This window comes from Bos indicus, chromosome 3 (genome assembly GCF_029378745.1).
Source record: "Bos indicus isolate NIAB-ARS_2022 breed Sahiwal x Tharparkar chromosome 3, NIAB-ARS_B.indTharparkar_mat_pri_1.0, whole genome shotgun sequence".
NCBI classification, from domain to species: Eukaryota; Metazoa; Chordata; class Mammalia; order Artiodactyla; family Bovidae; genus Bos; species Bos indicus.
In genome coordinates, this window is record NC_091762.1 from 78527635 (window position 1) to 78588582 (window position 60948).

Consider the following 60948-nt stretch of genomic DNA (forward strand, 5'->3'; position numbering starts at 1 on the left):
GTACTGGTTTGAGCTAAATGTATTGACATGAGTGATCTTACCTGAGGTTCTAGATTTAATGTTTTAGCTCATAAAGGTGGGAATAGTCTAAAAATGTGTTAGCTGACAGAGAACTGGGCTCAAAAGTGGCCTGTGTTTAATGAGACTGAGAGGCCAAAACTTCCCCCATTATAATGTAGAGGAAGGAATTCCAAGGTTTAGGGAAATAGGAATATTGGAGTGCCTTTATCATGAATGATCTACATACCCATCTCTCCACTGCATGTTGAGAGGATCCAGAGGACATGCCCATCATCAGCATGTTGAAAAACATATTTGTGTGTAGAGTACAAATGTCCTTGAGAAGTTCTGTTATGGCTGTTCTCCATAAACCAGGCATAATTGTGGGGAATTTCACTATTGAGGTGGGCTCGCTGTTTATGATAGAGATGATAGAAATCCTAGAGTATCAGAGACAAGTAGCAGTTTTTAACCACCAAAGCTGAGAGGGGCATATTTACCATAAAAGGAAAGAAATAACACAGTGGTAACCAGAATGTTTTAATCCCCACAAATCTTTGGTGGTGGTTAATTGATTACAACATCCCTAAGAATGTTAATAGCATGGCAGTCTACTAAAATAGTGCTTAACCTATATAACAGGGGAAAACAGATTGACAACAAAAAAATCCAACTTCAGGACTTCTCTGGTGGTCCAGTGGCTAGGAATCCACCTGCCAATGCAGGGGTACATGGGTTTGATCCTGGATCCAGGAAGATTCTGAATGCCTTGGAGTAATTGGGCCTGAGAGTCATAGCTACTGAAGCCCGCATGCCTTGAACCGCTGCTCCACAACAAGAGAAACCTGCACATCGCAGTTAAGACCCAATGAAACTAAAAATAATAAATAATAATAAAATTTAAAAATCTAACATGTTTCTGAAATGGAGTTTCTCACTCAGTTTTTAGACATAAGCCAATTTATACAGCCAGAACTCTTGCGTTGAAGGGGGAGTCAAGTTTCCTTCCTGTATCATGGGACAGGGACACACTCTATTGTTGTTGTTGTTTAGTCATTAAATTGTGTCTGACTCTTTGCAACCCCGTGGACTGCAGCACGCCAGGTTTCCCTGTCCTCCACTGTCTCCCAGAGTTTGCTCAAGTTCGTGTCCACTGAGTCAGTGATGTTACCTAACCATGTCATCCTCTGCTGCCCTCTTCTCCTTTTGCCTTCAATCTTTCCCAGCACTGAATACACTGTATAACTTCCTCCAAATCTTCCTCAAAGGGCCTGCAGTCATTGATGAGAGTGACTATGTATTGGGGGAAAGGAGATACCCAGACCTTTTGGGGATTATGGAACACTGGTTGCTGCTGCTGCTGCTAAGTCGCTTCAGTCGTGTCCGACTCTGTGCGACCCTGTAGACGGCCTCCTACCAGGCTCCTCTGTCCCTGGGATTCTCCAGGCAAGAACACTGGAGTGGGTTGCCATTTCCTTCTCCAATGCAGGAAAGTGAAAAGTGAAAGGGAAGTTGCTCAGTCGTGTCCGACTCTTAGTGACCTCATGGACTGCAGCCAACCAGGCTCCTCCGTCCATGGGATTTTCCAGGCAAGAGTATTGGAGTGGGGTGCCATTGCCTTCTCCATGGAACACTGGTTACTTGATACTAATTCCTGGGCCCCCATATTACGACAGACTCCAGTGAAACTGGGGGCTGAGTCAGGTAACAGTTGGAGTCTTAGCTCAAATCTGAAACACAGTGGGCCTGGTGAGTCTGTAGATCCAATGTGTGGTTGAAATGAAAGTGAAAGTTGCTCAGTCATGTTCGACTATTTGTGACCCCATGGACTATAAAGTCCATGGAATTCTCCAGGCAGGAACACTGGAATGGATAGCTGTTCCCTTTTCCAGGGGATCTTCCCAACCCAGGGGTTGAACCTAGGTCTCCCACATTGCAGGCGAATTCTTTACCAGCTAAGCCTTATCTGATTCCTGAATGTATAAATAGAAGAAATATATGTTTAGACATAACAGACATACTTGGCAACTAGGAAAATCCTTATATTGGCTCTTTGACCCATGGAATAGACCATAATGGTAGAAAGAGAAAGCCTGTGGAACTTTCCCATACTACCAGGGTAGTAACAAAAGGGAATCACATACCTTTAGGGAAACTGCAGAGAGTAGCGCTGTTATCAAAGACTTGGAAGGATGCATGGGTGGTGATACCTAACACATTTCCATTTAAGTCACCTCTTTGTCCAATACAGAAGGCAAATCTTGACCAATATCTGAGAATGATTATAAACTTAATCAGGAAGTGACTGCAATATTAGTTAATGTTCCACATGTAGCATTTCTACTGAGGCAGGTCAACACTACAGCTTCAGACACCTAGTACACAACTATTGATGTGGCAAATGCTTTTTCTTCTTCATCAGTTATAAGGATCAACTAGAAGCAGTTTACTTTTTAAATGGCAGGGTCAGGAGTACATCATCACAGTTTTGCCTCAGGATCACATCAAATCTACTCTCCACCATAGTATAGTTTACAAAGATATTAATCATCTTAACATTCTCTTACAAAAGCAACTGGTTCATTAGAAGGATTGAATTATGCTTACTGGCTCTGAGCAACGTGAAGTAGCAAATATTTTGGGTGGCTAAGTAAGGGAGCCAGGATCTCAGCTGGTCAGGATTTATTACTTGATACAATAGGGAACAACAGAGTTGTTTGCTGGAGTTCAGGGGATAAGGATGAGTTTAGTTTGAGACATGTTGAAGAGGCTCAGAGAGAGTCATCCAAGTGAAGATGTTCAGGACACAGTTGGATATACAAATCAGGAGTTCAAGAGAACACACATGAGTAGATTTAGGAAGTGTTGACAAAATGTTAAATCATAATTGAAGCCATGGAATGGGGTGTGATTATTGAGTGAAAACATATAGGAATCAAATGAGAAGACTCAAGATAGAGCCTTGGAGGATATGAAACTTTATTTTAAAGATATGGTAGAAGAAAATGAGCCAGCAAAGAATGAAAAGGGGCATTCAGAGAACCAGGAGGAGTAGCAGAGAGTGCAGTGTCCCAGGAGTTAGGGGATGAGAGTGTAGCTAAAGGAAGGGAGAGGGTCCGTAATGCAGATGCTGTGAGGTGGTCACAGATAAGAGAAGACTGAGAGTCAGCTGGGTGTACTTTCTTTCAGGTCATTGGTGGCTTAGGAGTGACTAGCTTCAGGGTTTTGGAGGGGATGAAACTAATTTGGTGTGAGTTTGAAGGTGGTTTGAGGGAGTTATAGATCCAGTGAACAGGTGTGTAGTGAGGCTAATTCACAGAGATAGAAGATTCAAAGCAACTGACTTTGAATAAATTTGTGTAAGCTTCAGCTGTAAATAAATTGAGTTGGAAATGTCTCTGTAGTTTCAATGCATAAATTGATATCTAGTATGACCGAGCGACTTTACATTCACTTTTCACTTTCATGCATTGGAGAAGGAAATGGCAACCCACTCCAGTGTTCTTGCCTGGAGAATCCCAGGGACGGGGGATCCTGGTGGGCTGCCATCTATGGGGTCGCACAGAGTCGGACACGACTGAAGTGACTTAGCAGCAGCAGCAGCATGGTGTTTGTGAATAGGTCATGAGTGACAATGAATTTAATAGATTGGTGTCCCTATATCCTGGTTATTCTTCTTCATAGCATTACTGAACACTAACCTTGGTAATTGAAGGAAGTAACTGCATTGTGAGAACTTTAAAAGCAAGTATGTCCACCTACCCTGTGTAAGACAGGGGTGTCTAGTGGAGGAGCACAAACCAAACATTGAATGGACTGGGGCCAAATCTTTACAGTCACTTAGAGCTGTGGGACTCAGGACTTCCACTAGGTCTTTGTTTTCCTGTTATTATGTTGTCTCACCATACCTACTTCCTAGAGTGGTAAGGATGAAAGGAGATAATGAATTTCAATTACAACACATTGCCAGGTTCACCTTTGGCTATCAATAAGGTCTCCTTCCAACCCAACACAGAAAAGAATGAGGCCCTGCAGAGAAGCTGCATGCTTCTTCCATGCACTGTGGTTCTCTGAACTTTAAAAACATTGTTCAACTAGGAAACACCTAACACCTTTGCTCCCTGGCTATAGTGTAATCAGTGATGCAACACAGTGGTTATTGGGTGTGATCTAGGCTGGCAGTGAAACAACAAATTGGTGAACAAAAGTAAACATCAAAAAAGGCTAAATAAATTCCAGTATAAGAAGAGCAAGTGAGCTAGAGAAAGTGAGAAGTGTAGGGAAAAGAAACAGAAATATGAGTCATGTTAAAAAATAGTATACAGATCAATTTCCCTCATGGAGAAATGTAATGGCTAAAGCAAAAGATATGATTTAAACACAAAGAAGGTTTTTCTGCTAGTAATTATACCTAGCAAGATATAAAATATATCAAACTACAATGTTGACATTTCTAAACAGAGTAAGCATGTATATCAATGAGAACATTTAAATCTAGTTTTCCCAATCTTGTACAGTTTATTTACATATGTTTTAAACTTCATCAAATTTTATCAGCTAATGCATAAATTTCCCATATATAATTCTGTGATTAATATTACTAAGGTTAGGAAACAGATTTGAGTGCCTAAAATGCCTATGAGTCTAAATACCTATAATAAAAATCCTGCTAGAATACTGGAACCTGATCTTATCTTTATGGGCACGTACTGGGAATGTGTGACTCTATTAGATTTAAAAGCATTTTACTGAGTGTCCACAAATCATTACTGGAGTTGAGAAAATCCAACACAGTTTTTGGCCTATGGTTCAGTTCAGTTCAGTTCAGTCGCTCAGTTGTGTCCAACTCTTTGCGACCCTATGAATCACAGCATGCCAGGCCTCCCTGTCTATCACTAACTCCTGGAGTTCACTCAAACTCATGTCCATCAAGTCAGTGATGCCATCCAGCCATCTCATCCTCTGTCATCCCCTTCTCCTCCTGCCTCCAATCCCTCCCAGCATCAGGGTCTTTTCCAATGAGTCAACTCTTCACATGAAGTGGCCAAAGTACTGGAGTTTCAGCCTCAGCATCAGTCCTTCCAATGAACACCCAGGACTGATCTCCTTTAGGATGGACTGGTTGAATCTCCTTGCAGTCCAAGGGACTCTCAAGAGTCTTCTCCAACACCACAGTTTAAAAACATCGATTCTTCGGCACTCAGCTTTCTTCACAGTCCAATTCTCACATCCATACATGACCACTGGAAAAACCATAGCCTTGACTGGACAGACCTTTGTTGGCAAAGTAATATCTCTGCTTTTAAATATAGTATCTAGGTTGTTCATAACTTTCCTTCTAAGGAGAAAGCATTTTTTAATTTCATGGCTGCAATCACCATCTGCAGTGATTCTGGAGCCCAAAAAAATAGTCTGACACTGTTTCCCTGTTTCCCCATGAAGTGATGGGACCAGATGCCATGATCTTCGTTTTCTGAATATTGAGCTTTAAGCCAACTTTTTCACTCTCCTCTTTCACTTTCATCAAGAGGCTTTTTAGTTCCTCTTCACTTTCTGCCATAAGGGTGGTGTCATCTGCATATATGAGGTTATTGATATTTCTTCCAGCAATCTTGGCCTATGGTAGGTCTTAGTAAATACTTGTTAATAAAGTATGTAAACATGCTGAGAAAAACAATAGTAATTGCTCAGATCAGTACTTTTTAAGCAATTTATTTTTATTTCATTTTGCGTTACTGCAGAAATTTGTACCTGGCATTTCATCTTCCACAGAGTAGCACATGAACTATTACACGGCCTTTTTTGGTGGTTTTCATCATCCCCATCTGATTTTAGAAAAGATTTGCTTTTCATACAGTGTTAGTGGTAATATAAAATTGGTACAACCTCTTTGGGGATCAGTTTGTTCATTTCATTAATATTTTTAAAAAGTAGTCTTTAAGCAATTCCATTTCTAGAAACTGATACTTGCAAAAGTGGAATGGACAAGGATAATCAAAGACACATTGTTTATAAACTGAAAAAATGGCAATAATTTAAATGTCTATGGGATGGACTGCGTGAATTATGATGCATCCAGCTGACAGAATTCTTGGCAGCCATTAACAATGAATGAGGTAGAGTCTCTTTACTGCCACAGAAAGGCCTTTAAGGAATACTAAATGAAAAGAGAAAGGTTGCATAATGGTAATAATAGTAATTATTGTTGCTTAGTCGCTAAGTTGTGTCTGACTCTTTGTGACCCCATAGACTGCAGCATGTCAGGCTTCCCTGTCCTTCACCATCTCCCTGAGTTTGCTCAAACTCATGTCCACTGAGTTGGTGATGCCACCCAACCATCTCATCCTCTGTTAGCCGCTTCTCGTCCTGTCTTCAGTCTTGCCAAGAATCAGGTCTTCCCTGATGAGTTGTCTCTTTGCATCAGGTGGCCAAAGTATTGGAGCTTCAGCTTCAGCATCAGTCCTTCCACTGAATATTCAGGGTTGATTTCCTTTAGGATTGACTGGTTTGATCTCCTTGATTATTATTATTAGGAACACTTGTAAAGTGTGTACTATATTCTAAACATTTAACTTAACTCATTTAATTCTCATCACCACCCTAAGAGGGGGGTGCTATTGTTATCCCCATTTTACAGACAAAGGAACTGAAGCATCATATTGTCAAGTAACTTGCCCAAGGTCGCAAAACCAGGATCAGAGACAGTGTCTGGCTTGAGCATCACTGTTTCTCACACGATTCTTTCCATTTATGGTAAAAAATGTATAACAATACACATATGTAAATGTATGTGTACGCATGTAAATGTATATGTATGTGTGCACGTGTGTATGTAGGCACGGAGAGTGACTCAAACTACTCTCAAAGTGTGTTCAAAGTACACAGCCTTTGAACAGTTAGCAGTCACTTTCTCTGAAAAGTGGGTTGGGGTGAGAGGAAGAGAGCATGTGATACAAGCCTCTTTTGCTTGTTTGCTTTTGTTATGAGGGACATTATTATTTTCAAAATAATTTTTTCACAAGGGATGTTTCTCAAAATATAACGTCCTGAATATTTTTCTTCTACTACCTGCAGTTAAGGAAGAAATTTGACCATTTTTTCCCCTCATCATTGAAGTTATATCATTGATTCATTTAGCAAAAACATCTGAACAGTGCTAGGTGCTCACTGTGAAGTGGAACAGACTGTCAGGCAAACTCCTAATTCTAGAGCCCCTATCAAAGGGGATGAACAAAGCTGGGGTGGGAGAAGCACAAGAGATGACATTTCTGTGGAAGGCAAGGAGAGGTAGTGTGAAAGAAGGTACCCAGAGAGGAGAGAATATTTTGCATAAATATTGAAGGAAAAGTAAGAGTTCTTCAGGAGGCAGGGGAGGGAGAGGAAAAAGCTTTCCAGATGGAGGGAATATGGGAGTAAGGACAGAGAAATAGGCAACAGGAACCTACATTATTCTTCAGGGAACTGGGTGTAGTTAGCCAAAACCTAAGGAGGAACAGGTGGGGAGGGCAGGAGCCACATCACTTAAGCCCTTGTGGACCATGTTAAAAATTTCATCCTTGTGCTAGTTTTTACTAAGGAACATTCAAAGAACACAGATGTTCTCAGGATAATTTAAAACATACAGGTCAAAAGATGTTTATACAATGAACATTATCTAGCCTCAAACAGGAAGGTAATTCTGATACATGCTACATGTGGATGAACCTTGAAAATACTGTGCTAAGTGAAATGAAGATACAAAAGGACAAATGCTGTATGATTCCCCTGATATGAGGTACCTAGAATCATAGAATTTATAGAGACAGAAAATAGAATAGTGGTTACCAGAGCATGGAGGGAGGGAGCAACGGGGAGTTATTGTTTTGTAGTTTCATAATCTGTTTGAGATGATGTGAAAGTTCTAGAGAAGGGTAGCAGTAAGAGTTGTGCAACAATATACTTAACAGCACTGAACTGTGTACTCAAAAAAAGTTAAAATACTAAATTTTATATTATGCATATTTCACTATATAAAAACCAGGTAAAGATGGTAAGTTTTGTTATGTAAATTTTACTATAATTTTCAAATGTGGAAAAAATTGAAGTTATAGACAAAATTTTGGGGTAAATAATTCAAAATTACTTTTCTTTCTTGACATTAAAATTAGGTATGTCATTTCTTTGCTTCAGTTTAGTTCAGTCGCTCAGTAGTGTCCGACTCTTTGCGACCCCATGAATCGCAGCACGCCAGGCCTCCCTGTCCATCACCAACTCCCGGAGTTCACTCAGACTCATGTCCATCGAGTCAGTGATGCCATCCAGCCATCTCATCCTCTGTTGTCCCCTTCTCCGCCTGCCCCCAATCCCTCCCAGCATCAGAGTCTTTTCCAATGACTCAACTCTTTGCATGAGGTGGCCAAAGTACTGTAGTTTCAGCTTTAGCATCATTCCTCCCAAAGAAATCCCAGGGCTGATCTCCTTGCAGTCCAAGGGACTCTCAAGAGTCTTCTCCAACACCACAGTTCAATAATGACTTGTTTCTCTTATATACAATGTCTACCATTTACTGAAAACTAGCTTTATATCTGGAGAAGGCAATGGCAACCCACTCCAGTACTCTTGCCTGGAAAATCCCATGGACGGAGGAGCCTGGTAGCCTTCAGTCCACGGGGTCGCGAAGAGTCAGACACGACTGAGCGACTTCCCTTTCACTTTTCACTTTCATGCATTGGAGAAGGAAATGGCAACCCACTCCAGTGTTCTTGCCTGGAGAATCCCAGGGATGGCAGAGCCTGGTGGGCTGCCATCTCTGGGGTCGCACAGAGTCGGACACGACTGAAGTGACTTAGCAGTAGCAGCAGCTTTATATCCAGAGATGAGGCGATGCAGGCTCAGGGAGGTCAACTCACTGACCCAAGAGTACACAGCTAGTGAGGCGGCATTTCTAGGAAACCTAAAATAGGAACTCAGCTCTTAACACCCTGCTCTTGCACCAATCCGCAAGCCAATTGATTATCTTTCTACTTTTTGGATACCGCAATACTTTTCTTTAAACAATCTCCCTTGATCTGCAAATAAGACTGTATTGTATGGTGTTTTCTGGGTTCAGAAACCGTAAGAAATCCGAGGCAAGGCAGAATGCCTCAAATAGCTGTTGAATGTTTACTCTTGGTCCATATCTGATACTTTTTAAGGGCGTGGACCTTCTTTAAGAGAGACCAAAAGAGAATCCAAATAAGTCTAGACACACGCACCTTGTTAACTACTGAGCCGACCACCTGTTACCTATTGGAGGCGGGTCTTTATTTATTTATTTTTTCCTCTTGCCGGAGTTATCTAGAAAATACGGCTTTCAGCCTTTCAGCCGCCAGCCTCCGCATCCCAGGTACGCGGCCGCGGAGAGACCCGGAGCAGGCTCGCGCGCAGGCGCTATTCGGCAGCTTCTTTCCGCGAGTGTGTTGTGCTGCCGGGAGCCCCGGTGTCCTCGAGTGGTTCTCTTAAGGTTCCTCTCCCTCTCCGTCCGGGACTCAGGGTCGCCAGTGCCCCTTCCCAGAGCCCTCTCCAACCCTTGCCCAGGCCGAGCCAGGCGCGGTCCCTACCCTCTGACCCCGCGTTGCACAATGCCCGATCAAAGTCCCCGGGCGTGTGAACCCCAGCGTCCCTGCCCCTGGGCGGAGACAGGCGGCGGCCGCGCGGGGAGCCGAGGCGGCCAGCGCAGCGGGTTCAGAGCACCGGCCCCGGCCCCGCGAGCTCCCCGCGAGCTGCCGCCACAGACCCCCAGGCCGCTCGGGCCCGCTGCCCGCCGCTTCCCTCGCAGGCCCCGCCGCCGCAGCCATGGCGGAAGTTCATAGACGTCAGCATGCCCGGGTTAAAGGAGAAGCCCCCGCGAAATCCTCCACACACAGACATGAGGAGGAGCTGGGGATGGCGTCGGCCGAAACGCTGACCGTATTCCTGAAGCTGCTGGCCGCCGGCTTTTACGGCGTGAGCTCTTTCCTGATCGTGGTGGTCAACAAGAGCGTGCTCACCAACTACAGGTAGGGCCGAGGCGGCGGCGGCCCAGGCCACGGAGAGGAGAGGAAAGGAGCGGGCGGCGGCAGCGGCTGGGCGCCGGCTCCCTGGACTTTGGCTGCAAAGTTGGAGCTGAACAAAGTTGGGCGGGAGCCGGCGAGGGCGGGCAGGCGGCTGACACGCGCGGCCCGGGCGGAGGAGCCGGCTTGCACGGCGGCCCGGAGTCGGGGTCCCGCTCCGAGCGCGGAGCTCGGGACTGCGGGGCGTGCGTTTGGAAAGCTCCTGCCCTGCCCGCAGTGCAGCGCCCTGGAAACGCCGCTCTTCCGAGCGACGAAGCGAAGTTGCTTCGTGACTCTTCGACTCCTGTGCATGCCTGACTGGGAGCCGGAGAGGGATGCCCGCCCTTCTCCACAGCCTGGGCCAGGGTCCGGGGCTTCAAGGTTCCCCGAATTCGCTGAGAGCCTCTGGGGACCTAGGCATCCTCAAGCCCATTTAAAATTGTGATGCTGCCACTGGGACCCCTAGGCAGAAGCACCTTTTTAGAAAGGTGCGAAACCGTTTAAAAGATGTATGTCTTAACTTCCAAGAAAATCTGTTGCAGAAAACTGACTGAAATTGTAGAAACGGACAAGATGAGACAAGTGGCAGCCCGAAGCTACAAAATCAGCGGTGTTGCCTGACAAGCATCAGTGATTTTCCTCACTGATTGTCATTTGGATAAGGGCGGACGTTGGTGTGTTTTGTATCAAAATGCATTGTAAGGTTGCATTTGTAAGGTTGAGTTCGGGTTTTTCTGACGCTGTGGGTTTTTTTCTCTCTACCATTTTTGTAGATTTCCCTCTTCACTGTGTGTTGGACTTGGCCAGGTTAGTTGGAATCTTCAGCATTACGTGGTTTGTGTCGTTGGAACTTCTGAGTGTGTCTTTATGTGTGGAACAGTGAATCTGTGTTCTCTGCTTACAGATGGTGGCCACAGTGGCAGTACTTTGGGTGGGAAAGGCACTCAGAGTAGTCAAGTTTCCTGACTTTGACAGAAATGTACCTCGAAAGGTAAAAAAAAAAAAAAAAAGCAATACTTTATTTTCGAAATGAATTCACTGTGTATATTTTCCATCGGTGCCTTACATATTTAAAAATTGCAGCCTTGAAATTGCCCAGTCCAAAGTGGGTATAAAGAAGGTAAAGAATGAATGTAGTAATAAGTGTTTTTAAAAAGTCCAACAGTCTCTTTAAAGTTAAGGAAAAAAAAGAAGCCCTTAGATCTTGTATTCTGTTTTAATTAATAAACACTTGTTGTAATTACAACCATATTGCATTTTCTGCATTCGTCTATCTAATCTAGCTGGTGTATCCTTCAGTCATTATTCTTTGGGTTTATTTTCTTATTCTTTGGTCTGCCTTTGCTTGACTCAACCTGAAGATGAAATACCTTTCCTTTTTCTGCTAATATTAGACCTGTTGGCTCTACAGTATCGTTCTTTAAAGCAAAGATGTTGTCCCATATGATTTGATCATATTCATATTTCTTTTTTTCCCCTCCATTCTTTCCTCTCTCTTTTTGCACAGAGCTCTTTATCCAGGAGTAATGTTGTTTGGGTGCTTCATAGGAGCCAAAATTGTGTGTGAGAACTAATCTTATGTTTTATGTGGAAAGAATTTGATCATATAAACAAAACTGTTTCTGTTTGAAAAGGACCTTGTTTTAGCTGTCTTTATTATTGAGTTTTGTTATCCCTTTTTAAATTTTCTAGACGTTTCCACTACCTCTACTATATTTTGGGAACCAAATCACGGGACTGTTCAGCACAAAGAAACTGAAGTATGGATAACTTTATTTTACTAGTGAGGTTAATATAATGTATTCTTAAAATTGTACTTGAATGTCAAATGTTTAACACATCGGTACTGATTCTTGAAAAAGAAAGGACCAGAAAGCTTCTGTTACTAAATAAATATTACACCAAAGGTTTTAGTTTAATCTCTTTAAGTTTGAAGAGGAAGAGGAGTTTTTTGTTTGTTTGGGGTTTTTTTCCCTTTCACTTTGATGATAGAAGCTTTAAAATGTTATAAACTACTGTGATGAGAGATTTTCATTATTTTTCCAGACATATAATAGTGAAGGATATATGTTAGGCTTCTGAGATTTCAATTCTTTAGTACAATTTTTAAATATTATATTTTAGGCAAATTTCACAAGTAAGATTAGATGTAGTTTTTCATTAACATGAGGTAGTTAAAATAACATCTGATAGAACCCTGATAAAAATATCATTAACATTTTTCCTGTGGTCATATGACTGTAGAGGCAGCGTTTTCACTTTTAGAAAGAAGCAATAGCAGTCTACTCTATGACAGTACTCTCTTATTACCTTGTAACTTCCCAATTCTTATCTTCTCCACTTACTGAGTATATGTATCAGGAACATGTGATGTTAAAAATATACACATAGGGAAACCATTTAACAGAAACCCAGGGCTTCACCACTGCCACATGAGTTAAACCTCTGGTGTAATGGGTGATTGTAAAACAGAATGGAGAGATCTCTTGAGGGTCAGAGACCAAGGTTTTTTCATTTCCTCAGACCCAAGAAACTTGACAGAATGGCCACAATGATATTTCTGGGGAGGGTTCCATGGAAGTCATGTTTATCATGGGTGGGCATCCTTTTATCCATACATCTCATTACCCATTTGGAAAAAAATACAGACCTGCTGCAGAGTGTTACTTGTGTATAGAGTTTGCTCTTTTTCCTCCATTGTCATTCATCCATCTATTTCCATCCATCTATTCATGCCCCATCTTTGATTGCCAGCCAAGTATAAGGCACTTTGGAGTGAGATGATAGAGTCAGAAATAATTATATTGCAAGAGGCTGTATGTTCGATTAGTGCAAGCAAAATACTCTGGGAATTTAGAGGAAAAAAGTACTGCCACAAAAGGACAATCAAGGAATGTTTTATAGGCTAAAATGATTACCAGTTTTGTTTGAAGGTTAGGGCTTGGAAGGGAGATCAGTCTAGAAAAGAAAGATCTTTCAAAGACCAACATGAATATGTCTAACATAATAAGCAGGGTAAAATTAAAAAGTGGCTGTTACTAGTCTTTGATAATAGATGTATATTTTCTACCATTTTATAATTCAGTTTTTTTTCGCTTCTAGTAGTTTTATAAAAGCAACCCTTTCAGACTTTTAAATACTTTCTATAGAGAAGTAAGGATTTAATTTAGTGACAGGTTAATCAGCATGGAATTTTTATAATGGAAAAGGTTAGCATTATTTTAAAATACTAATTTTGGAGAATCAAATTTTATTCTACCTAAGTTTTTTTGTTTGTTTGTTTGTTTTCAGCTTACCAATGTTTACAGTTCTGAGAAGGTTCTCCATCCTGTTTACAATGTTTGCTGAAGGAGTTTTACTCAAGTGAGCTAAATTTCTAATATATTTAGTCGTTAACAAGTTTTTAGCTCCCTGAAAAGGTCTCTAGCATGTGTAAGATATTCCAATCATTTGTGTTTTACTTTATCTTTTGAGAAGTTTAAGCAGCTTTCTTCCTTTGCTATAGGAATTGATAGTTTATGACTTCCTTATGGAAGCCTGTCTGAACGTGAGATATGCTTTCAAGAATTCCTATACCTACTGAAGCCACTGGGTGAAGCTGAGTCAGAAGGTCAATATAGGTTTTAAATCATGTTCGTGACTATGCTGTTTTTCTACAAATGTGTGTGACTATTTTCTGCTTAAAGAAATCTGATTTGCAAAAATGTAAACTCAATAATAATAACATAAGAATAGGAAATAAGCATACTTATTTATATAAGAAAATAAGTTTTTGCTTCATTAGAAGCAAATTGGATATCTTTTAAATATCCAATTCCTTGGAATCATTTGTTTATAGTTTTTTTTTAGAAGAAAACATTTTTGTTGTAAAATGAGTCTTTGTAAATAACTAAAGCCACATGTATATTTTTTAATTATTTTATAGGAAGACTTTTTCTTGGGGTATTAAGATGACTGTATTTGCAATGATTATTGGAGCCTTTGTAGCTGCAAGGTAAGATGTGGGCCCATATAAAACCTATGAGAGGGCATTAGAATTTGTCAATAATTACTGATAATAAATGGTTAATTACCAATGAAGAGAATTTTTTATAGACTAAATAAGAACCATGTCTTTAAAAAGTATTCAGAGACTTCAAAAAGTTAAATCTTTTTGGTTGTATGAAGATTAAGGCTAGCAAAATCAGATTCTTGGGATTCTTAAAAGTTAAATTCATGTAATTTAGAGTTTATTATGCTGTCTTCTATTTATCGAGCACATACCATATGCCATTCAATATGTTGGTATTTTACACATACTATTTATGTGTTTTTCACAACTACACTGTATGGTATGGGTATTATTTTCCTATTTATGTTAAGGAAATGAAAATCTAAGTTCCATAGCTTGCTCGAGGTCATATAGCTATTAGATGACAGACCTGGAGTTTGAGTCTATGCCTGACTGCAAAGCCTGTGTGCTTTTGTAAACCGTGTGGCATTCTTTTCCTTTGCATGCTGCTAAAGAAAATAGTGTCGCAGAGAAGACAAGTGATCATGGATTATTTGCCTTATGGGATAATAAATAATAGAATTGCTTTATTTGGCTTCACCTAAGGCGTCACAATACCAAAACTTGGATATTCTATTAAATTATTAAAGCTTTTTTCCATTGTTCTTAACTTTTAATTTTAAAATGAAGAAAATGTATATCCAGAGACTCAGAAAATTAGTGCTCGCTTTGGCAGCACATATACAAAGACTCAGAAAATGGAAATGATGAGTAGAAGTCTTTTTACTGAGCCCAGATCATGCATGTATGGGCTTGCTGATGCTGTAGATTCTACCTGACATACATTTTCCATCCGGGAGTTCCAGTGTGCTTCTTGAATTGGCTCATTGACCTTTATCATATCCCTGTAATACAGGTGTGTTTGTGGGTGAATATGTCAATTCTGTTCCACCCTAACTCTCCAAGTAAAATTTCATTCTAAAAAAAAAAAAAATAGAGTAATTAGTTACTAGAATTTTGTTATATAGCTGACTGCTTTTCCCTCTAGGTAATCTTGCCTTCTTGGAGAGAAATTCGGTGTGAATTGCCTACCATTCTTTTTAAAGGTGCCCTGCTCATCTTGGATCCCACTGAAGCTGGTGGGATCCAAAATCGAACCAAACACAGAAGTTTCTCCAAGCTAACTCTAGCCTGCAAAAAGTTTCTGAGGCAGACTGCTATCTGGGCCAGGCTTATCTAATTAGAAACTTTTACTTGGGAAAGAAATTTGGAGGAAGAGTTACAGGGTTGTCAGGCTGCTTGGAAGAGGGAGGGGTCATCAGGTAGTTCTGCCTGACATTGCAGTGGCATAGAGCTCCTCAGAAGTCTGTCCCATGGAGTAGCTGAACTCCAAAGAGATAGCATCTTTGCAGAATCACAGAATGTGAGGCCCCTGTTTTAGTTAGGGTGCTAAAGTATGCAGATGGCACACTCTTCTTAGATTTTCATTTCTTCTCTTCAGTTTACTAAGTTCTGCCTGGTTCTCTGCAAAATACTAAGAAGCTTCAGTTTCCCTAGTCTCACTAGTTGTATGTAATATGCTCACTGGGCAATTATCTTTAGTATTTGCATCTACACTGTATGCTTAGACACTAGTGTGACGTGATCTCAGAACTAACTGCAATCCACAGTTCAGAAATTCCACCGAGTGGCCCAGCCATCTGTGCAAGATAAACCTATCTTTTGTGTGAACCTTTGAAAAATGCCCTGTTAACAACTTCATTCTCCTTTTGGTTTCCTTATCTGTGAAACTGAGCTGTGATGCCTTCTGCTTGCTTCAGATGTACTGTAATGGTGAATTTGGTTGGTTCTGTCTTGCCTGACTTTGAATTCAGAATAGTGTGCTATTAACTGACAAGGTTGATTATTGCTAATGACTGTGTTTAAACATTAGTGCTTCTCATTTCTGCAGACTCCCTTACTGATTATGAAATTGCAAACTGTAACCTGGAACCAGGAAATACTAGTAGCTGATAAAATGTGTAATATTCACTTACGTAGATAAACATATGTTCTTGGAAATATTGTAGTTCAAACCTATTTAAAATTTAATGCATGTTCTTTAAATGTTAGTTGTTATTAAAGTGTTGTTTATATTTTGCAGCTCTGACTTGGCATTTGATCTGGAAGGATATGTTTTTATTCTGATCAATGATGTCCTGACAGCAGCAAATGGTGCCTACGTAAAACAAAAATTAGATTCAAAAGTAGGTAGCAATCTAATGCTTCTTTAAGAGATGTTTACTGATACTGGGAATGGTCATGTCAGTCCTTCAGGGAAAAAGTGGAGAATAAAGGAAGATACTTAGGAAAGATGAGAAAGACTAGGGAATCTCTGAGGGTAAAAATGCCTGGACCTTGGTGCTCATGTAAGAAACTTTATTTTCTAATTAGCAATTAGATTTTACTGTTGGCTTTTTTGGAAGGGACTGGGTGAATATTGACTTTGAGTGGGATAGTGATATAAGAAATGTTCATTAGAGAAAAGTGTCATGAATGTTCATGGCTATCTCCTAGAGGACTTGGTGAGGGACCTGGACAAGAAAGAAGTATCTGGAAGCCCTTGAGCGGATTTCAGAAGTGATTTAGAAGCAGCTGCAGAACAAGAATGGACTTTGCATATTTGTCCTACAGACAGTTGTCCCTCAGTGTCTTTGGGGGACCGGTTCCAGGAACCCCTGAGATTACAAAAATCCTTGGATGCTCAAGTACCTTATATAAAATGGAATAGTATTTACGTGTTGGAGAAGGCAATGGCACCCCACTCCAGTACTCTTGCCTGGAAAATCCCATGGACAGAGGAGCCTGGTAGGCTGCAGTCCATGGGGTTGCTGAGAGTCGGACACGACTGAGCGACTTCACTTTCACTTTTCACTTTCACGCATTGGAGAAGGAAATGGCAGCCCACTCCAGTGTTCTTGCCTGGAGAATCCCAGGGACGGGGGAGCCTGGTGGGTTTCCGTCTATGGGGTCACACAGAGTCGGACACGACTGTAGTGACTTAGCAGTAGCAGTAGCATTTACGTGTAACCTATGCGCATCCTCCCATATACTTTAAATCATTTCTTAATTAACCTAGAAGATCTAGGGACAGTGCAGATCTATTTCCAACACCTTTTCTGTGAATATACCTTTTATGCCTTTTTTCCATTTATTTGCTTTGATGGCTATGTGATGATTGCATTTTAATGGGGGCTACTATTAAAAATTTTTATCTTTGTACTATAGCTAGAGAAAAGGGAGCAGTTTGAGATTTAGTTTTGCTCTGTGTTTTTGCCTCTTTGGAAATAGGTAGGAATAATAACATTTTATTAGTTCACCAGCCTTAGCTGTCTAAAACAGTACTGTCCAGTACTATTCTGTAATGATGGAAATCTGTTATTTCTTCCTATCCGTTAATGGTAGCACCTAGCCACACATAGCTGTTGAGCACTTGATAGGTGATGGCCTAATTGAGGAACTGCAGTCGTAGTTTAATGTAATTATAATTACATTGAAATCGCTGCATTTGGCCAGTGACTACTGTGTTAGCACAATCTAGAGTACATCCTCAGTTCAGTTCAGTTGCTCAGTCGTGTCCTCACTCTTTGCAACCCCATAGACCGCAGCACACCAGGCCTCCCTGTCCATCGCCAACTCCCAGAATTTACTCAGACTCATGTCCATTGAGTCGGTGATGCCATCCAACCATCTCATCTTCTGTTGTCCCCTTCTCCTCCCGCCTTCAATCTTTCCCAGTATCAGGGTCTTTTCAAATGAGTCAGTTCTTTGCATCCAGTGGCCAAAGTATTGGAGTTTCAGCTTCAGCATCAGTCCTTCCAATGAATATTCAGGACTGATTTCCTTTAGGATGGACTGATTGGATCTCCTTGCAGTCCAAGGGACTCGGAAGAGTCTTCTCCAACACCACAGTTCAAAAGCATCAATCCTTCGGTGCTTCAATCCTTCTGTCCAACTCTCATACATGACTACTGGACTACATCCTAGAATGTAGAAGAAAGCGAAGATGGTTTCTGTATTCTGTATTTATTTCCAGGGGTGTCCTTTAGTTCCTCATTCAGAAATGAGTTATGACTTACTTATATTAGAACTTCTAAGCATATTAATCTGCTTTTCATAGTTCATGGATTAGGAGCAACAATCCTATCTCAAGGAATAGGCTTACCAGCAGTATAAAAGTTTGGCTGATAACAGGAGAAACAGGAAAACTGTGACAGTCAAGGGGACTACTCAAACATGGCGACATCATGTAAAAACACAGTATAATCATGTTTATGATGATGGCCTACATTAAATTTTAGTCAATGTCCTCTGTTTAAGAGGACAGGAGAAAAGATATTCAAAACAGCAAGTAAAAAGAAAAAAACAACAGTTTGGCCTTTGTCAGTTGTCTGGATGGGGTGTGCGTGGGCATCCTCTACTTCCTGGATAACACATCTCTTGCTGAGGGGGACCTGATGTTACGGGTTGCTTTGTCCCACTATGGCTTTTTTCTTGCTGTCTTGCTGTCTGAGATGCTTTTTAGTAAATCTGGAGTTTTATTACCTATAATTTCAGAACTACTTGTAATCATGGTCCTTTGAGCATGAATCCCATGGCCTAAGGACTTAGTGCTGTATTTCAGACCTGAATGCAGCTATTGAATTTAAAACATTTTGAACTTTAAAGAACTCTTACAAATAACATGTATTTATAATAGAAGTGGTAGCAAACATAGATAAACAAGAGGAAGAAAATATAAATCTCTTAATTCCACCATTGAGTGAGAAGCACTGTGTCAGTAGATACCCTTTTGTAGGAACGTGTGTGTGTTTATATATGCATGTACACACTTAACTATGAGAAAAACTTAAAAGAGTGATGATACATAATGTTTTCTAATTTGTATTTTTCATTTGGTACTGTTTGATGAGTACCTTCCTCACCAGTCAGTGTTACTAAACATTTTTAGTGGCTGCATAATATTTCATTGTACGGGTATATCATAGTTTAATCAACTAGTTTTCTATTGTTGCATCTTTGTTTCCAGTTTTTCAAAGCTGCTTTTGATAAAGCACAGGGAACTCTGCTCAATATTCTGTAATAACCTAAGTGGGAAAAGAATTTGAAAAAGAATAGATATAACATGTATGTGTATAACTGAATGACTTTGCTGTACACTTGAAACTAACACAACATTGTTAATCAACTATATGCCAATATAAAATAAAAATTTTTTAAAAATCACTGAAGAAAAAAAATCTGCTTTTGAGAAGGTAGTTTGACTTTTCATATCAGTTGGTATCTTTCAATCACAGAAGTTAGGCAGATATTATGGCCCTATCCTCACTACTCCTTTATCCCCTAAAGTCTAGGACTGCTTTTTCAGGTGACAGCTTCCTGCTGAATGTCCCAGAACTGTGTGAATCACAGGTAGACCCAGAGTTCTTATAGGTTCCCTGTGTTTGAAGATGTGTGCAGTCCTTTTTTGCTCCCAAGTAGCTGAGGGCACAACTAGGCATACCATGTTTTGGGAATTGTAGGGTAATGGTCATCTTTTTCTTTGCTTTTTTTTTTTAGAGTAATCTTAGTCTTCATTATACTTCCCATGTACATTTTCAGAAATAACTTCAGAGATACTGGGAAGTTATATCTGTCTGTGTTGTTCTAGGTGTGAGTCTGTGTGTGGATCTGGCCTTCCTTCTCTCTGAAATCTCACTGCTATGTTTCTGGAACAGCCTAGGACTTACCTGGGGACTTTTGATTAAGTTTTGGAAAGGGAAGGGCTCCAAGGACATGTCTCTGTAGAGATGTATGTTTTTTGTTCAAAATAACTTTTCTCCTTGCTGTTTTGAGACAGCCACTTGATATCATTTTTATTTCTCTGATTTTAAGTACTCAAGGAACTTATGTCAAATAAACTAAAAATCTTGTAAGTTTGCTTTTTTTTTTTTTTGAAAGCTTAGGTTATTTCTTAGTGTTTGCAAAACTTCTGACTTAATGTGCTATGTATATTGTGGTGTGTGTGTATAAAGGGGGTGGTGCTCTGTTGAGGGTTGTCTCCATCTATCAGCTGGAACCAAATGAACCACCTAATTTTTTACTCTCCTAGGAGCTGGGAAAATATGGTCTGCTCTATTACAATGCACTGTTCATGATTCTGCCCACCCTGGCCATTGCATATTTTACGGGAGATGCCCAAAAGGTAAGACTTTCTAATTATGGCTTCAATCATGCCTTATGTTTTGGAATTTTATTTTTATTTGTATGACCAAAAGGTAGACAGTTTGGTTGTTAAAAAGTAATGTTCTTACTAAGTGACCAAAAACCAAGAATTTACTTTTTAGCTTGCTAATGTCATGCTAACCTTTTTGGATAGTACTAAAATAGCTTAAAATAGCTCTGGCTGTCAACATAAAAATAGTGCATGCCGTCTATCGTCCTTCTCTTACGTGCCAGAAGGTTAGAGGAGGGGAACTTTTACATTTCTGCTGAACTACAGAGTAGGAGTAGTAGCAGACTATCCTTGGAAAACAAAAAATCCAGAAGTAGTAGAATTCATCAAACCTAAACAAAATGCTTGGCATCTCCAGAAGCTCTCAGTTTTGGTGACAGTTGTTATGCTGGCTTAAATCCCAGACTGTTTTTTTCCCCTCAGGAGATATTTAGCCTAGTGGTGACTTAACCACATAAATAGCAACTAATATGGTAGTTAACTCATTTTCTGCAAATGTCTAGCTAAATCCAGAATAACATAACAAACTAAATCCAGACAAGAATTTTTCTCTGAAACAAATGCATATTCATAGGATACAAATTGGTAACATTTTGTTAGAATTCACAAAATTTTGAGAACTTAATGGAAATCTAGAATTCTGCCAAGGATTTCTGTACCAAAATTCCTTGTAATGATTCCCCTGGCTAGTAGTTTCTTCGGAATAAATGTGTTGATTATTTATTCTAATGACAGTGACAAATTCCACAAAGCAGTCAGAACCAAAGTAAAGCAAAGGTTTTTGGAAATAGTTAGGCTGTTAAAAAAAAATCAGCGGTAGGAGAAGAGTGACTGCTTATGAAGCTTTTTTTTTTTTTTTTTTTTAAATCAAGAGCTCATTCTTGGAAAACTGGAATAGAACATATGTAAATGTTTTAATGAATAGAGTGTTGAATAAGTTTTTTTGTGGCTCTGAAAAAAGTGGGAAGAGAAACTAACATTTATTGAATTCCTGTTATGTGCTACTCACTTTATGTATATATAATGTAATATGGTCCCCAAGGATTCCCTGATCACTCAGTTGGTAAAAAATCCACCTGCAATGCAGGAGACCCCAGTTCGATTCCGAGGTTGGGAAGATCCCCTGGAGAAGGGATAGGCTACCCACTCCAGTATTCTTGGGCTTCCCTTGTGGCTCAGCTGGTAAAGAATCCGCCTGTAATGCGGGAGACCTGGATTTGATCCCTGGTTTGGGAAGATCCCCTGGAGAAGGGAAAGGTTAACCTACTCCAGTATTCTGGCCGGGAGAATTCTAGGCACTATATAGTCCATGGGGTCACAAAGAGTTGGACAAGATTGAGCGACTTTCACTTTATGGACCCCATAACAGCTATAGGAAGTTTGAATTAACCCTACATATATTTTTTTAAATTAAAATTTATTTTTATTTTATTTATTTGGCTGCATTGGGTCTTAGTAGCGGCACGTGGGCTATTCAGTGTTAGTTATGCAGGATCTTTAGTTGCTGCATGTGGGATCTAATTCCCTGACCAGAAATCAAGCCCAGGTCCCTTGCATTGGGAGCTCAGAGTCTTAGCCACTGGACCACTGGGGAAGTCCCTGAATGGACCCTATTTTATTAATGTGGAAATAGAGGTTCAGAGAGACCGAATATCTTGCCCAGCATCATACTGTCAGCGGGGTAGTAGAGTCAGGACTTAAACCCAGGCCTGATTGCAGGAACCATGGTCTCTTCAGTGCTCTGCCTACCTCTAGCTAACCCGAGCAGAAGCACCCTCCACCCTTTAGCTTTGGGGCAAGAATGTAATGTAAAATAACTTGATACCTCATGGCAGCACAGGTGTTCCAAATCTTCAGGCCAATTTGTACATGAGAAAGTTGGAATAATTAATGTGGTTAGGTATTTTACAGACTTGGCAAAAAATGTAATTTTCATTAATTTGAAACTTTGACTAGTAGCTTGTAGCTACTTGAAAAAATTGACTGAAGGAGATATTTCTTCATTCCAGAGTGATGATCATTTAACTAGAAGTTACCTGCCAGGTTGTAGCAAAATCTGTGCATGTTTTGAAGTTCACTAGCCTACTTTCAATTTTAAATGCTTCAATATAAGTGTTTACTTATAGTGGAAAAAATGACTTTGCCACCTATATTGTGATGAGATTTAGCTTTTACTCTTCTTTTTTAAAGCTTCCCTGGTGGCTCAGATGGTAAAGCGTCTGCCTACAATTCAGGAGACCCGGGTTCAATCCCTGGGTCAGGAAGATCCTCTGGAGAAGGAAATGGCAACCCACTCCAGTATTCTTGCTTGGAAAATCCCTTGGACTGAGGAGCCTGGTAGGCTACAGTCCATGGAGTCGCGAAGAGTTGAACAGGATTTTTTTAAGGCAGAGGAGTGGAAAATTTGAGTAATCTTTTTGTTTTTCTTAATAAAAATGACAAGCAAAGGTCACGAAAGGTTTTTTGAAAGAATAATGTTTTTAAAGAATGACAGAATGTATCTAAATGCTTTCAAGTTGGGATGAAAAACTAATTAAGAGACTGAACTCAGTTGCTTTGTGATCAACCCTATCAGTGTTTTTGGGTTTCACGTGTTTGTTTATCCTCATTCTGATTATCAATTAATATGATTCTTATAAAATATTTCAGTTCAGTTCAGTTTAGTTGCTCAGTCATGTCCAGCTCTTTGCGACCCTATGAATTGCAGCACGCCAGGCCTCCCTGTCCATCACCAACTCCTGGAGTTTACTCAAACTCATGTCCATCGAGTCAGTGATGCCATCCAGCCCTCTCATCCTCTGGTGTCCCCTTCTCCTCCTGTCCCCAATCCCTCCCAGCATCAGAGTCTTTTCCAATGAGTCAACTCTTTGCATGAGGTGGCCAAAGTATTGGAGTTTCAGCTTTAGCATCAGTCCTTCCAGGGAACACCCAGGACTGGTCTCCTTTAGCACTGGTTGGATCTCCTTGCAGTCCAAGGGACTCTCAAGAGTCTTCTCCAACACCACAGTTCAAAAGCATCAATTCTTCGGCGCTCAGCTTTCTTCACAGTCCAACTCTCACATCCATACATGACCACTGGAAAAACCATAGCCTTGACTAGACGGACCTTTGTTGGCAAAGTAATGTCTCTGCTTTTGAATATGCTGTCTAGGTTGGTCATAACTTTCCTTCCAAGGAGTAAGCGTCTTTTAATTTCATGGCTGCAGTCACCATCTGCAGTGATTTTGGAGCCCCCCAAAATAAAATCTGACACTGTTTCCACTGTTTCCCCATCTATTTGCCATGAAGTGATGGGACCAGATGCCATGATCTTCGTTTTCTGAATGTTGAGCTTTAAGCCAACTTTTTCACTCTCCTCTTTCACTTTCATCTAGAGGCTCTTCAGTTCTTCACTTTCTGCCATAAGGGTGGTGTCATCTGCATATCTGAGGTTATTGATATTTCTCCCAGCAATCTTTATTGGAGTATATAGATGGATCTACTGGCTGGCAGGCTTAAAATCTCATGTTCTTTTTCTTAACATTCTCTCCCTCTAACGTTCTTGGGTAGTTATTAAGTGCTGTTATGTGTCTCTGGGCTCAGGTGATATGAAAGAAAGATGAACTAGGTGGTATTCTTGCCTCTGGGGATCGTTTAGTTGTCTTGGGGAGCAGACCTGTCAGCAGCAGAGTCATCAGTGTTATAGGTTCTGTGGGAGAACTGTTGGGGGCATTGTGGGTTGGAAAATGTAAGTGGATCAATTCTACCTCCTTGCTGGAGAGGGAATGCCTGTCTTATGGAACTTTGCCTACAAACAGAACGAAAATACAAATGATATGAATAATCAGTACTGTTTGGTAGGTTTTGAATTAAATTCGGCACTTAGGAACTCCAAGAATTCTGAGTTTGATTCTGTTTCTAAGTTCCTTTGTTTCTAAATTTTTGTATGCTTATTACTACAATTTCAAATTCAGTTGGGATTCAGTCAGTTCAGTATTTCTGAGCATATTTCTTGTGCTGAGAAAGGCCTGTGCTAAGTTCTCTTGGGAATATGTGAGAAATACAACACAGTCTTTGCCACTCAAGGAAGACATTTGACATGCTCCAGAGGTGGTGTAAGATCCAGCACCAAAGTGTGTGCCAATCAGTCAGTACTATAAGTGTTGTAGGAGGAAGCAGGTGTGGGTGAAATATCAAGCTTGGCTTATTAGAGAAGGTAGGGTTTGGTTTTCTGATCCACCAGCTGCAACAAGTAACACTAACCTGTTCTTTGAGTGTCATCATTAGAGGTATGACTTACAGAAGTGGTTGAATGGTTTGCTTTTATTGACCAGCACAGAAGCACTGGGGGCGGCGGGGGGCGGCCAAAGATGCCTAACACGTCCTAGAGGCTCATGGTATCCTGCCACAGGTTGCAGTTGATTCCTTCCCCTGAAAGGTTCAGTTTCGTAGTCAGTGGACTGCTTGTCTGAAGTTCTGGCAAAAGGGTTCACGTTACAGAATAGAATAAGTGGCAGGATTTCAAGTAAGTGTTTTTTCTTAAGTCCAGTTCATGTTCTGTGTGTGTCTTTTAGGTTGGGTTTCCCCTTCAAAATATGTGTATGTTAAGTGGGCAAACATTCATGTATGTGCATGTATTTTTTTTTTTAAAGAGTAGACACTTTTGATGTCTAGCTTTAAATAGAACTGCTCCATATTAACAGTTTCAGTCTACTTCTGGTGTTCAAGTAATACTTCACCTGTAGGATATGGTGCTTTGTACCTGATAAGATGCTTCCATGTTAATCATTTTCCCTAATCTTCATTGTGTACCTGTGTGGTAGGTTGTTCATCTGGTTTATAGAGGTTAAAGACATGCTTGAGGTTACCTGATGACAGAGTTTAGTACTAAAACCACTCTGCCTTTTTTTGTTTGTTTGACCATACCATGAAACTTGAGGGATTTTAGTTTCCTGACCAGGGATCAAACCTGGGTCCCCTGAAGTGGAAGCACAGAGTCCTAACAGCTGGACCACCAGGGAATTCCCTAAAACCAGTCTTTCTGACTCCAAGGAGATCTCTTGCTATTTGCCTGACCACATCTATCTCCCAAAGCCATTTGCTGACTCCCTGACTGACTTTTTCCCCTGTTCGGGGACTATGCATACAGAACAAGCTATTAAATGGAAGAAATATCTCAGATTAGTATTAGAAGTGGAGTCTCTGCAGCTTGGCTTTGTTGTTAATTGTTTACAAATAATTATTTCATTCAGCAAATATCTATTGAGTGCTGCTTATATGTCAGGTGCTGTTCTAAGTTAAAAACACATGCCTTTGCTTCAAAGGAGCTTGCATTCCAATGGTATAAGATAGACTAAACATAAATTATATAGTAAGAGCTATAAAGAGAGATAAAAGAAGGAAGAGAGTGATTAGGGAAGTACTATTTTGGATAAGATGATTAGGGAAAGTATCTTTATAAGCTTCGTTTGAGCAGACACTGAATGTATGGACTCAGAGACCAGTTGGTGTGGCTCTTTAGAAGGGGTAGTCTAGGCCAAGTATTCTAAGGGCTGAGGTAGGAGCTTGTTCACAGGGGATGTTCTCTGAAGAGGTAAATATCAGGAGAAGTCAGAGTGGGCCTTGAAAGATGTAGAGGCAGAGAAACAAAAGGTACATTCCAGGTGGAATTGACAACCTGAGCACAGGCACAGCCCCAAGGACCAGAATCTTCAGTGTGGTTAGAAGGTGTAAGTCAAGGACTTGGAGCCTTTAGCAGAGAGCCTTTGGAGAGCATGTGGTTCCAGCCCCTTATCTCACAGATGAGGGAACTGGGGCCCAAAGAGGGCTCTGGACTAGATCCCAGATTTCCTGACTCTACAGCTAGTGTCTCCCTCTTCCTGCCACACCATACCCCACTTCCTTCTAAGTTGGAACCAGTGCTAGGCACAGGAATTTGAAATTTACTATGTCGATAACGACACATCCTAAAAGTTTGTGACATAAGTGGTACAGCTGAGAGAAGTTGGGGCCAGAATGCAAAAGACCAGCAACTTCCAGGTCTGTTTATGAGCACTATCTGGCTCTGGGCAAGTCCTGTCTGCTCTCTTGGCCTGCTCTGTCACGTGGTAACTGAGTAGGTTGGATCTACTAAGTTGATGGGTTCTGTAGGTAGGGCCTTTTCAGGGCTGAGACAGCATGTCTGAGGAGTAGAAGGCACGTCAGTGTGGAGACTAAGCTGCTGTTCCTGACAACTGGTATGAGCCCAGTTGCTCCCTGACTCCTAATAAGCTATGCTAATAAACTGCTCTAATCTATTGGACTTATGGCTTTCCTGGCCTAGAGCTATTTTATTTGGAAGATCTCTATTGAATGAAAAGATTGCCAAGATAAATTATTAAATGAAGAAGCACAGTGTACAATAGTGTATCTGGTATACTAGCTTTAGAATAAAATACAAAGGAAAAAATAAAAATATATGTACACATTCATTTAATTTACTTACTGTTTAAGTAAAGAGACTATGGAAGAATATACATGAAACTAATAAAGTAATCACCAGTTTGCTTGTGAGAGAGAAAACAGGAAAGTGTAGAACAGAAATGCAATGGAGACTTCATTACTTTTTTTTTTTCTGATTGTAGAACTGTATGAATTTATTTAAACTGCATTTTAAAAAAGGAACATAAAAAAAGATAAAGTTTTTTTCTGTAAATAATGGCTATCCAGTGATGAATTCTAAACTTTAAAATCACTGGGGGAAGTGGGGCAAATTAACTTGTTTTCACTGTTTCAGAGTTTCAGACTCCTGACCCAGGATTCAAACTGAAGCAAAATCAGATCCAAATTATTTTTCTGAAAATCCCACTGTTAACCTTAGTAGGGAGAGAAGGGAAGACTTCCCTCTGTTCGAGCAAGAACCCAATAAGAGGGCTCTGAAAGGCCAGCACCCCAGGGAGGCAGGAGTTATACAGAGCAGTTGATGGGGCTGGCACAGCTTTTAAGGAAAAATTGAAAGCCAGTGAGGAAAATAACTAAATTTCTATAAAAGTGAAAGGTAAGATCCGGTTGTACAACTCATCCCAGTGAGCACGTAATACTTGTCCTTGGCAAAGTGTTCTGAGAAACCGTGTGTGTGTGTGTGTGTGTGGTGTAATTTTTCAAAAAGTTTTAAGTTCTCGAAGTCCTGGGCTTACCAGAAACCAAGGAACCAATATATTCAGCATTTAGTTTTTCTAAACACAAATCTTCTAACTTTAAAACATACTCCTTAGAAAAAAACAAAACCAAAAACTGTGGTAAAGTCAGCTTTTACTTTTAACAGAAGATATCTAGTTAACATGGATAAAGGTGGAGCAAGCACCAGTTAACTAATGGCTTTCTGAAGTGTCAGATTGAAAAGACTGTGTTTCAACTTGTTAGTCGCTGCCTCCAAAAGGGAATGTGTGCAGCACAAAGCCAGCGATTCAGAGCGTCGGGAGCTGGAGCCTGGGTTGCTGGCAGCACACCCTGTTAGGTGTTCTCACGTAGGGGTGGGAGAACAGACCCTTTGCTGTAGCTCTCACAAGGCCGGCACTGTAGGCACTTGCACCCTGTATAATGTCTTCATTCTGTCACTGGTTAAATTACATGGCTCAGATGAGTTTTACAGGAAAAGTTCCTGCACAGATTATCTACTGGGAGGTATCTCTTACTAAGCATTGCTACTAAATAATGAAGAATTATTAGGCTGTTGCTTTAGCCTGTCCAGGGTTATAAATCTTTTCTGGGTCACTCTGTGAACCATTATAGACTGATTCTCAAACCCTGAAGTGTTCTTTCCCATATAGAGACAGGGCCCTTCTGCTTTTCTGGGCCTTGGTATTCTCAAACATGATATGAGTGGATTGGATCAGTTATTCTTTATTTACGAATGACTAGATCTTTCTCTGTGATGGGGTTAATGGCGACCTCCTCCAAGGGGGAGTATGCCATACCCAGGTCTAATGCACCCAGAGCCCCTTGCCCCTGTAGCCGTCCACTGCTGACCCATACCTCCCAGGGGATACTCAAGCAGAGTTCTGTTTCAGTCTCTGTGGGGTCTCTGGTCCTGGTGTGTACAAGGTTTGTTTGAGTCCTCTGAGTGTCTCTGGCACTGGTATGGGGTTTGATTCTAAAGACAATTTCGCCCCTCCTGCCATCTTGTTGGGGCTTCTCCTTTGCCCTTGGACATGGGGTATCTCCTCAAAGTCACTCCAGCACTGTGCAGCCACTGCTCCAGTGCCACAAGACTGGGAAAACGGACTCTTTTAGGGCAGGAAAAAACCCATGTGTGCACCAGGACCCAGGAGAAAGGATCAGTGACCCCACAAGAGACTGGCCCAGACTTGCCAGTGAGTGATCAGGAGTCTCCAGTGGAGGCATGGGTTGGCAATGGCCTGCTGCAGGGTTGGGGGCACAGAGTGCATCAGTGCATGCTTGGGACCTTTTGAAGGATGTTGCCATTATCTTCATTCAGTTCAGTTCAGTCACTCAATCATGTTCGACTCTTTTCAACCCCGTGGACTGCAGCATGCCAGGCTTACCTGTCCATCACCAACTCCCAGAGCTTACTCAAACTCATGTCCATTGAGTCAGTGATGCCATCCAACCATCTCATCCTCTGTCATCCCCTTCTACTTCAGCCTTCGATCTTTCCTAGCATCAGGGTCTTTTCAAATGAGTCAGTTCTTCACATCTGGTGGCCAAAGTATTGGAATTTCAGTTTCAGCGTCAGTCCTTCCAATGAATACTCAGGACTCATTTCCTTTAGGATGGACTGGTTGGATCTCCTTGCTGTCCAAGGGACTCTCAAGAGTCTTCTCCAATACCAACGTTCAGAAGTTTTGGCTGGATGGACCTTTGTTGGCAAAATAATGTCTCTGCTTTTTAATATGCTATCTAGGTTGGCCATAACTTTCCTTCCAAGGAGTAAGCATCTTTTAATTTCATGGCTGCAATCACCATCTGCAGTGATTTTGGAGCCCCCAAAAATAGGTGTCTCTAATTTTCTTGAAGAGATTGCTAGTGTTTCCCATTCTATTGTTTTCCTCTATTTCTTTGTATTGATTACTGAGGAAGGCTTTCTTATCTCTCCTTGCTCTTCTTTGGAACTCTGCATTCAAATGGGTATATCTTTCCTTTTCTCCTTTGCCTTTCGCTTCTCTTCTTTTCACAGTTATTTGTAAGCCTTCCTCAGACAACCATTTTGCCTTTTTGCATTTCTTTTTCTTGGGGATGGTCTTCATCATTGCTTTCTTTACAGTGTCACAAACCTCCGTCCGTAGTTCTTTAGGCACTCTGTCAGTCAGACCTAATCCTTTGAATCTATTTCTCACTTCCACTGTATCATCATGAGGGATTTGATTTAGGTCCTACCTGAATGGTCTAGTGGTTTCCCCTACTTTCTTCAATTTAGTCTGAATTTGGCAATAAGGAGTTCATGATCTGAGCCACAGTCAGCTCCTGGTCTTATGTTTGCTGAGTGTAGAGCTTCTCCATCTTTGGCTGCAAAGAATATAATCAGTCTGATTTCGGTATTGACCATCTGGTGATGTCCATGTGTAGTATTCTCTTGTGTTATTGGAAGAGGGTGTTTGCTATGACCAGGGTTCTCTTGGCAAAACTCTATTAGCCTTTGCCCTGCTTCATTCTGTACTCCAAAGCCAAATTTGCCTCTTACTCCAGGTATCTCTTGACTTCTATGTTTGCATTCCAGTCCCCTGTAATGAAAGGGACATCTTTTTTGGGTGTTAGTTCTAGAAGGTCTTTTAGATCTTCATAGAATCATTCAACATCGGCTTCTTCAGCATTACTGGTTGGGGCATAGACTTGGATACTGTGATAGTGAATGGTTTGCCTTGGAAACAAACAGATCATTCTGTCATTTTTGAGACTGCATCCAAGTACTGCATTTCGGACTCTTGTTGACTACGATGGCTCCTCCATTTCTTCTAAGGGATTCTTGCCCACAGTAGTAAATATAATGGTCATCTGAGTTAAACTTATGCCACAGAATTCTTTTCATTCCCGTGGTTTGTTTTATATTATACTACCAGCACCTGTAGAGCCAGAGACTGTTCAAAATAGGACAGAAACCTTAGAAAGCATCTTTGTATGTTCAGTCTGTAATCATACCCCCAGTCAGCCAGGATTGAAGATTGCTGGCCTTGTGGCAGAGAGCGCATCTACTTCTGTATCACAGAGAATGACCAAGCAAGTCATTTTCTTCACAATAGCTCTTCATCAGTGTTTTCTAGAGGCAGACGTTTTAAAGTTTTTTTTTTTTTTTTTCCTGAATAACAAAGTACATTCTCACTGTGCCTTCTTTATTTCCTATCTTCAAGAGAAGAAAAATTTGCTTGCACATCTATCACTGAGAGATGACAGTGGTAGAAGTTAAAGTGAATATTCTCTCTGAATGTAAATTATGTATACATTTAAAGTGTCTGCATTTTATTCTCTCACTGATTCTCACAAGAGATAGATAGATGGAGCAGTTGTCTATATTTGTAGCATAGGCAGCAGAGAAGGCAGTGGCACCCACTCCAGTACTCTTGCCTGGAAAATCCCAGGGACGGAGGACCCTGGTGGGCCACGGTCCATGGGGTCGCTAAGAGCCGGACACGACTGAGCGACTTCACTTTCACTTTTCACTTTTATGCACTGGAGAAGGAAATGGCAGCCCACTCCAGTGTTCTTGCCTGGAGAATCCCAGGGACAGGGAAGCCTGGTGGGCTGCCGTCTGTGGGGTTGCACAGAGTCGGACACGACTGAAGCGACTTAGCAGCAGCAGCAGCAGCATAGCTAGAGGCTTACAAAGGTTAATGACTTCCTAATGGCCTCACAGGACATTAGTGGCAGAGTTGGAATTAGAACTTTGGCTTTTTGACTTAGTAACCGTGTAGAACCATCTGGGAGAAAAAAATTCAGACTATATTGCCTTGTCTTTGGTTTTCCCCAGTAGTGCTGATGGAAAGATGATAAGTTATAGGACTGCATGGGCGTTTACTAGCTGAATAATTTGGAGAAAGTTACTTAATATTTCTTAGCCTCGAGCATAATAGCTTAATAAGTTGTGGATTTTATTTATTTATTTATTTTTAATGCTGTTTTATGGTAGGGAGAGTGGACTCCATTGTACTGTAAAGCTGTTAGGGTTGTATTTATCCTGCAGCTGTACTCTCAGATGGCTGCTGCTTGTTCTGTCTCAGCCAAGACCCATTCCTGTGGCAGAGCAGGGGGGTGCAACTGGCTGCCTGACCCATTGACTGGCTTTCTCCAGAGATAGGCTGAGTATGTAGGGAAAGAAAAAAAACATCTTGGGAGAATTATTTTTCTATTTTTGAATTATATATAAATGGAATTATGTCAATGAGATTTATTTTTAGTATTCTACAGATATAGTTATTATGTTCCCAAAGGGCATTGTGCACTATATATGTGGGGCATTTTTCTGAATAGAGTTTAATGTTCAGTGTAGAGAACATTGGGCTTGAAATGTATTAAGTCCCCCATTGATTAGCTGTGTTACCTAAAGACAGTCACTCTTTGTCTTCTGGGAATAATAAGACTTGGCCTTTCTACCTCACAGGCTTGTTGTAGGAATCAAATGATGGGGTGTATATAGAAGCACTTTGCCAACTATAAAGTGCTCCACAATACACGGCAGTGCATTTTTAACTGTTAAGGCAGTGCATTTTTATTGCCACTGTTTATCCCTTCATTATCAACAAATTCAACTGAACTATCTTCAGCTCAGTGCTCTGAGGCCCACCATGGGGTCTGGAGCATGATTGAGTTTTAGTAGGTGTCAAATTGTACATTGAAAGCGGTAAAGGATTGTTGAGAGAGAAAGGATGAGAAGAGAAAAAAAAATATATATATATATTTAAAAAGGCTTAAGTGGAACTTTTAGGGATGAAAAATATAATCAGAATTTAAAAATAAAGCAGAAAGTATCAAGCAACAGATCAGGCACTACACAGGAAGAAAAGTTCAGTGAGTTAAAGAAACAGCAATAGAAAGTGTTCAAGATGAAGGACAGAAAAAAAGACTAGAAAACAAATGAACAGATTATTAGTGATGTGTGGGATAATACTAAGAGCACTAACATTTGTGTAACTAGAGTCCTGAAAAAGGGCTGAGTGGGAGGCAGAAACAAATTTGAAGAAATAATAGCTGAATTTTTTCCAAATTTGATGAAATCTCTAAACCTGCACACACAGGAAAGTCAATAAACCTTAAATAGAATAAACATAAAGGAAACTGTACCATAGAGAGGGACATGCCATAATGCTAAAGGGTTAGTATAGGTGGGTATAACAATCCTAAATGTGTACATACTTGATGAGAGAGCTTCAAAATAATATGAAGCAAAAACTGACAGCACAGAGAGGATAAATAGACCAACCTGTTGGAGATTTTAATATTCTACTTTAAGTAATTGATAAAAATACCTAAACTGAAGGTCATTAAGGATAAAGAAGACTTGACCAGCACCATCAACCAGCAAAGCCTAACTGGTGTTTGTAGAGCACTTCTGTCAAACAGCAACAGGACGCTCATTCATTTCAAGTGCGCATGGAACAGTGCACCAACATGGACTACGTTCTGGGCCGTAAAACAAGTCTTGGTAGTTTAAAAGAATTGCAGCCATCCAGGTACGTGTACTGATCAGCCCAGAATTAAACTAGAAGTTAAAATATATTAAAAACAAGAAGATTTAAATTCAATGATCTAAAGTGTCTCCCTTAAGAAACTAGAAAATAAGAGCAAATTAAACCCAAAGTAAATAGAAGGACGCAGAAATCAATGAAATAGAAAACGGAAAAGCAAAGTGAAAGCTGGTTCTTTGAAAGGATCAATAAAAGTGCTAAACCCTGGCCAATTAATCAGGACAGAAAGTCAGAATACACAAATTACCAACATCAGAAATGAACAAAGGGCATTATTACGGAGCCTATATATATTAAAGGGATAAGAGAATTATATGAACAATATGCCATAAACTGAAAAACTGAGAAGTGTACAAATTCTTGAAAGACAAAACTGTAAAAGCTCACTCAAGAAGAAATAGGTAACATGAATAGCCTTACTCTATAAAATAATTAACTTGCTTGATTTAGTTAAAATAATTAAAAGTCCTTGTTAATAGGGCTATTTAGCCCCATCTTTATTAGAGAAATTGGATTTGTAGTTGAAAACCTTATGAAAAAGGACACTTTAGGCCCTGATCACTTCACTGGAGTGTTTAAGGAAGAAACAATGCTAATTCCACATAAATTCTTCTAGAATGTAGAAAAGGAGGAAGGAACACTTCCCAAATGATTTTTTTATGAGGCCAGCATACCCTCTACCACTAGCTGACAAAAAAAATTATAAGGAGAGAAAAAAACTGTAGTCTAAAAAAATCCAGCAATATATGAAAAGGACACTATCTCATGACCAAGTTGTGTTTATCTCAGGAATTAGGGTTAGTTTAAAACTGGAAAATTAATCAGTATAATTCATCATATTGGCAAGAATAAAATAGAAGAAGGGCTTCCCTGGTGGCTCTGTGGTAAAGAATCTGCTTGCCAATGTAGGAGATACAGGTTCGATCCCTGGGTTGGGAAGATGCCCTGGAGAAGGAAATATCAACCCACTCCAGTATGCTTGCCTGGGAAATCCCATGGACAGAGGAACCTGGCAGGCTACAGTCCATGAGGTCACAAGAATCAGACACAACTTAGTGAGTAAACAACTGCAAAAATGGAAGAAACATGTCAATAGTTAGAAAATGTAGTTGATGAAAGTGACACCCATTTATGGGTTTAAAATTCTCTGCAAACTTGGAATAGAAGGGAACTTTCTCAATCCAATAAAGGACATGTACCAAAATAATATGTTGCTATTGTACTTAGTGGTGAATGACTCAGTACCTTTTCTCTAGGACTGAGAACAGGGCAGGGATGTCCACTCTTATATAATGTTCTATTCAGCATTATACTAGAAGACCTTATCAGTGCAAGAAAGTAAGAATAAGAGATTATAAAGGAAGAATTTAAAATACCTCTATAAAAACCATGATCATATATGCAGAGAAAAAAGAATCTAGAAAAGAGTGATTCAGTTCAGTTCCGTCGCTCAGTCGTGTCTGACTCTCTGTGACCCCATGAATTGCAGCACTCCAGGCCTCCCTGTCCATCACTTACTCCCGGAGTTCACTCAAACACGTCCATCGAGTCGATGATGCCATCCAGCCATCTCATCCTCTGTCGTCCCCTTCTCTTCCTGCCCCCAATCCCTCCCAGCATCAGAGTCTTTTCCAGTGAGTCATCTCTTCGCATGAGGTGGCCAAAGTACTGGAGTTTCAGCTTTAGCATCATTCCTTCCAAAGAACACCCAGGACTGATCTCCTTTAGAATGGACTGGTTGGATCTCCTTGCAGTCCAAGGGACTCTCAAGGGTCTTCTCCAAACCACAGGTCAAAAGCATCAATTCTTCAGCACTCAGCTTTCTTTACAGTCCAACTCTCACATCCATACATGACCACTGGAAAAACCATAGCCTTGACTAGACGGATCTTTGCTGGCAAAGTAATGTCTCTGGTTTTGAATATGCTATCTAGGTTGGTCATAACTTTCCTTCCAAGGAGTGTCTTTAATTTCATGGCTGCAGTCACCATCTGCTGTGATTTTGGAGCCCCCAAAAATAAAGTCTGACACTGTTTCCACTGTTTCCCCATCTATTTCCCATGAAGTGATGGGACCAGATGCCATGATCTTCGTTTTCTGAATGTTGAGCATTAAGCCAACTTTTTCACTCTCCTCTTTCACTTTCATCAAGAGGCTTTTGAGTTCCTCTTCACAAAAGAGTGATTAGAACTAACTAGTTTACAAAGTTGTAAGATAACAAGGTCAGCATGTGAAAATCGACTGAACTGTCATTTACCAGCAGTGAACTTTTGGAAACTAAATAGTACCATTTACAAAAGCTTCAAAAGTATGAAATACTCAGGGAAAAGTTTAGCAAAATATGTCTATATCTGTGCCCTGAAAACTTGACAGAACAATAATAGATCAACGAAACAGAGCAGAGAATCAAGAAGTAGAAATAGACCATGTGGTCAGTTGTTTTTGTTGAAGTTACCTGAATAAATCAATGAGGAAAGGATGATCTCTTCAACAAATGGTGCTATAGCAATTTGACATCTGTATGCAGAAAAATGAACCTGACCCCTACCTCAGGAAATACACGAAAGTTAATTGAAATGTATTTTGAATTGCATTGTGTTGTTCCTCCCCTAAGTCATGTTGAGGTCCTACCCCCGGTACCTCAGTGCCTTTGAAATAGGGTCATTACAATTCATTAAGATGAAAAGGTAATGGAGTAGGGTATACCCTAATCCAGCATCACTGGTGTGGTTAGAAAAAGAGGAAATTTGGATACAGACAATAACATAGAATGCCATGAAAATATGAAGGCAAACATCAGAGTGATGCCTCAGTAAGCTAAGGAACACCACATTGCCAGCACATCACCAGCGTCTAGGGCAGAGGCATTGTCCCCCACATCACTCAGCAGGCACCTACCCTGCTGATGCCTTGAGCTTGGACTCCTGGCATTTAAAACCGTAAGAAATGATTTTTGTTTTTTAAGTCGCTCAGTTGGTGGTACTTTGCTACAGTAGCCCTAACAGATTAACAGTAACAAGTTTTCTAGGTCCGTTTATTTTGGTTTTTTAAAACCAAATGAAGGTAGAGCACTGGGAACTCTCACACAGTGCTGTTGGGAATACACTTTGACATTTCCATATAAAAAGATACATTTACTGAAGGAACCAAAAGTATTATGTCAAGTTAAAGAAGGCACCTATAAAAGAGTACATACTATACAATGCCATTTATATGAAATTATTGAATGGCAAAACTCCAGTAACAGAAAGGAGATCAGAGGTTCCCAGAGGCTGTAATGGGGGAGGGATTGACTATAAAGGGGCAGGAGGGACCTTTCTAGGCTAGCAAATATTTTTGCTTTACAGAGATATAATGGACATTTAATATTGTGTAAGTTTAAGTTGTACAACGGTTGATTTGATAGTTATGTATTAGGAAGTGATTACCATAGTAACATGAGTTAACCCTACCGTCACCTCACATACCTGCCATTTCTTTTTTTGTGGTGAAAACACTTAGGATCTACTCTCTTAGTAACTTTCAAGTATGTAAACTTCATAGTTTTGTTAACCATAAAACCGTTTTTGCACATTAGAGCCCTAGAACATATACATCTTCTAAGTTACAAAGCCAACATCTCACTGTTTCCCCCTGCCAGTGCCTGGCAGCCACCATTCTGCTCTCATTCTATGCATTTGGCTTTTTTAGATTTTTACACGTAAGATCAAACTCTGTCCGTCTTTCTCTGTCTGATCTATCTCACTTTGCATAATGCCTTCAAGGTCCGTTTATGTTGTTGCAAAATGCAGGATGTCCTTTCTCATGGCTAAATAATGTTCCATTGTGTGTGTGTGTGTGTGTGTGTGTGTGTTTCATCCTGACTGTAAAATGTACGTTCTTGCCAACAATATACAAGGATTCTCTTTTCTCCACACCGTTGTCAGCACTTGTCATCTCTGATGACAGCTATTCTAACAGTTGTGGGGTGCTATCTCATTGTGGTTTTAATTTGCACTTTTTTAGTGATGTTGAGTACCTTTTCATGTACCTGTTATCCATTTATACCTTTTTTTGGGGGGGGGATATCTACTCAATTCCTTTGCCCCCTTTTTAATTGGATTGTTTGGGGTTTTTCTTGATGTTGAGTTATACGAGTTTCTTATGTGCTTTGGCAGTTAACCTCTTATCAGATATGTAGTTTGCAAATATTTTTCCCCATCCCATAGGTTGGCTTCTCATTTTGTGGATTGTTTCTTTTGCTTTGCAGAAGCCTTTTAGTTTGATGTCGTCCCTCTTATCTTTGCTTTGGTTGTTTGTTCTTTTGGTGTCATAGCCAGAAAATTGTTGTCACAATCAGTGCCAAGGTGCTTTCTCCTCTGTTTTCCTCTAGGTTTTATGGTTTTAGGCCGAACTTTCTTTATCATGATTGTAATGGTGGTTTCATGCCTATACATTTGTCAAGACTCATTGAATTACACACTTAAAAATTGGTGAATTTAATTTTTTTTATATGTTATGCCTCAACAAAGAATCATAAACAAGTTGAATGTCTACTGTCTATCAAATGCTGTGATTCAACTAATGTGAAGTGGGTCCTCCCACCAGGGAGCTCCCCGCCTGTAGATGTGGTAGAGGAAGACTTGAGTTCAGAGAGAAGGAAGTACTGAAGAGGAGTAGTGCTGAGGCCAGGGGAAGGAGCTCTCGATCTGGGGATGCCCCACAGAGGAACTGCTTGGCTTCTAGTTTGATGGGTGAGCAGGAGTCAGGTGAATGTCGAGGGGCAGGGCATTCCGGGCAGAGGCATGTGAGTGTGAAATGCATGTTATGTTTTATAAACCACGAGGAGCCGGGTATTGCTGGAGCCCTGGAGCTATGAGATTTGTGTTGAAGTGGCAAGAGTTGAAGTTGGACAGGTTGGCAGAGAGATAAAAAGTGGAATGTTCCTCAGATTTGCTTGAGAAACTCATATTGCAAGAGAATTTATGTACTTGAGAGAGAAACACTCCCTCATGGGTGAGAGACAGATGATCAATGCACACTGTCGTTTCTGTTCATTCCTTTGACTTTTGGCTTAGAAACAAAGGGGAACAACAGAAACTTTGCTTTTATAAAATCAACTGTTTTAAAATAGTAATTCTCCTTGGACAGACCTCAACTGAATTTAGGTAACTAAGACTGTACTTGAGCTTTCACACATGACAAGGAAGAAATATGTTTTAAGATTTGAGAAAGCCATTATTTAATACCAGCCATCTGGGAAGATTGCTGAAATTAGCAAGACATGGCTTGTGCCTTCAAGCAAATAGCAGTTTCTTGGTACCAACATGGAGAAATATAAAATCTCACTCATGTTACATTTTGGAAAGGAGAAAACCTTACAAAACTGCTTGTTGATTCATTTCCATATATATGAGATTCTTGAACATCACTCTTTATCCTTGGAGTGATGCATGGAAGTGTATATATAAGACTGTGTGATGGGAGCAACCACACAGGGTTTTCATTAATGAATGATACCGCCGACTTGGAGGGCCTGCTCTAAAATCTGGTGCTTTCTTGTTTATTACAGGCATTGGATTTTGAAGGCTGGGCTGACACCCTCTTTCTTCTGCAGTTCACCCTCTCTTGTGTGATGGGGTAAGCCTTTGCTGCCTTGTTAGCAGATAGTTTTCCTAAAGAAATTTGGTCTAGTGTCTTTCTGCCTCATTCCTGTCTCTTGAATGTATCAGCTTAGGATAAACCTCCAGACTCAAGTGGTTTCACCATCCTTGGGAATGTACCCCCAGGGCTACCAAACTAATCTCAAAGTCATGCTTTTAGAAGGATGAATGAAAAAAACTAAATATTTATTCAGTAAGCTAGTATGTGATAAGCACCATTATATTTCAACATGCATTATTTAATTTTATTTCTACATTAACCATTTGACAGATATTGTTGCCCCCTACTCCTTACTGCCTGAGAAACAGGCTCAGAATTCAAATAAATTGTCTTAAGTTTGCAGAATTAGTAGGCAGTAGTAGCAGCTTTTGAATTTAGGACTGACTTCTCCCTACCATGTTGAAGAAGGCAAGAGGTATCTGCAAATGTGCCTCTTCTCTTCACCTCCAAATTTCCCTAATGGTATTTTTTCCCTCAACCAGTCATTTCAGTTGATATTCGTGACTGGATCTAGCCCAGGCTTGCTACATAGTGACTGGATGCTTCAAAATAAAGATGACACGGTAGCTTGGTACTGAGTCAGGCTCAGAAGCCTCATTGTAAAATCTGGGAGTGCCGGCTGCTGCCACTGTTGTTAAGTGAACTATATCCCCTCTTAAAGTAGTTCTCACTTGTTTTTCTTCCATCCTAAAGTATCTCTCTTGTCTTCACCCTGGTCCAGAATCATATTGCCCTCATGTTACATATATACCTGAGCCAGGGTCTGTAAGCTCTGAGCTTTGTATCTCAGTTAGGTGAATTAGGACTATGATCTAAAAAGATGACTCATGATTGTGAACGGTGGTTTCAAGATTTTAGTGCAGTAGCTGGGAGAAGCACTTGATCATTAAATGGACATGTGTTTCTCTTTAATGAAATTAAAAAAAAAAATCCAAAGCTTCAATAGAAGCAGCAGTGAGGTGGGAAAGCTCACAGGCAGTGTCTAGTGAAATGTACTATCATTTCCCTAGGCTAGGGGTTATTATAAAACAAGCAGTTGGATTTTACTTATAAGATACCTTTTCTTTATTTTTTCCAGATTTATCTTGATGTATGCTACAGTACTTTGCACTCAGTATAATTCTGCTCTTACAACTACAATAGTTGGCTGTATTAAGGTGAGTTGAAAAGGTACTATATTCTTTTCGGTGCCTGCTTTATTTGAAAAGTGTTTTTCTAAAATAAGTCTGACTGTGGCCTTCACCCTTTCATTCTTATTTCCTCACGTGTTGCCTTGCTGGTTTGACAAACTGTGGTGATGGTTTCTAGAACAATCCTGAAGAACTCAGGGAGAACATGATCTCCACTTTCAGGCAGCTTAGGTCTGAGGAGTGAGAAAAGGAGAATGCGTCATCTCAGAGGGGAGGAAGGAGAGTGATATTCAGCCCTGTTTCTGACAGGAAAGGTGACCAGCTTGGAACTGGTGGGTTTGTCCCTTTAACTCCTGACGAGAATTATTCTCTTCCTCGCTGAGCTCTGGCTGCGTTGTAGAAGGATGCCTGCCAGAAGCTAATCAAGAGTTTTCCTAAGCGTGAGCCAAGCCTTAAATGGCCCACTATTAAAAGCTGTGTCTGACATTACCAGTGATGTCATTTCCTCCCGATCCATTTTATTTGAGGGAGGCTCATTTGTCTTCAGCCAGGAGAGCCACATTGACTTGAATATTGAGCTGCAGTTAGCAGCTTGAAGCCTGAGGCCTCTTTCATCTGAATTTGTGATTCTAGTGCTTTAAGATCCAAGAGGCCGCAGCATCCCTGAATTCCAAAAGCATTAGTGAGGTAGGCTTGCTTTCTTTTTTAATTTTTTTTAATATAAATTTATTTACTTTAATTGGAGGCTAATTACAATATTGTATTGGTTTTGCCATACATCAACATGAATCTGCCACGGGTATACACTTTCTAAAAGAGCACAATAGAGAGAGGTAGGTCCTTGATCATTTGGAGGAAACAGCACAGTTCCCCTTGGGGCTTAACTTCTGGTGCCTCATTTGTCAGTCATGAGGGAAGGGATTGCAGAGTAGAGTTTGTCCTGGTGTGCTGTGTTTCCCTTTGTACCCGCCATGGAGTTGTATTCATAGATACCAGACCTCATTTTAGAACTAGATTTGGGTTAAAGCCTCAGAAGGTCTGCGATTTCAAACATAGAATTGGAGCGTTTGGTGTGAATAGAATTCTAAATTAAGCTGTAATAACTGTGTGACTTCTATGAAAGCTAGAGATAAGCATTTGAAGGCCTGGGCTGGCTGAGACAGTTTCAGCCCCAAATTTAAGATAGTTTCAGCCCCAAATTTGAGATTGTTTCAGCCCCAAATTACCTCTCCAGCCCTGTTTGGGTTTTGTAAAGTTAATGCTTCAGGAGCAAAGTAGATGGCTTGCCTCTTCAGAATAAAAACAGCAGGAACACGAGACACAGGACAGTTGGTGCCTTGTTTTTAACCAAGAAGAAGGATGGTATGGGAAAGCTATTTAGCAAATAACTAAACCTAATTGCTTAGAATTTCTTAGTGTACATTTTTCATTGTCATCAGTGTGAGGTATGAATACAGTAATGCTCTCATCAGCATTAAGTCCAGTGCTTTTCTTTTGATATTTCCTCCTCTCCACAGAATGATATGAACTTACTCAGTCCAAAGGGAATGGTTTTACTTCTAAACTCTAGAGGGAGGAAAAAAACTGGAGTATCTGATTATAGTTGACCCTTGAACAAAGCAGGTTTCAACTGCTAGGGTCCACTTTACTCATTATTGACCAGAGACATATTAATATGTTTTGTTACCCAAAAACTATTGACCAGAGACATTTCTGTATTCACTTACATAACAAATCGTCAGCCATAGGCGTTAGTGTCTGCAAAAATCCCCAGTCAATAATGTATTAACATGCCGAATTTTTTCAGTAGTAAATATTACAGTACTGTACCATCTGTGGTTGCTGAATCCACAGATGCCCAATCTCAGATAAGGAGGGCCATCCGTAAGTTGGGCTTTCCTGGTGCCTCCAGATGGTAAAGAATCTGTCTGCAATGCTGGAGACCCAGGTTGGATCCTTGGGTCAGGAAGATCCCCTAGAGAAGGAAATGGCAACCCACTCCAGTGTTCTTGCCTGGAGAATCACATGGACAGAGGAGCCTGGTGGGCTGCAGTCCATGCAGTTGCAAAGTTGGGCACAACTGAGCAACTGACATGCACACACAGATCTATAAGTTATACTCAGATTTTTCACTACACCCCAACTCCAGCTTTGTACAAGGGTCAACTGTGGTTTATATTGCTCTTGCTTCTCACAGCTGCTAAGGTATTGAAGGATGTGTTATACCTTCAGACAGATGGGAGTACCCTGATAGCCTTGCTGGTTTGGAGTTGGGCCAGAGTGGAGCTTCTTTCCTTAGCCTCCCAGTTACAACCTGGGTAGTTCTGTTCAGTCACTGTTCTCCAGCAGGCTTTAAGTTGCCTTCTGTGCTTGAAGAACCTAACCCACTAAACCCTTGGGTCAACATTCCTTGTTTCTCTTAAGTGTGGTGGTAAAATTACTTAGGAGAACTTGTTAAACGTGGAGGGTCCTAGGCCCACCTCAGATGTTTTGAATCAGAATCTCTAAAGCAGGGCATGGAAGTCATCAGGGTTTCCTGCTGAGTCTCAGGTAAACTAAAGGCTCAGAATTGTGGTCTTCGTTTTGAGCTCCCAGCACAGACCCTCCTGGTGAGTTCTACTTGGGGGGCATGAGTGTGTCTTCTGATAGAAAATCTTGGTTAGGATGCTTTAATATATAGTTTTTCTGACTTCTGACTGATACTGAGCAAAAGATTGGATTCTCTGTTCTTTCCTTTTCTGAAATTCTTGGGCAGTTTATGCTGACTAATCTCTCTTTTCCCTAAATCTCTCTATTCCAAGAGGGGTCCTGTTAATGCATTTTCCCAAGTTGCCTACCAGCCTTGTTTACAGTTACGTGGTATTTTTTTTTTTCCCCTCTCAAATAATAAGAAAATTTGCTCTAAAGTGACTTTTTTTCCTCTATATTTAGACCTGGAAGAGGCCAACATAATTTTTAATGCTCTCTCACAGGGTACTACTCCACTATAAGAATAATTTTGAAGTTTATTTTTGGCCTTTTCAAAACACGATAAACACTTTACTTTCTGCTTTGTAGGCCTAATCTAAGAGAGGCCAGGTACTAAAAATATGTGTGACATTTACCGTTTTGGCAGTTGTAATAGCACAGGAGTCAGTGACTTAAGAATGGAAAAAAGGTTAGGGAAGAATTGAATAAGAGCTTAAACTTCGGAAATTTTTATTTTATCTTTGTGGTCTGAGGATAATTAAAAAGGAGCCAGAGGTTTTCACTGCTGTGGGCCCAGTTTGAGGCCTAGTTGTGAAAGTGAAGTCGCTCAGTCGTGTCCGACTCTTTGCGACCCCATGAACTGTAGCCTACCAGGCTCCTCTGTCCATGGGATTTTCCAGGCAATAGTACTGGAGTGGGTTGCCATTTCCTTCTCCAAGGGGGAATCTTCCTGACTCAGGGATCAAACCCGGGTCTCCTGCATTGCAGACAGACGCTTTACCCTCTGAGCCATCAGGGGAGGCCTAGTTGAGGAACTAAGATCTCACAAGCTGAAAAAGGAGCAAGATAAGCAGGTGTTTACACCTGGGAGATTAAGGGAGTTGGGAGAAGTGATTTTATGTTTGATACTTTGAGATGACTTCCCCTTGTTTTTTTAAGATACCAACAGAGTCCTCTAGAAATAGTCTTTGAGTTGGTAAATTCTCCATCATCCCCTTTTTCCCTTTCAAAAAAAAGGGAAAGATACTTGCCTGTAAGCAGATTTTCCTTCACTCTCCCCTCACAAAGTCAACTGCTATGTCTATGGGAGGAAAAAAACATTGTTTTTGAACTTGTTAAATGTGTAGAAATAGCCCTGGTAATAACAGTGATTCTTTATTTAGATTTGTACTGTCGGCCCATATCACAAGGAAGGGGAAAGTTTGATGATCTTTTTAGTATTCTTTAGTATTGGTGAAAGCATTTAGCTTCTGGAGAGACCAGGAAGAGACTGATGTTATTGTTTGTTAGTTGATGTTCATACTCATGCTACACTCATTTTAGGATCGTTGGGTTTTTGTTAGTTTCTCTTATTTGCTTTTGTAATTTAAGGATATATGTTTGGGTCATTGTGTGGATGACTTTATTTGAATATTGAAAAAGTTCAAACCTGTGTAACAGTATTTTGCCATTTTTCTTTTTAGAATATATTAATAACTTATATTGGAATGGTCTTTGGTGGAGATTATATTTTCACTTGGACAAACTTCATTGGCTTAAATATCAGGTAAGTAAAAATATTTAACTGTAATCAGTTGGACAGACAGATTTAGATTGTCAAATAGTCACAGTTAGCTTGGACTATTTAATGGCAAATTTGTTCACTTGTTATTAAACAGACATTTGTGGAATTCCTACAATATATTATACAATTAATGTCTTTTTGATAATGCTTTTTAAGGAAAAAGGAGAAAGTGGTTTCATATTTCATGCACAATTTTTGGGGAGTCTTTTCTGGAAGTTGAACTCCTTTTGCTTAGCCTTGAAAGAATAATCTTTTATTTATTGTGCTAGATGTCAGTGCAGTGTTCTTAAGAAAATTCCAGGCTAAAGAATAGCAACTCTCTTTATATTGCTTTATATGCATCTTACTTTGGACACATCACTGCATTTCTTTAGACTTCATTCATCTTTAACAATGATGAGGGTAACTTGCCTGAAGGAGCTTTTTTAGTTTGAGAATTTTGAATTTCATGGCTTTAAATACTATTTATATGCTTTAAAACCCTCAAATTTTAAAGACCTCTGTTCTGAACTCAGATTTGTATATCTAATTAGCTCACTTGACATCTCTGGCTGACATGTCCAAAACTGAACTCCTTGTATTTCCTCCAAAGTCTGTTCCACCCACAGCCTGAACATCTCAACTGGTGACACTCTATCCTTCTGGCCTCTCAATTCAACAGGCTTGGAGTTATCCTCAATTCTTCAGCTTGTACCCAACATCCAGTGTGTTAGCAAATTCGATTGGTTCTACCTTCAGAATACATCCAAAAAGATCACTTTTCACCATCTGCATTCCTTCCATCATTATCTCAGCCGCCAACATCTTTTGCCTAGATTACTGCTAGTCTTCTATACTTGCATCTCTGATTTGGCTCATCCCCACATCTCACCCCTAGTCAGTTCTCAAGAGTAGACAGTGTATTCCTTGTCAGAGCTAGGTCAGAACATGTCGCTGTTCTTTGTACTCCCCTCTCCATGTCCCACGGAGAAGGCGATGGCACCCCAGTCCAGTACTCTTGCCTGGAAAAATCCCATGGACGGAGGAGCCAGGTGGGCTGCAGTCCATGGGGTCGAGAAGAGTCGGGCACAACTGAGCGACTTCACTTTCACTTTTCACTTTCATGCATTGGAGAAGGCAATGGCAACCCACTCCAGTGTTCTTGCCTGGAGAATCCCAGGGATGGGGGAGCCTGGTGGGCTGCCATCTGTGGGGTCGCACAGAGTCGGACACGACTGAAGCGACTTAGCAGCAGTAGCAGCAGCTCTATGTCCCAATGTCCTGACAAGGCCCTACAAAGTCTGTCCCTCGCTTGCCCTTCAATTTCAATTTTAGCTCTTGCTTCTCTTCTCCCCCACTCTATTTCATCTACACAGACCTTCTTGCTATTCTTTTCGAATACAGGGCATGCTGTCTCTTTAGGGTGTTTGGACAAAATATTTTCTTTACCTGGAACACTGTACTGCCAGATACTTGCATGGCTGGTTCCCGTATGCCTATATATTTTTGCTCAAATGTTACCTACTCATGGAAGTTTACCCTGACCACCTTATGTAAAATTGCAACCTGCTCTTCCTCTTCTGATGCTCTGAAGCCCTCTTATTCTATTTTTCTGTTTATTTCTATGTATACTATGCATTTTCTATCTCCCCTGCTACAATGTAAGTTCCATGAGGGTATAGATCTCTGCCTGTATTGTTCACTTATCTTTTCAAGCTCCTAGAATGAGTTCTGGTCATTGCTTAATATTTGTTTGATGAATTCTCTATGGATTGGTGATTAAAAAAACACTTTGAAAACTATAAAGGTCTTTAATGGTAGTATGTTTTTAATTTACAATAAATTATATAACTCTCGAGCTTTTATATCTTTAAATGTAAATAAGTGATAATGCCTATTCCACCTTTCTTATGAATCAGTGTGAGATTTAATAATAAGATAATAATTCATTATTTTCCCTTCCATGACATTTATTTGCCATTATTATTGTTTGTCTTTTTAGAGGAAAATTATTTGTTATTTGTGGGGGTTGGATATGTTGTTCAGAGGTTGGATATGTAAATATGCCTGAGGATGGCATATTCTGGAAGGAGGACGAGCAGTTGGGTCTCAGATCTCATTCACAGTTGCAGTTCTGATACTTAACAATTGTGTGATTTTGAAAGCGTTGTTTTTTTCTGATCTTCAGTTTTCTTACATATTTCCATTAGAAACCTGTATCTTTAGAGTTGTTGGAATGAAATAATCCAATGAATGAAGTACCTGATTCATTGCTTGATAATTTATGCTTAGTAGATAATCAGTTTCTTTCATTAATAGTTGTGAGGAATGTAAGGATCAACATGGTGAACTAGTTCTGAGTTTGCATGTAGCCTAAGCTTCCTTCATTTCTAAAAATCTAGATTAAAGAGTCTTTATGATACATTATAGGCCTGATTCAGAAATGCCTTGATTTTTTTTTTTTTTTTTTTTTTGTCTCCTTCATGTAAGAACTTGATGGTTAAAATGAAGTTAAGAGCTGCTATTTGCATTTTCAGATGTCTGCAGTTAAATCTCATAACATAGTATCTTATAAGAAATATTGGGTTTTTTTCCACATTGCAGGCTATTTTAAAAAAAACTTCAGTGCCTGAGTATGTTGTAACGTTTCATGTGTCAGCCCAACATATGTCAAATCTAAAGTCTTGAAAGTTTGTTTTTGTGTTAAGAGGTGATTATAGTTCTGGTTAAACAGTACTGTTTTGCTAGCAAGATTAGTTGATAATGATGTCCTTGGTACTTTTCCCTTATGTAGTATTTTTAATAATTTCGAATTGCCTTCACATTTTATTGTAATAAATTTTACAGGCCATATCTCTTTAATCTCTGTTTCATTACAGAGTTAAGGAGAGTAAGTAGGATACTTATTTGCCAGTCAGCATTCAAATTATTTGCAGAGTTAGGATTAGAGTCCAGATGACCTTGTGTTTCAAATACCATTTCTTTCCCTTACAACTTGCATTTCAGTGTCTGTAAAGGAAAGTATATGTTGCCTTTTTTTTTCTTTCACTTTTCCTCTTTAAAAATTATGGTTTTGGGTTTTTTCCCATCTTACACTAGTTAGTAAGTGGACTCATGGATTACGAACATTACTTTTTGTTTTTTTTAATGTGAAAAACCAAACTTAGATTGGCTACTTAGTAGATTTCACATTGATTGAAAATGGTATGAATCCATCCTTGGCTGATTGCACTTTGAAAGAAATCACTAATAAAACTGTACTTGTGAGTACTCTGATGAATCTAGCTTCCCTTCATCCTGCTTGGGGTTTTTTTTTTTTTTTTTTTGCTGTTTCAGGAAAAGTTAAATAGTCCTTTCTGATAGGATTCAATTCTAGGAAGCAAGAGGTTTGTATTGGTAGGTTCTCAGGCTCCAATTTGATTTTTTTTTTTTTCCTGTCCCCCAGTAGGACTCTGTTAAGAGCCTGGCTATCTCCAACTTCCCTAAGTGCCTTTTTCCAGTGGCCAATTACTGTGTGTTCACTCAAGCTCAAAAAAGCAGAGCGAGTGGGGAATGAATGAATGAGTGGTGAAGGGTGGTGACAAAATGTACTTCTGTGCTTTCACCAGAAGTTGGCCTCTGGCCTGTGTCTTTGGCCCAAGTAATGCAGGCTTTCTAAATAATGACCCCAGCATCTCCATAACTGCCCAGGCTAGAATTCATAGAACTTTTGGAGTTTATTTTTATCTATGATTCTTTTTTTTCCTTCTATTAAAAAAAAAACAAACACCATGATTTAAATACAGTAAAATCCACCCCACCCCCATTTCCTGTACAGTTCTGGGAGTTTCGATAAATGCAATACAGTTATATAACTACCACCGCCGTATTCAAGGTATAAAACAATTCTAATACCTCCCAGATCTCCCTGTGTCCTTTTTCATTGAACCTCTCTCCCCTGCAAAGATCTGTTTTGTATCCATATGGTGTCCCGAATGTTGTATAATGACACAAAATGTTATGCAGCTCTTTGTCTGACCTCAACATATTGCATGAGATTCCGTGTTGTATTTGAGATTCTGTGGTTTGCATGTACCAGTAGTTGGTACCTCTTTCCTGCTGACTGTGGATCCCTTAGGGTGGTATGTGCATGCTTAGTGGCTCAGTCATGTCTGACTCTTTGTGATGCTTTGAACTGCAGCGCGCCAGGCTCCTCTGTCTGTGGGGTTTTCCAGGCAAGAATACTGGAGTGGGTTGCCATTTCCTCTCCAGGGAATCTCCCCAACCCGGGAATAGAACCTGAGTCTCCCGCGTCTCCTGCATTGTAGGCGGATTCTTTACCTGCAGAGCCACTGGGGAATTCCCTTTTACTGCTGAGTAGTAGTCTATGATGGAATTCCCAGATCAGAGATTGAACCTGTGTCTCCTGCATTGGCAGGTGGATTCTTTACCATTGAGTCACTTGGGAAGCCCTGAAGTTCCTTTATTATCGATATTTTATAAATGAGGAGGCTGAGGCTTAGAAAGTTTCAGTCTAATGCATTCTGAAGACATGCATTGGGCCTGTTTCTGTTTGCCTGGCGCTGTGCTCTAGAGAGGTGTGGTACATTCACTCATATGGCTCTGCCAAGGTCACACAGCTCATGTCATTGAAGGATTTCAGCCCTGATGGGTTGAACTCCAGAGTCCAGGTTCTCACCCTTTAATGAATTATCATTCAGTAAATGACTAATTAGTTATAATGTAGCCTAAGTGAACCATATGTAGCCATTGCCACTTTAGATTCTCAGCTGTCTGAGGGCAGAAATCACTTGTCTTATTTATAGTTGTGTCAGTACTTATCAGTGCCTGGTCTGTAACAGGTATCCAACTAGTAATAATAATAACCAAATACCAGACAATATTTTTTTATGCTTAGTCTTATCCTCCGCATTGCCCTAAGTATGCCATACTTAATCTAACAGTTCTCTGAGATAGGTGCTGTGAGAATTTCATTTCATAGACGGGCTGAGAAACTTGCCATGTATTATCCAGCTGGTGAAGCATTCAGTCCATGATTGCCTTCCAAGTTTCCCTAACTGCAGTCCAGTAAAAGTGAATAGAGGAATAAATTAATTTTATTTTCATATCCCATCAGCATATGTCATCGTACTGGTTACATAACTCTTGAGCCAGCCTCCTTTTGTGTAACACACCCCATTTTACTGTACCTTCTGACATCAAACCAGAGTCTATACAGTCTCTGGGGTGGGCCGTGATGCAGCTCAGAGTCTGGCTTCAGAGAGGACTTTGGTCTAGCCACTTCTGCCTGGCTCCTGAATCTACTGTTCCTGCATTTGGGACTCCTTTACCTGTTTCCTTAAAAGGAGGTTTTGCTTCCTGGTTCCAGCCTTCTCCTCCTGCATAATTCCATCCTGGCAGACTCTTCTAGTTCCAGGCTTCTCCTGAAGTGAGGATGTGAGCTCTTCTTAGTGGTTCTCTCATTTGGAGAGAGAAGGATATGTTTTGTATTATCAGTGGGTTGCTGCTGCTGTAACAGTTACCAGGCTTTTCATAGAGATAAATAACTGACTTCTCACTGGAATAACTTGGACTTCTAAAATGTTGTAGGGAGGTTAGCTAGCCCTTCCTTACAGAAGAGCACTGAGATGGAATATAGCAGCAGATTTGTATTCTGTTATGGGCACTGCCACTGGCTATTTATATAGTTCACTTTTCATAACCCAGTTTTCTTTTGCCCAGTTTTTAAGCCAGGGTTGTCTGCTTTAGTTCAGCTACTAAACTTCCCTGATTGATCCTGGTCATGAGGTCTAAAGTTATTTTGCAGGAGACTAATGACATTTGAAGGAACTTCTTCCAGGTGTGGGAAATATATATATTACTTTTTTAAAAGTTCTGACAGGAGTCTTCTACCTACCTTTTAAGGGTTTTTTTTTTGTTTGTTTGTTTGTTTGTTTTTTTTTAAGGCAGAAAAGAAAAAGGAGTGGAAGTAGGGGAGAAAATGATGGAAATGCTTGAGCAGTTTGGATTCAGCCCTGAGTCGGGGAAGAGTATCAAAGATATCAGGAAAGCAAAAACAAAAAACAAAAAACCCTGTTTCCAAATATGTGAGAGAAATGCCCCCTTTCCAAAAACACTGACATTAAATGGGAAGAATAGGTAGAAAGCAAGTTTTTAGGTTCATATTCTTTTGTTTCTTTAACTTTTCTCTAGTTGAGTCCTTTAAAAAACAAAACTGTATTGTACATGAAGGCAATCTTATCAGAATTCTAATCTTAAAAGAGAGCATCTACCTGACTCACATCAGTTAATAAAACAAATAATATCCTTATCAATGCCATTGAGTTCCAAAGAAATCACAACAAAATTTGGGAGCCTTTTAATTTTTTTTGTAAATTTACTCCTGGCCAAATTCCTAAAATGCCTAGGCAGATAGAATGGTTAACAAACATCCTGGTCAGACTTTTGTGACTGAGGTACTTCTATTTTTAAAGTATATGCACACGAGGGAATGACATTTAATGTCCTGTAATGGCACTCCACTCCAGTACTCTTGCCTGGAAAATCCCATGGACGGAGGAGCTTGGTGGGCTGCAGTCCATGGGGTCGCTAAGAGTCCGACACAACTGAGCGACTTCACTTTCCCTTTTCACTTTCATGCATTGGAGAAGGAAATGGCAACCCACTCCAGTATTCTTGCCTGGAGAATCCCAGGGACGGGGGAGCCTGGCGGGCTGCCGTCTCTGGGGTCGCACAGAGTCGGACACGACTGAAGCGACTTAGCAGCAGCAGCAGCAGTAAATCATAACAAAAATAATATGAAAAAGAATGTATGTATGTATATATATATGAAATTGCATAACTTTGCTGTACACCAGAAACTAACATAACTTTGTAAATCAACTCTACTTCAATAAAAACTAAAGAAAGTATGTGCACAGACCGACACTTACCTTGATATAGAAGGGACATAGATATCTGTGAAGGCAACATAGGGAGTTAATATTTGTTGAGTGCCTAGTCTGTGACGGCCACCTTTACAACATTGTTTCATTTAATCATCCCCGAGCTCACATGAAAACTGAGACTCAGAGGGGTGAAATAACTTGCCCAAGGTCACACAGCCACCATAGTAAGAAGCAGAGCTGGGACTCTAACCCTGATCTGACTATAAAAATCTGCTGCATGGTTTAGCCATGTGAGAGCACATCGGACAAGAGAGTAAAATGGTCCCACTTTGTTTAAACATTGTCAGTCTCTCTGCTTACCTCCTGTCTTACCACCGGCTTGTCTTTATTCTCCTGTCTCCTTAAGGAGATGACTGATTAGTATGCAAAGGCCTAGACTAATTTTTACCTTAAGGGAATTTGTAATCTAGTTGGGAAGGTTCATTTATTCCTAAACACACTAATAGGTACTTTTAATACGTTCCCTCAAAAGAGCTTTCACAAGGCTGTGTAGCCCAGGTGGGCTTGAGGTCCCCCAAATAATCACTGTCCCAGAAGAGCGAACCCTCCTGGTGGTAGGTATGGTAGACAAGTGTGAGGGGTGGCAGCAGCCGGCTCAGAGGCCAAGGGCTCAGATGATGTAGGCTCTCCACTGTTCGCTTGATGCTAGTTGGAGAGAAACCAGCTCTGTGAGTCTCCCCAGGATCTGCATGTTTTCTTTCTTGTGTATGTGTGTGGGTGCTCAGTCATGTCTGACTCTTTGCAGCCCCGTGGACTGCAGCCTACCAGGTTCCTCCGTCCATGGAATTTTCCAGGCAAGACTACTGGAGTGGGTTGCCATTTCCAGGATATCTTCCTGACCCCGGGATCACACCTGCTTCTCTTGCATTTCCTGCATTGACAGGAGATACCTTGACAGTCTGCATTGACGAGGTGGATTCCTTCCATTGCGCCACCTGGGAAGCCTGTTTTCTTACTTATTGGGATGTTTTTTATTTTTATTAAAAAGTATTTCTGCCTCGAATGATTATTTTTGAAAATGCAAAAAATACAAGTAGAAATCACCTATAATTTCAGTCTAGATGTAACTATCATTAATATTCTTATTTTGTTTCTTCCAGACTTTATTCCGATGCATTAATGTACATATTCATGTTCATTTAAATAAAATAGGGTTGGAGAATGCCAAACGATTTTTTCATTTTAAAAGTCATGGCCAGCTCTTTATTTTCTGTCATTTAAATAAATGCCTAGCATTCTATTGTATGAATTTATATAAAACTCTATCGTGAGACACTTATCCTTTAGCTAATTTTCTGAAGTTATAGATTTTGTGATAAATGCTTTGTCAGTAAGTCTATGAAGATGTATACAGTTCATCCATGAAATAGATTGGTAGGTCAGAGGATAAGCAGAATTCTGAGGTTTTTATTTCAACAAATTGTCATGAAGAAAGACTGTATAAAATTGGCACTCCTGCTGACAAGTATATGCAAATATTCGTTTTTCCAAAGCATCAACGACAGTGGATAGTACCATGATGAGGGAGTGTCTCTAGTTTGGTAAATGAAAATGCTGTATGTTTCATTTTATGTGGTGGTGTTTTATAAAGGTAGCTCCAACCCTCACTCCAGGTTGCCTTATATTTGTGCCATTCCTTCCTTCCTCCCTGATGGTGGTTTTCTGTTTTGCAGCATTGCTGGGAGCCTGGTATATTCCTACATCACCTTCTCTGAAGAGCAGCTGAGCAAACAATCAGAAGCCAGTAGCAAGCTGGACATTAAGGGGAAAGGAGCAGTATGACAAGGGTTGCATCGACTGCATTGGCCCAAGTTTTCGATCAAATGGGAACACTGGCAATTCTTACACAGATACTGAGGTGTCTTGATCATGAAGAAAATACCATTGCACTTGTACAATCTGAGGATTGATTGCTGCCTTTTAAAATTTTATGAGAGAAACTTATAATTGACTCTTTTAAATATGCCCTTAGAATTAATTTATATCAGACTGGAAAATGTACTGGGCTTTTTTATTTATTTTTCTTCTATGCCGACAGTGAAACATCCATGTTTTGAAAATATTTTATTCCATAGTCTGATATCCAGGTGTCCCTGAGAGCCACATATCTAAAGCGTTCCATCAGAAGCCTCACTGTTCACGTCGTTGCTGAGTCTGGAGACAGTTTGGCCTTCCTTCTGCTGGAAATGCACCTGAGGATCTGAAGTTAGTCTTCTTTGAATTTTCTTTCTTAACGATTGCCTTTTCTTCATGAGGCTACCATTACTGCTTTGGCCAAAGAGGACATCTTTGGCACTAAAGAAATGTGTGTGGCTTCAAAGTGTATTGGTTTCTACATGGGCTTTCCTGAGAGCTCATGGGATGAAGTAGGGTGTGTTCCTTGAAAATGTCCTATTCCCTGTATGTGGTGTAGGCTGAGGAGAATGAAGGGGTGAAGGAAGTAGACCTTTTACTCATTTTATTCATCTGTCAGAGTCGTTCATTCAACTAAAAGGTATCGTGCGTGTAATAGGTGCCAGGCATTGTGCTGAGTGCTGGGGGTGGAGAGATGTTCTTAGAGGTAGTTGCCTGATCTTGCTCCTGCTATAGTGACCAAGGGTAAGACTGAGAACTTAGCTCCGTGGATTTATTCAGAAGATGTTGGGACTGTGAACAAGTCTTAGAGGTTTTCTCAGCTCTCAGAAACTGCAAATCTATATGCAGGGTTAGAAGCACCAGCTCCACAGCGATGTGAAGCCAAATGCTGCAGTGTACATCAAATGCATACGAACCCTGCCATCCTAAACCATGAGCTCAGCTGTTCTTGCCCAAGTGAGAATGGCATGCTGGGAACATGGCCTCCATCTATTTCCCCTTGCTTCCTGCTTCTGGGTTTTGTTGCTACTCTTTTTACTTCTGCTTGAATCAGTATGACTACCCTTACATTTCTGAGTGTATGATTTCGAGGGGAAAGGCTGGTTAGATGTTTCTGTATGGTCCAGGCTTGGACTGTGTTGCTGGCACCGTCCGTGTTAGAGCCATCACCTTCCTTCCTCTTCCTTCAATGGCATGAGCATAACCTCTTTCCTTTGGACACTCCTGCCACATCCCACATTAATGAGCAGGCCTGCCTCTCTCAAGGTCAGTGCTGCATCCTGGGAGAGCAGCCGTGGATGGGCCTTGCCTGAATTGCCTCTTTGGGCAGGTCAGGTGTTAACTCAAACACAGCAGTGTGACTTGGCTTAGAGACATCCATTGACTTTGGAGATAAATGCTCAGGCCAGCTGTGCAGTCATGTGCAGGAAGCTGGCTACCTTTGCGTTGGTGTACATGATGGTTTTCATTTCATCAGGTTTGCAATCTACTGGCCTTTGTTGACCTAAACAGCTAGTATTCTGGTGCCTCAACAGGGAACCTGGAAGGTTTTGATTTCGTCCTATTTTTGAAAAAGAGTTATATTGAGGTCCTTTTCATATTCATATCTTTCCCTTATTTTTGGTTTGTCTTTGTCAAAGCCTAGCCAGTGGTGCTGGGTCCCTGGAATTAGCCTCATAGCCAACTCTCAAGTTAGTAGCTCCATATAGGGAGTCCTGAGACACTGTTTCCTAACATTATGTGAGCTGAGAAAATTTAAGTGGGAGAATAGGATATTATGTTGTGCAAGATATCACCTTATCCCTGTTTTATTGATAAAAAAGAAAGACTCGGAGAAAAATGACTTGCTAATAAGTCAGAATTCCTGTTTTTTTCCCACTGAACTGTGCTGCCATTGATAACCCCACCTTCTCCTCTGAGGAAGTAGTGGTGCCAGCTGAGCTAGCCTGAGCTCTTTGGAGGAGGCGAGTGATTGATGGAATTTAGAGTCCGCAAGGAATAGGCTTTGTGTGTCAGGGAGAGTGATGGGCTCTCTGCGTGCCTGAGCTTCTGTCTTACTCCAGGCTGGCCATGGGTGACACGCACCCTGCCTATGAATTTTGCTGCCCCTGCCCACTTTTGCCTGGGGACAAGGGGAATGCATTTTGGGAGCTAATTTTGGTAGTTCTGTTCCTTCTTCTTTGAGCTATTGGGAGGAGGGAACTTTGACATTAGAAATAGTTTGTGTGCATTCAGAGATGTTGGACTAAGACCCACTCCACCCGCCCCCCGCCCCGCCCCGCCAAGTGTTGAACTGCTTCTTGGAGAGTCGGTTTCCTTGAAGATGTGTCATCTCTCTAGGTCTTATTTGAGAAAATCGTGCTTAGTAATAACGTCACTAAATGCACATGACATTAGGGCCCGTGGCCTAGACTGAGCTTTCTGACTGATGCAGCGGAGCAGCTTCAGGCTCTCTGCCCTGTTCATGTTGATTGTTGGATTCCCCTTCACCTGCCACCAACATCTTAAGAGCAAGAAGCCTGGGGAGGTTGGAGATTGAATAGACTGACCAACCATTTTTGTAGTTTGTTTTCAGTTATGTGCAGGCTTGGCTATGGCACAGGAAGAGATGTGCCTGGTATTCCAGCATCTTACAAAGCAAAAGTTCTTTGATCTGGAAACTACCTCCTGGGAGAAAAAGAGGCAGTATAGAATTAAATCCTGAATTTGCCCTTTGAGACAGATGAGCTGTGGTGAGGATGCTGAAAACACATTTGTGACTAGTGGCTCCTTTTTTTGAGTTAATGACAGCGATGCCCTCTTTGACCAGTCTGCTTTTAAGGCAGTGCCAGATTGATTTGAGTAACCTGATTGGTCAGGTTACACGTTGCCAGCACGTCAGGTGACTTTTAACTCCTTCTCGTGACTGTTGACTGTAGGAGTCAGTCATTTGTAGGATCCAGCTTGCACATAGGTTAAGAAAGAGAAGTATGTTTTGCGTTTGTTCTTTGTAGTTCTTATTGTATCAGCCATGCATGGAAAGTTCACAGCAGTAATGCTGATATAGGATCTTCATGGAGAGAAGAGTAGAGTTTCACTTTTGACTAGTTTGAAGTAGTACCCAGGATTTTGGGCAGGCCTACCTTTATTTTCGTTGTTATGGCATCTTTCAGTGAGCAGAGATTGACTATTTTATGCCAGGCATTATGCGAAGCTCTGCGGCAGCTGAGGTGAAGAGGACGTGGTTCTCATTCTCAAGGAATGTATAATTCTTTAGCCAGACCCCGATTGAGAGAAAGAAGCAGATGAAAGGAATCAGCGATTGATAAGTAGAAGCTGCCTGCACAGTTGTCAGCACTGGTGATTAGGGTGTCCCACCCATAGAGTTGACTGAAGCACTTCTTTAAGAGGACTTATACTAGTCCTCTAGCTCTGAGATGAGAGCCGGGCCATTCAAATTCTGTAACTCCCCGGGTCCCTCTGCTCTCTCCTGCATGTATTCTTGCTTCCCCATAGCTGTGTACTACTGGTCCCTCCCTATGAACAAGGCTGTGATTGATTTTTCTCTCCCTGAGGGAAAAATAATAATCTTCAAAATAAATAAGGCAAGGGATGCAGACTCCTCAGCACAATGCCTCGTGCATATTAGGCACTCAGCAAACGTTACTGTCATGATTTCAGGGTTAGACTGTAGGCAAAGATTAAGAGTCTTAATTTGTGCTCCTTAAATGCTAGAGGCCTGGGCAATGTATTTCTTTTTGAATGTGACCCTATAATTTGGTTGCTTCTAGAATGGTTAAAGAAGAGTTTCTGCTCATGGTCAACTTTTTAAAATATCTAGTGTGTATAGTTGGGCTATTGTATGATGCAGGTGATTCTACCTTTAAACAAGATCTATTCTTTAAAGAAGAAAAGAGAAATGACTCTCATATTTTGGTAAGTTAAAAAAAAATTAGTATCTATCTCAGAGAAATATAATTACACTTCAGAATGGTGATTCTGTTAAAAGTTCCCCAGTTTGTTACCTTAGGGTAGCTCCTGTGTAGGTTGGATGTTCTTCTCATCTCCGAATTAAATGCATTAGCTTCATGCTGCCTCTGTGTCCAGGCTTTTGTCAGTTGTTGGTCTTTGTGAACCTCTGGCACCATCGCTGTTTTCTAAGCCTACCTTCTAGTTCTTACTGTTAGGATGCCACTTCATCATGGTATGAGGAGATATTCTATGATGGGCTTTTTTTAAGCTTTCTTTTTTGAAAATACTTTTTAAAAAGAAATCTACTGGTTAGATTTTTTTTGTCTCACAAGATGTTTTTGGAGATTATTTTGTTCATAAACATTTCTTTCTCATGCTGATAATCAACTGATTTTTGTCTACAAATGTTGGTCTGTCACAGTATTTTTTCAATATAGATTCTATTTACCAAATGACCATTTTAGTGTTTTTAAAAGGTACTGATGATTGAGATATGTAAATCAGGTGACATAAATATGAAAATTATGTGCCTAAATATTTTTGTAAAGGTGTCAAATAAATACTTTTTCTTCAACCCATGTATTAAAATTTCTTTCTAAGTGCCTGCAGAGACAGTCAAGAGCTGTAAGTCTGCCTCAGTTTAAGAGGATGACATCCCAATTAGTTGACTGAGACACAATAGAGAAAATACTGTTTGCCAATGTGATATTATGATTTATAATAAGAAATATGTATTTAGTCTTTGTCCTTATTCCTGGCACACTGCTCCTAAAACCCATGTAATTTCCTATATAAGAGCTACAGGAAAATCTTTTATTAGAGTATGTAGTTTTGTTTCCAGTTCATGAAATAGCTCCAGAGCCATAAAGGTGAAAAGGGTGCCTTTTGTTAGCATCTTTCAACCATTCCTAAGGTTATGTTAATGAGATGGCTTTTGGAAACTCCCTAAGGCTGGGAGCTGGTTGCCAGGGGAACCAACTGAGAGATTTATATTGGAACTTTCAGCCTCCATACATCTGCTCTTTCCAAGTGAAGAGAAGAGAGGCTAGGGGAGAGGAGCTGGAGGTTAAATCTGTGGCCATTGATTGAGTCAGTCATGTCAACATAATGAAGCCTACGTAAACATCCATGAACTATGAGATCTGGACAGCTCCCAAGTTACTGAACGTGCTTAGGTGATGGTCTCCTGGAACAGTGTGCAGGTTCTGCATGCGCCCCACACTCCTTGCCCTCTGCAGCTCTTCATCTGCTATTCCCGAGTTACATATTTTTGTAATAAACCAATAGTTTAGTAAGTAAACTGTTTTCCTGAGTTCTGTGAGCCACTCCCACAAATTAATCGAACCTGAGAAGAGTGTGATTTATAGCTGTTTGGTCAGAAGCACAGGTGGCAATCTGGATTTGTGATTTGTGTTGGAAATGGGTTGAAGGAACAGTCTTGTGGGACTCAGCCTTTTGCTGCGGGATCTGATACTAACTCCAAGTTCAGTATCAGAACTGAATTGTAGCTCATGTAGCCCATGTAGCAGATTCGCTTGGTATGGGGCAAAAACACACGTTTGGTAACCAGAAATGTGAGTACAGTGCAGAGAAGATGACCTGGGAGCAGTTTTTCCTTTACAGCCATTCAATCCTTTGCACGAATAGCACATATGATTCAATATTCAGTGTCTGGTGTACTTGTGGTAAACTGAAAGGAAAGAAATGCATATAAAATTGCCTTTAAAACATTTCATCTCCTTAATCAGGTGCTTAAGACTCTGAATAACTTTATTAGGAAATAACCCCCAAATATAAAACATGCTATTCAAGAAGCTATTGGTACTGGCAAAAACAGGTAGAAGTACATTAAGGCATTAAAAAAGAACTGTGGTAAGATACATAATGTAAAACTTACTGTCTTAATGCTTTTGAAGTGTCCAGTTCAGGACCAATACTGTATATTCACACTGTTCTGCAGCCAGGCTCCAGAACCTTTTCCATCTTGTAAAACTGCAGTCCGTAACCATTACAGAGCTCAGTCCCCGCTGCCCCCAGACCCCAGCAACTACCATTCTACTTTGTGCCTCCCTGGATAACTCCTGTAAGTAAAATCGTACAGTATCTGTCATTCTGTGACTGTCTCATCTCACTTAACATGTCCTTGAGGGTCATCTGTGTCATAGCACGTGTCAGCATTTCTTTCCAAGGCTGAATAATTTTCCATTGTATGTATATGCTAGCTTTTGTATATCCGTCCATCCGCTGCTGGACACTGGTTTCTTCCAGCATGTGGCTATTGTGAATAAGAATTGCTAAACATGCCAAGCTGTCACTTTGAGTTGCTCTAACAAATGGCCATAGATGGCAAATAACAAACATTGATTTCTCACAGCTCTGAGGCTGGAATGTCCAAGATCAAAATGCCAGCAGATGTGGCAGCTGCTAAGAGTCCGCTTCCTGGTTTGCAGATGTCCATCTTCTCAAAGCCTCACGTGGGAGAGCAGAGAGGAAGCAAGCTGTCTTGATTCTTCTTAAAAGGACTCTTAATCTTGAGGGCTCCACCTTCATGATTTAGCTACCTACCAAAGACCACATCTGCAAATACTATCTTGTCAGGGATTGGGGTTTTAACAGATGAATTGGGAGCAGGGGATGGGACACAAAATCTATAGGAGTGGCTGTACAAATAGGCTTTTGATTCTTCTTTGGAATTGCTAGGTCATATAATAATTCTATTTTAAATTTTTTGAGGAATGGCTGTACTGTTTTCCATTGTGACTGTACCATTTAACGTTCCCACCAGTAGTGCACAAAGATTCCAATTTCACATCCTTGTCAACACTTGTTATTTTCTTTTATTGGTAGCCATCCTGCTTAGTGTGAGATGATATCATCTTATTGTGATTTGTATTTTTCTAACAACTAGTGAGCATTTTTTCATATGCTTGTTGCTCACGTAATATACTTTCTTTGGAGAAATGTCTATTCAAGTCCATTTTTTTTTTAATTGGATTTTTTGGTGCTTGAACTGTAGAGATTTTTTGGTGCTTTTAATTGGATTTTTTGGTGCTTGAACTTTATAACTGCAGTTATAAAGTATTATGAATTTTAACCCCTTATCAAATTATCTGCAACTATTTTCTCCCATTCTGTAGGTTGCCTTTTGCTTCTTGTTGACTGGTGTCCTTTGATGTACAGTTTTAAATTTTGATGTAGTGTGATTTGTCTATTTTTACTTAGGTTGACTGTTCTTTTGGTGTCATATCCAAGAGATAATTGACAAGTCCATTGTCATGAAGACTTTTCTCTGTATTTTCTTCTAAGAGTTGTATAATTTTACATCTTAGGTCTATTGTTAGTTAGCTTTTGTATATGGTTCTACTTCCAATTCCATTTTTTTTTTTTTTTTTTCAGCTTGAATATCCAGCTTTGAGAGACTGTCCCTAAGGCATTTGTTGTAACCAACTTTTAATGTCTTATCAGTTTTTTCTTTCTAATTTTTGAGATATGTGCTCTTTCACGCAGCCGTTCCTCTACTGGTTTATCATCTTGCTCAGCTTCCACTCAGAGGGCTGTCAGTTATTGGGGCAGAGCACAGAATTGGGGCCTTTGTGTATCCACAGCAGGTAAGCGGAAACCAGGGCCCTTCAGGACTTCTTCCCTATAGAAGAAAAGGGACAGGCATCTTCTTCTGTCTATCCATCCATCTGTGCAGTAAGACTGAGCTCACTGGGACCAGCACCCAGCCTCTAGCAGAGGCCTGGCACAACCTTTTTACACATGAAGCTCAGGGAGGTAACAGCTGTGCACTGGAGTTGTGGAACCCACATTCCAATCCTGGTCAGTCTTTGCTCTTCACCACCACATGAGTTTCTTTTTGTTTTTCGTTAATTAATTCAAGAAGCATCAGTTAGAACTGGACATAGAACAACAGACTGGTTTCAAATCCGGAAAGGAGTACATCAAGACTGTATATTGTCACCCTGCTTATTTAACTTATATGCAGAGTACATCATGAGAAATGCTGAACTGGATGAAGCACAAGCTGGAATCAAGGTTGCCAGGAGAAATATCAATAACCTCAGATATGCAGATGACACCACCCTTATGGCAGAAAGCAAAGAACTAAAGAGCCTCTTGAGGAAAGTGAAAGAGGAGAGTGAAAATGTTGGCTTAAAACTCAGCATTCAGAAAACTAAGATCATGGCATCCAGTCCCATCACTTCATGGGAAATAGATGGGCAAACAATGGAAACAGTGACAA

The 60948-nt window shown here is 40.5% G+C and overlaps 1 protein-coding gene across 1 annotated transcript; it reads left to right on the forward strand.

The window, feature by feature from the left end:
- The first annotated feature begins 9387 nt into the window (after nucleotides 1–9387).
- SLC35D1 (solute carrier family 35 member D1) lies at nucleotides 9388–57276 on the forward strand. The gene is made up of 12 exons (XM_019957302.2): nucleotides 9388–10016; nucleotides 10823–10856; nucleotides 10954–11040; nucleotides 11742–11809; nucleotides 13341–13412; nucleotides 13975–14043; nucleotides 16184–16286; nucleotides 20171–20263; nucleotides 38498–38565; nucleotides 39668–39746; nucleotides 43871–43953; nucleotides 52571–57276. The coding sequence occupies exons 1-12, from the start codon at nucleotides 9814–9816 to the stop codon at nucleotides 52677–52679; spliced, it is 1068 nt and encodes a 355-aa protein (XP_019812861.1). The 5' UTR covers nucleotides 9388–9813; the 3' UTR covers nucleotides 52680–57276.
- The last annotated feature ends 3672 nt before the right edge of the window (nucleotides 57277–60948 follow it).

Excerpts from the sequence above, each read along its gene's own strand:
- SLC35D1 (XM_019957302.2), top strand. The coding sequence starts at position 9,814 with ATGGCGGAAGTTCATAGACGTCAGCATGCCCGGGTTAAAGGAGAAGCC. Across the intron at positions 10,017-10,822 it reads AGCGTGCTCACCAACTACAG|ATTTCCCTCTTCACTGTGTG; the intron begins GTAGGGCCGAGG and ends CCATTTTTGTAG. Across the intron at positions 11,041-11,741 it reads ACAGAAATGTACCTCGAAAG|ACGTTTCCACTACCTCTACT; the intron begins GTAAAAAAAAAA and ends TAAATTTTCTAG.